Genomic DNA, 72,089 nt, shown 5'->3' on the forward strand with positions numbered 1-72,089 from the left:
AGGTGGAAGAACGTGATTCAGTATACTATATTTGAAGTGCATTCTTCTCTAGTATTAAACAATTGTCTAGCCGGTTATGTAAAATAGTTAAGTTAACATTAATCATCGGAGCATTGTCATTCCTGAAATAAGAGTTTGCTACTTCCCTATTGCATCCATTGGTCCGTTTATATATATTTGGAAACGCTTTGGGCAAAGCCAACACTAAGTTTTCGAAATAATGCAAGACCATGATTATTAATCATTTGATAGACTTACATGTTTTGTACTGAATATACAACTTTGGGGGACGAAATAGACACGAAACATAATAGAGTCGTTTAAAGCAATACTAAACGTTCTCAATACAATAATTAGTATCACCATGCAGCAAAGAGGAAAGCATTTCTGTGTTGAAATAAATTTTTCATAATCGTTATAATTATAAAATATCTGTTTGAAATTCTTTGAATTATTTGACGGAATGTCTACCCCAAAGCTGTCTAACATGCGTTGTATGCTATACTGTTACATCATTCTCGTAAGGGGTGGGCTGATGATTTAAAAACAGACACCTCATGTGTTTACCTGTCCCACGCCAGGGGCCCGTTGTTCAGTTGTTGTTGTTGATTCATGTCTGTCATAATTATTTTTGGAAATTTTTTTGTTATCAATAATATCGGTAGTATTTTTAATTGAATTTTCTCTAAAATTCTCATGTAGGGAAAACTTTTATATATGATAGGTTGATATAAACTAACATATAGTGTATCAACATGCTAGTTCATTGCGTAATTACATAAAAGTCAGACAAACAGACACAAAGCTTGGAGTGTTTTGTGTTTCGAGAATCTGCTTTTAACGCAATTCAACCTGTGCATGTACTTTAATTTGAGTTGTGAAATAAGTTTACTAAAATTATAACACAGGTAACAGGACGTTTAGCCTAAAAAATAATTTGATCAGCACAGTAGTCAGCGCATGAGTCAGACAAAATTTGTCGTTGAATTTTCATTTTTTTTTTATATATTTCAAATAAGTAAGGGCACGAAATGTTCCAACTCATTCAGGTAAAATTTTATCAATTAAGCTACTCGTTTAAAATGCCTTTTGGTTATATTGCATATCACAGAGGATGGGATATGATTGTCAATATGACAACACACAAGACGTGCCTAACGGTTCGACTTTTTTTTATAAATCATTGGCTTTTAAATGTTCAGAATTGAGTGACCTGGGTAAAATAATAAACAGAAAATCGAATCGGACACACAAACATTATAGAACTCAGGATTATTGATCAGGTATTCATCAAATTGTTGAAAACAATTGAAAACTTCTATTTTAGCGACATTTTTATCAAACAAATAACTAAATCCAAGGCAAATACAACTTTTATCCACAATATAAATATAAGAAGATACATACCAAACGAAAAGGATATATACAAGTAAGCATATAATATATTTTCACTGTTTATTCAACGAAAATCGAAAAAGATAACGAGAAACTACAGCAACATGGACGGGATCTAAAGGAGGTGAAAAAAAATGTTTTTATAAGATTTTGCCTTTCTTTGAATGGCGACATTTGTTTTACCATTTTATGATTTACGCTGGACACAACCAATATATTATAAGCACATAGAAATCAGCAGACATGAAATCTATAATTAAATTCTATTCTTTAATGTTCTAAATCATGGTTTGGGATAAATTCTGTTAACAACCTATTTAAAAACAGAGATATGGAACGATTGCCAATAAGACAACTTTGGACCAACGTTGACAGTTGTTTTACATTAGTTTGATGTGTATGAGCTTTTGATTTCGGCCATTGATGTGGCACTTTCCGATTTGAATTTTCTTTGAATCCGATATTTGTTATTTTTGTTATTTTACTTTAAATAGATTCGCTTTTCTCGTATACTCTTAATGCATATGGTAGGCAATTTGTTTAATACGCTGTTTAGACAAATTTTTCAAAAGATGTTGTAAAAGCCTACACTGCCCTTTCCTGTAGTCTGAAGGAAATACGAGATTGTGAATGGAACATCTCTGTTATGGATTAAAATGCCAGCATATCATGTTACAAGATGACCTTTTTGACAAACATTAAAGCATATTGAAGCTTTTCGTTTCAGTAATATAAATTCAATGCACTTTAAAGAATCATTGCCTTTTGTTTTAAAAACAATATTGCATCAGATTAGAAATGTCTGCACTTTAACAACTAATTCGTATTGTCAATTTAATGTCAATTTTTATTAAATAACAAAAAAAGAAAGAATGAAAACGTCCAGGTTTCATGTTCAAATTTTAACAAATGAATAAACTTTTGTTTTTATTTTCTAAATTTGTACCAGAACGTACGCGATAACATTAAATAAAAATTATAAAAACGATATGCCAAATACACATGCAATGTTAACTTTGTTATGTGATAAATATGGATTTTAATGAAGAAGTTCATGGTAAAATATACATATTTGTTTTGGGGCACTGAAGGACTCCCCCGGATGCGGGAGTGTTACGCTACATTGCAGACTCATTGGTGACTTTCGGCTGCTCTATGGTCGGGTTGTTGTCATTTTAAGTATGTACACTCACACGATAACTATTGAAGTTGATTAAATAACGATTTCAACGCATATCTCGATGATTTTAATTATTAACAAATGATATCAAAGACACATGATGATATACACTTTATTATCATAAATACACACTTACTCGCCTCATCAAGATTAAATTACTCTTGGTTCATGTTCCACACGACATCATATGTATGTACTTCAAAGACGATACTGATCGCATTTATTCAAAATCATCTCTGAAAAATATATATTTTTTAGCCAACTTAAGTCTTTCATCACGTTCATCATGTTCATGCAATTCCGGCTTATCCGTAAATCCAGTAAACTCGCTCGTAGTCAATCTAATTTGGTCAACAACTTCTCAGACAACAATTGACAATTTAGCATGCGATTGATGTGGTGATAACAACAACTAATAAGTCTGGAAATTGTATAAATTGACTGAAAAGGAATTGTCCGAATAAGACTGAATTGATCACAGTGGATGAGTTGAAAATTGAACGAAACAACTGAGAGAGAAAAAAAACACGTAATATATTATTGTTTCTATTTCAAGTGTAAAATTTCTAAGTTTGTTACGTTAAATGCATATGATAGGTAATTTGTTTGTACGCGTCGTTACAGATGTTGTAAAAACCTTCACAGAGTACCCTTTCTTGAAGTCTGAAGCAAATCATTGAGTGTGAGTTGATCAGCACTATTGCTGATTAAAATAACAGCACATCATGTTACAAGACGACATTTTGACAAACATAAGAGCTAATGGATGTTTTGCGTTTCAGGAATATCAATACAATGCACTTTAAGGAATCATTGTCGTCTGTGTTATGTTAAAAAAATAATTACATCATATTTGAAATGTCTGCACTTCAACAATTCATTAGTATTGCACTTTCATGTCCATTTTAATAAAGAACTAAAAAAAAGATTTAATGTGTATGATTATTAATCAAATTATAACAACTGAATGAAATATATCAGAATGTACGCGATGGCTTCGAAAAGAATTAAAGATATTTTCAAATAAATATGAGATGGAAACTTCGGGGCCGTTTATAGCTGACTATGCGGTATTGGCTTTGCTCATTGCTTAAGACCGTACGTTGGCATATAGGTGTTAATATTAAGTCATTTTAAATATCTTGTGGAAAGTAGTCTCATTGGCAATCACATCACATCTTTCTTTTAATATTTGTCAAATGATACGTAAGGTTTACAGTTAAAAAATTCATGGTAAAATAGACGTATTGTGTATTAGGACAAAGTGATAATCAATCAATCATTTTAGTATAAAAAAGAAGATTTGGTATGATTGCCAATGAGACAACTATCCACAAAAGACCAAAATGACACAGACATTAACAGCTATAGGTCACCGTACGGCATTCAACAAAATGATCAAAGCCCATACCGCATAGTCAGCTATAAAAGGCCCCGATAAGACAATGTAAAACAATTCAAACGAGAAAACTAACGGCCTTCTTTATGTAAAAAAAAAAAATAAACGAAAAAATAATATGTAGAGATAACTATGGATGTTGATTCAATGACGATTTCAAAGCATATCTTGATGTTTGTTAGTACTTTATAATATATTACTATATATATACATTATGTAAAGACACATGATCATACCTATTTTAATATCATAAATATTTAAGTTGAGGAGCCATTTACGTTTTAATATACCCAGACATAACTATTTTCGTAATGTAATCTGTCTTATACCATACCCAAAATTAACATCATAAACATATACTAATACGGTCATTGTCATCTCAGATAAAATATAATTAGTCAGTCAACTTAAGTCCTTCATGCAATTTTTCTGGCTGTTTCGCAAACTCAGTAAAATACCTTAGCTTGTGGATGTCGCCACGAACCCGATACATTTAAACTGTATGTAGTGGATTTATCCTATTTCGCACATTCGCCTTTGTTTGTGGACGCTTCAGATTTTTGCTATTCTAACTTTAGCTTAGAATTGTGAGGGTAAACGAGGTATGTGACCCGACTGGTTAGCAGAAAGCATCTTAAGGGCATACGATACAGTTATAGGGGAGGTAATGACGTTGCTAACGTAAATTGTTATTTTTCGCGACGTCAAACTATGACTTGTCGGGAAAAGATTCAGTTTTCGACTGATTTTTATCATTCAAACTTATTTAACTTGAAAACGAATTCATGGACCCCAATTTTTTAAAATGCCATTTGGTTTGATTACGCGAGGAGATGATGTGTGCCAATTTTCATGAAAACGTAAATAGTGCATTTTTTTTTAAATTTGATAAATATACAGCAAAAAATGATGTTGTTTTTCTACATTCATGAACATTTGATAAATATGAGATATTGCTGAACATAAAATGTATAATTTTTAAGAATACTAATAAAATACAGAAATTTCAAAATATTTAACAAAAAAACAATTTGTGTTTATATTTTAAAACATAAAAGTTATGTCTTTTTTTTAAAGAGAAAATACGGCCACAAATCTGAATATTGAGCAAATATACAAAATTTTGACCTCATTTTACTCAAAAAGTAGCACATGAAGGTATATTTTTATTACATACTTGATTTAATCCGGTAAATAATAGTATATATGGAATTTTTATCAAAATGTAAATACGGGATCAAAACTGTTTCGTATGCCCTTAAGGCCATTAAAAAGGTCCCCAAAACAGCTGTATCCTTATAAAACATGTGTGCTTCATGTGTTTGTCAGCGAAAATAAACGTCACCCTTAATTCCGAAAGATAGAAATTAATAAAAAGATGATTAAAAAAACACAAAAAAAAACATAGTATAGAATAGCAAAGCTCAGATGCTCTCGATTTAAGGAAGTTGCAAACATGTTTCGGGATTAAACATGTTTTGTGTGATCTAAACACGCATAAGGGAATGTTAACATTAATATTTATTTACAACTGTATGCTTTCATTATGTATCCTTTAACAGAACAGCAAGCATCCTTTGATATAATCGTGTATTCCTTTATTATCGTGTTTGCTGTTTCTATTGCTTTGTTTTTATACACCTACCTTGTAAATCTCGATCGGGGATTGAGTTCTTAAAATACGTTATGTCGACTTAGGTGCAACTTACTTACTAAATGGATGAACTAAAACTGTCTTTTTAAGAATTAAGTTACGAAAAAAGATGGTAAAAAACATTCTTTATATACATACATTTACAGAAAAAATAAGTAATTTGAACTGAAACTAGTCTCATTCATTGAAGTTCAATATAGTTTAATGTGGGCGCAAAACGCAATAAGTCTTAAAACAGGTACGAATAAAAATATGAAAATGTATATGATACCGTGCAAACACTCTTGACAATGATTTACAATCCAGACAATTTTGTAATAAACTTCATAAAGAATTGTTTAGTAGTGTGCAGGCGACTTATTGCTTATAAGTTGAGTGACACTTTTATACATTAAAGTTTCAATAACGTTCCAATGTACTACTCTGATAAAAAGAAGAATGGAATAAATTTAATCAAATTTATGTATTTTTGGCTTTCCATGGAAAAACTTAAGTGATAAGATCTGATTTGAAATGTCGGGAACTTTTAAAAAATATCAAGGTGCGTATGCGTACAATATACATTATAAATAGTAATGACAATAAAGCGTCTTTGTCAAGTTAACTTGCATAATATTCAAAACGTCATGTTGTAATGATGTATGCACCCTTATGTCTGTCTATTAATGAAGGCACTTCGGACGTAATTCGTATTTTTATACATTAGTATAATGATGTTATATCATTCAAAACTAGACAATATGAATTCCACGCATTCATCAACGAAATTATACTATTGTCAGCTGTATGGTTGGTTGTGGTACATTTTTTTTATTTTGTATTATGACGAAGGTAGAGAATCCATGTTTTCCTTGAGAGTTAATAGCGTTTTAATTTTTTTATCCCAATGATAAAGGAACTGTTTATTTGTCATGTTTGTCATCTCTAACCTTTACGTTTTGATTTCTACGTTATTGTCTCTTAGTTTTAATGAATTGGCTAACCACTAAAATTACGTGTTGTTTTTTCTCTCCAAATAGTAGTTCCTTTATGGTTAAGAAATGTTACTGCTATACAAAAAAAAAAATAGTAATAAAGATGGAATCTGATTATTGTAATTATCAAATATTCAAGTTTAAAAGCCGTAATAACCATATTGCGTAGGTACTTTCATATAACAACCTGTATTCAATCCTTCGATGCATACATTTCTTTTGATACTTGCAATACAAAGGTTCACGGCAATATTTCTTATTGAAACACTAAAATTTGTATACCCTAATTCAGTGAAACTTAATACATTTTTTATGTTTTTTGGAAATAGACCTTTTAGTATTTGTGTACTCAGTTTCGAGATTTTTCATTAATGTTTAAGATTTGTATGAACTAACACATTTAAGAAAGAAAGTATGTATACTTCGTTGCATGTATAGCCTTTGAAATATTTGAAAAATCTTGGATGGTTAGAAGATAAAATAATTACATGATTGCAAATCAACTATCCAGTTGGTAGGAACGAAATGCTACATGTAGTAGGCTTTAATTATTAAAAGACCCACACTATCGACAGCTTTAAGAAGGTAATCCTTTGCGTAATAAAATATAAAACGATTTAAACAAAATAAAATATGAATAATCAAACAAACGTCACGATGAAACAATGCAAAAAACGAAAACCACATATTACAAACAGCAATCAACGACAACTACTGAAATAAATGTATCTAAATGGGACATACCTATTTATTAATATATAATGAGCCGTTTAATCAATGTGTATAACCTTTAAACGGTTGTCTCTGTTTATCTTCAACAGGAAGGCCAAAATCAGAACGATATAATTATAAGGTCAAGACTGTATTGCATCTACACCGCAGAGGAGCTATATAACAAAAAAGTATCGCAAAAAATGAGAAAAAGACATGTTATTAAGTTGCTTTCATAAATTTTTTGTTACAATGTTACAAAAATATACTTTTTCGAAATACTATTTTCTTATTCCAGACATGCATTATCTAAGCTGTATTTAAAACAACTTTTTGGAATTTAGGGTCCTAAATGCTCTTCAACATTGTATTTGTTTTGCTTTATAACTATTTTGTTCTGAATGTCATTGGTGCATCTTATGTAGACGAAATGCGCGTCTGGCGTATTCAATTATAAGCCTGGTACCTTTGATAACAATTCACACCACTGGGTCGATGCCACTGCTGGTGGACATGTCGTTCCCTAGGGTATCACAAGCCCAGTAGTCAGATATAATACATATAGGCATATAATACCTTGGCCATATTTGGCAAAACTTTTTGGAATATTTAACATGTTTTCCTTATTGCGGAAATTGCGTGTTTCGTCCATTTTGGTACTCCTTCTTAAATTTAAAATATATGCATAATGTACATAATAAAGATCTATTGTAATCAATTTCAGGTTTAAAATGATTTATTGTGTAATATAAGTTTATTTAGTTATACCAGGAAGCGAACTGTAATATAACTAAAAATATTTTACTTTTGTATTAACTGATTTTTTCTATTTCATGCACTGCCTGCTTGAATTTGATATGTTTGATATGGACAACAAGGAAGTCTAAGAACAAATCAAATTGGTAAAAAAAAGTCTCTTAAATTCACCTTATGGTTAAAACCAGGAAATTATGTAGTATATCAAATAATGATACCAACTTAGATTGACATTATCGTACTTCATAGACGATATAAAACTGTGTGTTTTAGAATTATTACATGTTTTTTTTATAAATACTTGTTTTTGATGGTTGAGATCTTAAAAAACATGTTTAACTACGCCGCACTTTTGCGCCTGTCCTAAGTCGGGAGCCTTTGGCCTTTGTTAGTCTTGTATGATTTTTGTTTCTTGTGCATAATACGGAGTTTAGTATGACGTCCATTATCACCGAACTAGTATACTTATTTGTTTTGGAGCCAGCTGAAGGACGCCTCCGGATGCGGAAGTTTCTCGCTGCATTAAAAACCCATTGGTGGCCTTCGGCTGTTGTCTGCTTTATGATCGGGTTGTTGTCTCTTTGACATTTCTCATTTCCATTCTCAATTTCATTCATATAAGACAGATATTTGAGCGATGTGAACTGAAACTAGTCTCCTGCATTAAATTTCGAGACACTTCTTAACGTAATTAGTCTCTCTGACAGGTATCAATCAAAATATGCAAATTTGTATGTGTTACCATTCAAACGCACCTGAAAATGATTTATAATCAAATAAATGATTGTAAGGCAACTTTATGTGACTTATTTTCGTTAAATCAACCGTTGACTTGTCGTAACTAAGGAGGTCCGGCTCTTCTGAATTGATTGGATTAACAAATGTTTGATTACTATAATATTATCGACAATGAAACAATATTAACCTCAAAATCATAACTTTGATGTAATTGTATCCACATTTGAATCATTGAGTTAATGCTATGCATTTCAGTGTAAGTTTTCATGTATATGACGTCACGTTTATTGTTCATCATTCAATAATCATTGTCTTTGGATTTAAGGATATTATATTTTTTCCGTTTTATTAGGGGCTTTCCCTTTTGAATTTTCCTCGGAGTTCAGTATTTTTGTGATTTTACTTTTTTTTTGCATGATGTTTCTTTTTTCTGTTTTTTTTTTCAAATTTACATTTTTTTTAAGCTCTAAATTAAATGTAATATTTTTGTTTTTTGGCTTGATAATCGGAATAACAGTACATCATCTGTTGAGTTGCCACACTTGATTTGATTATGACAAAAAAATAATAAAAAAAGGTTTTTGTATAAAACAAACCTTTGATTTAATTTTTATTTTAAGTGATAATATCTGATTTAAAATGTCTGGAACTTTAAAACAATATCAAGCTGCGTATGCGTACACTATACATTATAAATGGTTATGACAGTAAAGCTTTTTTGTCAAGTTAATCTGTATAATATTTAAAAGAGTTTTCTTTGTGGCCTTGTCTTTTTAAGTGGCACTTCTGTGTTTCTGTTGTCTCGTTGTTTTCTTCTTATAATTGATGTGTTTTCTCTCAATGGATTAATGTACTACTTTTGATTCTATTTTTTTTATCAACAATTTTTTTAAAAACAAATACTGGGTTACTTATTTAGTTATACTTTTGAAGCCGATTTTATTTATATAGTTCGTCACGCTTTCATGATTTATGCATCCTTAGATTTTAACGTTTCTGCAAATCAAGATAGACCCTTCGGAGGAAAAAAATTCTAATTTTTTTACATGTTAATTTTTTGAGTATACATGTAATGATGATCACGATGATGTTTTATAATTCAAAACTTGAAAATATGAATTTCAGGCATACACCAACTAACTAATATAACCAACATCTGGTTAAAAAGTATAGTTAGTCGGGGTATGGCGATGATAGAGAATCAAATTTATGAGCATGCTCTGGGAAAGCAAAACATTTATAAGACGGCTTGGAAGCTTCCGCGATAACCATTATATGATTTTAAGTCTTTTAATTGCAATTTGATGTCTGTTGGTTGATCTTGTGTAGCAAAGCCAATATTCTTTTTACAAAGCTTCTTTTTTTTCTCATGTGCGAATATACGTAGTCGACAAAATTTAGAAAATGAAAATTTAAAATTGACAAATACTTATTTCTTTCAATATTTATTTAACAAGGCGTACTTGTTTTTCTCTTGTGCAAAAAAAAAAGTTTACCAATTTTTTTATGTAGTTCACAACATTTAGAAGTTGACGATTAAAAATTAACAAATACTTGTTTCTGTTTAATAATTTAAAAAGAAATTGTTCTTAAAGAACTATGTTTAAAAACAAAATGCCCACCACAAATATATCCCGATAATACAGGCACTATGTTGTTGATTTTCCCATTTAAGATCGATTGATTTTGTTGAATTTGGTAACCTGCAAAGTTACGAAGTGTTTTGACCTTCATGTCGATGAAAGTGATGCCAACTAAACTGAATAAACAGTACTAAAGTTGTATTCTGATTTGATTTAAATATCAACTGTTCCAGTTTTGTAGCCGTACTTACTATATTGAGGAGGTTTTTTAATATCACACTCCGTATTCAATTCTTCGATACATACATTTTTTTTGTATCATTTAAAAGTTTTATGGTTTTATTTTTCATAGTTAAACTTAAAAATTATACCCCAATTCAGTGAAGCGTAACAGCATTAAGATATAGTTTGTAGTTAAAAATGAAAGTTTTTGCGTACTCAGTTGCGTGTTGTTTTACTCAAAAATTTGTATGAACTAACAATTTTAAGAAAGTAAGTATGTTTACCTCGTTGTATTTATGGTCCTCGACAGATTTGCAAAGACTTTGTTGATACAGAAATACGATAAGGAGAAAATTGCAAATGACTATCAGCTATCCAATTGATCAGATTTAAACATCTAAAATTGGTGATAAAAAAACCTCACTGTCATGAGATCTATTAAAAAGCCTTTTCGTGGCAATTAAAACAATTTACAAAACAAAATAACAAAAAAATATACACGATGGAACAATAAAAAAAACCCCAGAAAACAAAATATATGACAGACAGCAATCAACGACAACTTCGGAATTTAATACACCTGACATGGACCGACACATTATAATAAGCTTCGTTAAATAATGTGTGTAATCTTTAAAACGAATAAAAACAATTCTTTATACATTTCAGTTCCCGAATAAGTTTTATCTGGCACGTTCAAGGCCGAATGAAATTGAAAGTCAATGATGTGTTTTATCCAAGCATTTGAATCTACATGACCAAAAAGTACCCCAATTTTTTTTTAAAGATTTTGCGTCATACCTATCCTTTTTATGTAAAATTTGCGTATAGAGATATAACCTGATATTTTCGATTACTAGTACTATGAAGTGTTATGGGTGATTACTAGCCTCCTTTTTTCCTCTTCTCTTTAAGCATAATATTAAGATAAATAGAATCCGTATTATAACAGAGCAAAATGCGGGGTAGGAATATTTAACACGATTTCTTTGAAGTTGAAATTGCATGTTTAATGTGTTCAAATATCAAGTTGTTAAATCGTTGAACTGTTTTGATAATGAACTGCGTAGTATAGCGTTATACAGTTATACCGGGAAACTAACATTAACAAGACAGCAAATATTTGTAACCGGAAATGTAAAAATAACAATATTTAAATGATTGTTTGTGTTTATTTCTGTATTATACAATACATGTTTGATTATGAGTAGCGCAACAAGGAAGTCTAAGAAAAAATCAAACGGATAAGGATTTTCTCTGAAATACACACAATTTTTAAAACCCGGAAATCGTTAAGTATTCACTTACATCATAGACAAACTATGAGTTAATTCTTATGTAAATTTTCCCTAACGGTAATTTTTTTTCAAAATCTGTTAAAAATTCTTTCCAATTTAGTTTTTTTAAATATACTGCTTGAATTTGAGTGGAACAACAAGGAAGTGTTAGAACAAATAAAATCAGTAGAAATAGTCACTTACATTCAACTAATGGTCAAAACCAAGCAATCATTTCAGTGTTTAAGATAAATTGTGCGTCAGAACAATGAAAATATAAATGGTTGAGAGCAACGCCCAGTAAGTTTTTAATCAGATTTCATCATCATTAAAAATTTGCGGAAGAACATTTAAACAATTACATTAAAGTTATTCCGGAGATGATATTTGTTTAACATGTTTAAATACCAAGTGAATCGGCATCAAACAATTAACACATAACTCAATAGCTATCAAAGGTACCAGACATGTTATTTAATACGCCAGACGCACGTCTTGTCTTCATAAGACTCATCAGTGACGCTGAGATAAAAATATTTAAAAGGCCAAAACAAGTACAAAGTTGAAGAGCATTGAGGACCCAAAATTTCCAAAAGGTTGTACCAAATACGGTAATCTATGCCTAAATGAAAAAATCCTTAGTATTTCGAATAATTCATACTTTTGCAAACAGTAAATTTATGAAAATGACCATACAATTGATACTCATGTCAACACCGAAGTGGTGACTACTTGGCTGGCGATACCCACGGAAACAAAACTGTTTAATTCAAATGCTTCCACATCATTACAGTACGCACAGTGGTAATTTCCAACGCATATACCCTTTATTCTCATTATAATTTTAAATTAAAATTAATTTTATGAAGACAAAATAAAGAAATAAAAAAAGCATATAGAAAAAACTTGATGTATATGTGAAAATTAGATTAAAGTAATAGAACTACACATTGCTGACTACAGTATCGCTTCAGTGAGTCAAGACCTATCTGAAATTTGTTCAGGATGCTTAATTGAAATACATCTTATTAAACAACAATTGTAGTTGTCTTTTTCTGAATTTGTAAGTTTCGGAGACATTCGAAAGTCTAACTAAACTTTACAATAAAAATGACGTTGATCGTGTTTTTTTTTGTTATCTTTTTTTTGACATTGACGTTCACTGAACTTATTACCACATTATAGAAAATTTTCAATCTTACATGCTTTGCTAGCGTTAACAGTGTCAGTTTTGATTTTAAATATCACTGGTAAATTATTGATTCCAAGATAATTGTTAACCACTAATAACTTTTTAATTTTACTAAAATTAACATAATTAAACGTATTTAGGATGAGATTGTGACTGCACTCATCTGCATATTGTTTATAGAAATAATAGATATAAATAAACCAGCATATAGTTCGTGTGTATCATGTGTAAATCTTCAGTTTGAAAACTTTTAAAGTCATTGTCCTTATGCTGTTTAAATGTAACAGGGAAATGCTACGTTATACATTTATTCATAGCAAGAGAAGTGCGCTCATCAATGTGAAAGATGACTTTATTCAAACAAAATTTATAAAATTAATTCAGGGCTTGTGTTGAAAAAATCCTTTACTAGAGTTTTCATTTCAATATTGTAAAATATCTTTTTAATTTCGTAACGAAAAATATTTATTCATTTCTGTTACATTCATTCATAGTGCGGTGACTGAAGGCAGATTTTTTGGAATTTAATCTCCCCACCGAACACACACATACATAATATATCAATGGAAAGAGGAAATCGTGTTCTATAATAATATGCCTGTCGTCAGGACTTGATATGGTCAAATTTTTTTTAAATTGAGGTCAAAGGTCATATGTAAAAATTTGTGAAAATTTGGGTGGGTTTCAATTTTGACATTTTTTTCTATTTCTAAACTCTACCTAAATACAAATGATACTGTTTTGGCTTTAGTAATGTTTGTTATTATACATAAACCTTAATCATTGAGATTTTTTCATCAAAAAAAATCCTAAAACGATGTTATATAAACAAAACTTCAAAAATCAAGTTTTCAAACTATAAAATGTTAAGAGCACCTAAACCTTAAAAAAAATATCAATTTCAGGTAAAAATCAAGTGTCATGTAAGACAATACTTTAAAATGATTTAAACTATCATATTGGGTGAGGTATCAAACCAAAGCCATAGAACACTACAGTCAAATATGACCTCAAATTGAATTTGCGGATACTTCAGGTTTTTTATAGACTTCTCGTTGCTTTTTGTTTTTGTTTCACAATTATTACTGCTACCATACATAGTATTATCTTTTGTTGTGTATTTAACTCTGGTTAATATCTATTACATTACAGGTTTTGTAACTTTATCCCCCCTTTTTTCCCTTGCAACGTACCACAAACTTCAAAAGTATAGAAAAAGAAGATGTGATATGATTGCAAATGAGACAACTCTCCAAATGAGACCAAATGAGACACAACACAATTATAGGTCCCGTACGGGTTTCAACAATGAGTAAAAGTCATACTGCAAAGTCTTCAATTCCCGAAACGAATAATGTAAAACAAACAAAAAATCTAACGGCCTGATTAATGTACAAATTAAATAATAAAGAAACTAATATAGTATATAGAAACAAACGACAAACACTGCATTACCGTCTCGTAACTTAAAACTGACACATACAGATAGTGGCGGAGGTTAACTTTTTTAAGGGCACGCCAACAATCCCCTAACCTCAGGACTGGATTCGTGTGTACCAGTGCAACAAGCTTTATACCAAATCAACCCTTATCTCCATCATGTTCATTTTCATCAACTGTCACAATAACAATAACGGTACCATTTTTTCTGCACCAGATGCGCATTTCGACAACACATGTCTCTTCAGTGATGCTCGTGGCCAAAATATGTGAAATCCAACGCTTATATTAAAGATGAAGAGCTATAATCCAAAAGTTCCAAAAAGTATAGCCAAATCCGTGAAATGAATCAGAGCTTTGCATGATGGAGATACATTCCTTAATTTATAATAATTTCTAGCATTTTGACATGTTTAATATTTCTACACATTTCACTCATGGCCACAGGTCTGCACATGAAAGGTTCTACTCAAAGCAAACACCTTATTTTGAGTTTTTCGTTACAAGTACAGACAAGGTATTGTAGGAAGTCTGAAGACATTTGTTCCTAAAAAATACCAGCTTCAAACCATCCCTATCAATTCATCCAAGATTTAACAGAGATCTATAAGGGGGTTTAGGAAGGTGTGGTGACATCCTTATGCTTGTCTGCAAAGATGCTAGGGAAACATCATACGAGAAGTACACACTATCTTGAATTCGTTCAATTTCATGGTTGGTAACACATTATATAGGGTCGCACTTTTTTTTAAGAAGCATAAAATCCATTGGCATTCAATGTTTCAACAAGGTGTTTTGAACCAAACTCACGGTACATTTGTAAAGCCAATCATAAATGAAAAGGAGTAAAACAAAAATGATTGCCTCAACAATTGCTTAGCATTTCCACAATTTCTCTGGTGCCATTTCCTGAGAATAGTCTTGGCTGTATGCAGTTTCATTGAGTAACCATAGAATGAATTGCAATAAATACGAAGGCATTGATTGAATTAAGAAGGAAGAAACAATTCATCCAAAGTTGGGTAGTCTTCTTTAGAGTTTCGATGTCTTTTCTAAGTAAACTTGCAGGGGAATTAAATATCTGTCCGTTTTTTGTGTCTATTACAGTTGACATTGAGATTTTGTGGTCAGTTTTCAATAGACTAAAAGCTTATATGGCATCTAAAAAAGTTAATTTGCTACTAAATAATATGTTATATTTGCCTTGAACTTGTTAAAATTGTTTGACAACTGAATTTCTATAGAAATAAATGAGTTTAGACTGCATTTTACATGTAGACTATTTTAAATTAGAATCAGCCTGAAGAAATGATCTATATTTATCAAGTAACGGTGCCATGAGGAATGACCATTAAATCGTTGTCAATAGCCAAAATAGAGTACCGTGTTCTGAAATATCTGCTTCCACGGGTTTGGATTTATTTTTTTTCGTTTTTAGCAAATATTTTGTAATGCAACAAAAATGACAGAGTGCTTGAAGTTTAAAAGATGGACGGGAAACTATTTCAACTTTAACTTTATCTGACATGGATAAAACATTTTTAATGCGCTCATCTGATTCAAACTTGAGTATTTTTTTTATTTTTCTAAAATGTTTTGTTGCAACAAAATATACAAGCGCTCCAGATGAACGACTGTATTCTAGAACGTGTACACTGAATACCCGAAACTGAGGGACAACAGTCACATACTTGTATGTCGTCAAACTTCCTGCACGGAGTTCTTCAAATTAACAGCTATCGCATGAAACATCTTGATGTTCCCCTCATCCAATCTTTTATGCAATGCAGATACAAAAGTCGACTTCCCTAAACTGGTAAATTGACTCAAAATTTCAATCGAGGTTTTTTTAGCATATTTTTTATTCACTGAGTAAAATTTAAAGACTTTTGTCTGTTCTTTGGACTTAATCGAGCAAGTTGCAAAGGACTTGACATATCACGGAATATTTACTGAAACTATCCGTCAATTATTTTGATTTTACAATAAGACTTTTCTGACAAAGTATATTTGATGTTTTATAACGAAAAAACGTAGAATATAAACATATACAAACAAAGTATGTGGCATATATCAGTGCACTTTGATTGAAAATATGTGTATATAATAGCGAAAAAGGTAGTAAGTTCATATATCATTTGAGAGCAAATTATTGACTAATACACAAAATGGGACGGAAGGCAAGTGATTGAGTTCCGTGTTAAAATTGAAGATTTTTACTCCATTATTTTTCCATTGATTTCTTAAGGTTTTTTTCATATTTTGGTTCCAAAATTTTTATCACTTATTAGTTTTATTAAATACTATATGCTTAAAATATTATTGGATAATTTTTATTGCTACTGTGAAGAAGAAACTTAAGTTTGAGTCTGAATTTGCAATTAAAATTACCTCAATTTTAAATAGTCTAAACTTCACAAATTTAATAGATTAGAAGAAAATAAAATACTGAATAGCATATTTTGACATGTAAAAATAGCTTCAGGAAAAACTATTTCAATTAAATGTAAGCAAACATACCCATTTTTTTTCATTTTGAAAAAGGGGGGTTGAAACTCTCCAATATACTACCAGTCATTAAAACGACTTTTTAGAAAAAAGTGACCGTACAAAATTCTGACGACAGGGCAAAAAAGAAGACATATTTGTCTTTAAGTTAAGACCATTTTTAGCCGTGTGTTATTTGAGGAGATTAAACTCGCGATCTAGACGACTTTTAACACTTCTGTCACCGCACTATCACTAATTGTCTGAAGCCATAGACGCATGTCAATGTTATTGTAAGACATAATATCTTCGAGTTTTTTCGCTACATCGACGTTTGTCACAATTATCATAAAATTTATTGATGCCTTTACATTACGTATTTTATATATAGATTATACCGTTGTTTTTCCCGTTTGAATGGTTTTGTATTAGTTAGTTTTGTGCCCTTTATAGCTTGCTGTTCGGAGTGTTTGAGATCGAACTTAGACCTATAATGGTTTACCTTAACAAATTGTAACTTGGATGGAGAGTTGTCTCATTGGCACTCATACCACATCTTCTTATATCTATTAAGTAGACGATAATTTTCAAATACGGTATTAATATTCCGATTCTTACGCATAGCAAAAAGAAATAATACGTTAAAGCTAAAACGTGTGATAACCATGTGAATCATTTTGGCGTAAAGAGGTCAACACTAAACGTGCCGTCATGCGCATGAAAACTTACAAACTTAAATTTATAACGTATATCTACTATTCATCTACGATACAATCGCATCAGGTGTTATTTTATTTACATGTATGTGTATATCTGTCAAGTCAGTAAAATTCAATTCAGTAGTTGTTGTTGATTGCTGTATGTCTCATAAATTTTGCGATTATTGAATTGTTTCGTCGTGCCGTTTGTCTTATTGTGTTGGTTTTTTTTTCTTTTTTTTTTCGTTCGTATCAAATTGTTTCATATTTTGTTATGCTCAGTCTATTTAAGGATGTAGACCTTGGTTAAGGGAAATAACTCTTATAATCATCAGTACGTTTGTGTCAACCATTTTCAAAAATATATTCTAAGCTTCTAGGTTACATAGATTATTTTCAATCTGTTTCAGGTAAATGCTTAAAATACATTGAAGAACTTGACTTTTACAAACGTTAACTGATTTAAAGAGTTATCTCCCTGAACCAAGGTCTACCCCTTAAAAAGCTGTTAATATAATGTGGGTTCTTTAAATTATAAAAATCTACATGCCCCTGATTGCTTAGACCTGAACAATTGGAAAATTAATATTCACTTGCAATTATCTCTCTATTTTATTATCTAACTAACAAAGACTTTGCAAATTTGTATAGTATACATGCTTACTTTTTTAAATGTGTTAGTTCATATAAATTCAAAAGAAAAAAAAAACACGCTACTGATTACACAAACACTTAAAGGTTTCATTCCAAACAACATGAAAATGCAATTTAGCTTCACTAAATAAGGGTATAACAATTTAAGTGTTACAATAATAAATAAAACCGTCAACATTTGTAATACAAGCATAAAAAATGTATGTACCGAAGGATTGAATACAGATTGTTAAACGAAAATACCTACGCAATCTGGTAATTACAGTTTTAAAATTAGAATATTTTATAAATAAAATATCAGAATCCATCTTTGATACTTTATTTTTGTATAGCAGTAAAATGTCATTACTATATGGGAAGTACTATTTGGAGGACATCACAATACGTACATTTAGTGGTTAGCCAATTCACTAAAACTAAGAGATAACTAATAACGTTCCTGAATTATAGGGATGTATTTGTAATGGGCATTTTGTTTAAACCAGAGCACTTATAGCACGATTTATTTATTCGGTGAATAAATCACTTGAGAAGCCGCAGTTATATATATGTATTATCTTTTTACATGTGTAATTGAACACAAACCATTATTCATCAATTTTAAAACGTCAAAGCCTATTTTTGTCGAAATATGAAAACATAACACATTTTGTAACTATTTTGCACGAGAGAAAACTAACGAACGCTTTAAACAGAAATTTGGGCTTTGGCTCTCTGAGATTAACAATCAGACAAAAACTTTATTAGTTATAACGGAAATATCCAAGAAGTGGATTCTCTATCTTGCTGAGAATATCACAACCGACTTTACTTTTCAACCAGGTTTTGGTAGAATAAATTAGATGACGTATCCGTTAGAGTCATATTTTCTAGTTTTTAAACATCGTTTTACTCAAATAATTTAATTTTCGATGTAACGCGTCTTCTGATTGGCTGACGTCACTTTGTTTGTTTGCCCGTAGACATATTTTGTCATGTGACAGTGACGTCATCGACATTTTAATTATTAATCCGGTTTAAAATGGAATTTATAATTACATTATAAGAATAACATGTAAAGAAATGAGACTTTCTTGTGTCCAAAGAGTCTTTCTTCATTTACAGAAACGTAAAAACGTGATAAAACTATATAAACAAAATCGACTTCAAAAGTATAACCAAAGTAGTAACTTGGTAATTGCATTTATAAATTTGTTAATATAATTTTTTTTTAATATTATGCAGGTTTACTTTACAGAAAAGTTTATTGTCATCTCCATTTATGATGTATGCTGCAAACAGCTTGATTTTCTTTTAAAATTCCAGACATTTCGAAACACTTTAATTTATAGTTGGAATTCTGAAATACATTAACTTGATTAAAATGACGTCTGTTTTTTACACAAACCATTTAATCTCATTATGTCTGTCAGGATAGCAGATATGAACGTGATGAACAAATGCTTAAATGCATAAAAATGTCATTTAACTAAACACGATAAGCACAACAATAGACATATTCTTCAAGACTACCATTAAAAGGGAAAGCAGTATAACTGATTTACAAGACTATATTAACCAATTTGAAATGTTCTTAGTCTTCCTTGTTGTCCGTATCATACATGTCAAATTCAAGCATGCATTGCAAAATACAAAAATAAGCACATCACATCATTTTATTAATAAGTAAGAAATATATTGTTTGTATTCCACCTCTTATCAAAAGGATCTGCTGTCTTGTTACAGTTCCTTTCCTGGTTTTACTAGATAACATAACATTACGCAATTAATCATTCACAACTTGAAATTGTTTATTAAGTCGATTTAAGCTTTACTGAATTAGGGTATACAAATTTTAGTGTTACAATGAGAAATAATTTCATAAACTTTTGTAAAGCACTAGAAGATTTAATAATTAAAACAAAATCAGACTTAATAAGCTTTAATGACATTTTTACATAGCAGTAAAGATGTCATTACTATATAAGAACTACTGTTCAAAAGAAAACACAACAGGTAAACTTAGTGGTTAGCCCATTTATGAAAACTAATAGATCAGAACGGGTGGAATCAACAAAAGTAAATGTTATAGAACACAAATAAAGTTCCTGAATTATAGGGATGTATTTGTAATGGTCGTTTCGAGTACTAATCGAACGATTTATTGATACGGTGAACAAACACTTAGGAAGTAGAGTTATAAATATATGTTCTTTAAACATGTGTTATTGAACAAAAACAATTATTTATCAATTTTAAAACGTCAACTCTCACATTTGGCGAACTATCTAAACATTTGTGACTATTTAAACAAGAGAACAACGCCTTGTAAACACAGAAATCTTTGCTTTGGCTATCTGAGATCAACCACTAGACATCAAATTGCAATTTAGATAGTTAAAACGCTAATATATATCAAGGAAAAATCCCAAATTGGATCTTCTTTTTTACGTCAGAATTCCACGACCGACTTTTCTTATTTCACCATGTGTTAGTAGTATTAAGTAGATGACGTATTCGTGCAATTCATTTTTTTCAAGTTTTAGATTGATTAAATATCATCATACAAAGACAACATATGTAAACATAAGACTTTCTTTCGTCCGAAGTGCCTATATTAATTTACATCAACGTTAACACATACATGTAACGCCTAACGATGCATAAATCATTAAAACGCGACGAACAATATACATAAGATAAACAAAAAACTTCAAAAGAATAACCAAATTAGTAGGTCACTTTTTTTTATTTAAAAAGTTGTTGATAAAAAATTTAAAGAAAAAAACAGAAAAAATGAAACCATTTAGGGAGTTTTCTAATATGTTATACGTTGGCCTCGGTTTTCGGTTTTGGTTTTGGTTTGTGGCCCGGATTTGTTTTTTCTCTATCGATTTATGAATTTTGAACAGCGGTATACTACTGTTGCCTTTATTTAAAAAAAAGATGTAAAATCACAAAAATGCTGAACTCCGAGGAACATTCAAAATGGAAAGTCCCTGATAGAATGGCAAAATTAAAAGATCAAACACATCAAACGACAATGATGTTTAAATGATGAACGATACACGTGACGTCATACACAACGCTGACATTTATAACATTAATTTTGACCCAATCACATCAACATTATGATTTTGAGGTAAATATTGTTTTATTGTCGACTATATTGTAGTAATCAAACATTTGTTGATTCAATCATTTCAGAAGAGTAGGAACCCTTACTTACGACACGTCAACTATGGATTAAACGGTAACTGTAAGACAATGTTAAAAATAGTCACAGAAAAGTTGCATTACAATACAAGATTCATTTGATTATAAATCATCGTCAGATGTGTTTGAATGGTAACATATATAAATTTGCATATTTGGTTGATATCTGTCGGAAAGACTAATAACGTTTTGAATTGTCTTGATCTTAAATGAATGAGACTAACTAAAGTGAGCATCGCTCATATTTCTGTATGTATCATGTTTAAATGAAATATGTTAAAACAAATGTAATGAATTCTTAAGCAGACCGTTTTAGTTCGTTAATGAAGTAATTAAAAGTCAATTTAGGTCGATATTAATATTTAATGTACTTAAATAATGTCCTGGTCTTGAAAAGTATGTGAATTTAACAGACTATTTTTACCGATTTGAATTGTTCATAGACTTCCTTGTTGTCCTTATCATACATGTTTAATCAGCATGCATTGCATAATACAAAAGTAAACTTCATTTAATACAAATGTGAAAAAAATAATGTTATTACATGTTTTATTAGAAGGATTTGACGTCTTGTTAAGGAGTTTCCTGGTATAACTAGATAATGTAATATTACCCAATAAATCATTTTGAAATTGTTTATCAAATCGGTTAAACGATTACACGAATAGATATTTGCACATTATGTATACAAGTTAAAGTAATGAGAGATTATCTAACTGGACGAATTACGCAATTTCCTCTTCAATAAAAACGTGTTAAATATTCCAACTTTGCTATTCAATATTACTGATTCTATTTTATCGAACTTTTATCGGCTTAAAGAGAAGAGGAATATAGAATGCTGGTTATCATTTATATTATAACATTACAAAGTAAATGAACATATTAGGTAATATCTATATACGAACATTTTATTTGACCTTATTGCTCTTTTACTAAGTAATTTATTTGCCTTTTTTTTCTTAAACTTATTTTGATTCGACGGTCACCGATGAGTCTTTTGTAGACAAAACGCACGTCTAGCGTAAATACAGAACTGCAATCCTGGTATCTATGATAAGTTTAATGACAACACTGTTTGTAGAGTTAAAATTCATCCATGGTATCATCAGCCAAGTCGTAAAAATTCTGAGTTTTGGCATAGGTTATCATTGATATGGTCATTATTAAAAATTATCTGTTTAAAAAACTTAAACTTTTTGAAATACTAAGGTTTTCTGCCTTAGAAATATATTACCTTAGCTGTATTAAGCACAATTTTTAGGATGTTTAGGTACCCAATGCATTTCAACTTCGTTCTTTATCTGGCCTTTTCTAACTTATTTCGATACTGATGAATCTTTTGCGGAAGAACGCTTCTGGTGCAAATACAAAACTTAAATACTGCTATCTATGATGAGTTTTTTTTTACATAAGACATCATATGTATAACATAAGACTTATTTATATTTTTGTAGGTACGTTTTGCCATATAGCTCTTCATCTGTTCTGGATCTTATCTAGCCTTGGCCTTCAATAATGATCGGCTTTCAACGTTCCTGGTGGATATAAATAGAAAAAAACCTGCTTTAGAAAATTAAAATTATAAAGTATTGTTTTCATTCTTTTAAAAATTACACAAATTGTTGAACTACGGGTGTCTGTCCTGATTCGATGCATTTAATTCAGTAATTATGGTCGTATGCTATTTGTCGTTTAATCATTCTTTTTGTTTGTTGTTGTAGTTTTTTTTTATTATTATTTCAATTGTTTTATATGTTGTTATATCACGCCTTTTTTCAATAGCTGTCAAAACACTGCGGGTTTAAAAAAAAAGAAAACCTAAGAGCATATGGTTGTTTAAATCCGACCAATTAGATGGTTGATAGTCATTTGTAATTATCTTAAAACAAAAAAAGTGTTTGTAAATTGCCAAAGACTATAAATGCTACGAGGTACACATACCTACGATTGTTTTCCGCGTGCCCAAGGTCAGGGGCTTCGCAGGTAGGTTAAGGCACTTTTAAACGTAAATAGTGGCAACATGGGGTGGGTTTCAACTATATGTAGAATGTAGAATTTTCCCGGAAAAAAAGACTGACAATATATGTGCAGTTTCACCTTCATGAATAATTTGTAATACCATTCTCTATGCAAATTTGGTCGCTTAATTTTGAAGAGTAGTCTTGTGGTGTATATGCTGGTTATCTGAGTTCTATATATATGTTATGAGTTGTCCTTGGTCCTGTTAATCTACCATTTATTTTCCTCCACTCCAAGGTGATTTATGACTACATGTATGTCAGACTATTTATTTTGTGTATAGCTAGATCTTTCTATATAAATCACTGATCTTTTGCTAAATAAATCTTTGATCTCAACATATTGATCAACATAAATCCTTTCTATTAAGTATGGATTTGTAAATTTATGCTAATGGTATGCATAAAAAATTATATAAAAGAAAACAAGCAGTTCTGACATATTCAGTTGTAGAATATGTTTGAAAATACAAATAATTTATTAGTTGAAATAGCATTTGCTGAAACTCTGAGTTATTGTGAGTCCTTTTAAATCTGTTATTGTTTGTCTTTTGGTGATAGTTTTGTGTGATAAGCTTAGATAAGATAAGCAATGAGTTTTAAACTGATTTAAACTGTACGTATGATTTGCTGTAACCCACTGTTCTAGAGAAGGGAGAAGGCTTGCCGTCCACACAAATGTTTAACCTTTGTTATAAGTGCCAGAGTCAATAGAAGTTAATCCATGAATTCTAAAAGTTGGTTCAGGAGATACAAATCAAGTTAACACACAAGAAATGATGTTTTCTTAACCAGGGAGCACCAATCAGCATCCTGGATTCAAGATGCTTTTTATAGTATCAGATCTTTGCGTGTGGGAGAGTCGATCAAGTGGAGGGCCTGAATTATTCGTCTTACTTCTGATGAATAATCGATGGAATTTTGGTAGAAACTACGTAATCTTTATGTAAAGTAGCTCACTTGCAGTATACACGTAATACATAGCATCTTGTTTACAACAAGTGTAAATAAAGGTAATCTGAATGATGAATAGTAAGCAACACATGCTGAGGTTTCTAGAAAATGTTGGTGTTTCTGTATCCTGTCACTGTTTAGCGTGTCTCATTTAGCCTTTATTAACATATACAATATATCTATCAGAAAATAACTAGCGCAGGCTCTTGTTTTACAACTTAGGAAAATATAAACATGATTTTCAAAGAACTATACATTTATAAACTTACATATAAGGGTAGCTATTAATAAAACAAAAAATAGTGTAAGCACCAAATATATTAAGCAATGATTTCGTCTAGATCTGTCGTTAGTGTAAGGCTTGCTTTTTCAAAAGATAAAACCATTCCGTCAAATGTTTAAATCGCAGATTGCCTTGTATTATGGACAAATGTATCATTTCATAAAAGAAAAACCAAGGGTTAGCTAGATGGTATTTGCATGCGTTGTTTGACATATATATAATTAATTTGGTCTGGTCAAGCTGACCTACCCACAAGTTCTTTCTGGACATACTGATATGTCTGCTTCATCATATCTGTCATCATGTCTTGTCTGCAGCAGTTCTAAAAAACCAGACCTAGGGTTTGTCTGATAAGGATAAAGTTTACCTGCAGATCTGCTAACATTTTCTAAAGTCAACTTAGAGAGCAGTCATAAGACATGTAAGAACTACTATTTTTACAGGTTGAGACTGCACTAATCTGTATAGTGTTTGCAGATATAATAGATATATGAACAAGCAAAAATAATGCGTTCAGGGTATACATCTCTGTAATATACTTTTTGTCTTAAAGGAGTTCGCTTGTCATGTTTTTGGATTTTTGTCAGATTTTCGGAATCCTCTGGCTTTATCCAATTGAATACCTTAAACAAATTTTCACATTGACACCCATTTTTCTTTTTATAAATCGTTTACATGTATAATGATAAGTCATCTGTTAAAGTCATATAAACGTTTAATTATTTTTTAATAGTTTTTGAGAACTTAATCTTGTCAATGAAACAAAAATGAAAAGTCAAGAGACTAATATGTTTTCTCGCCAAAATTTTAATGGCTAATATCGCGAAAACAATCAAATTGACCGATATATTTGTTTTGCTCTTTTGATTCCTTTATTAATCCCCTATCTACAAAATGATCAATATAAACTAGTGTTTTGAAAGTTAATTATTTTGAAACTGAGAAGCGAACTGCCTTAATCTTTCGTCTAAAATCTTTTTAGATCATTAAACTTATGTTACTTTAAAGATAATGGCGTAATATTCAGTTGTAAACTCATAATAACAGGAGAAGTGCACTCATCAGGGTTAAGGAGGAGTTTAAGAATTCGTGTAATTAATTCGGGGCTTGCGTCGAAAAAATACACTACTGATGATTGAAATAAAACATTATAAAAGAGTTTTTTTTATGTCGTTACGGATGGTTTTTATTTGTTTTTGTTACATTCATTTACTAATTGTCTAGAATCATAGACGTATGTCTATTTAATTGTCAGACATATTATCATGGAATTTATACACTACATCGACGTTTGTCACAAAGATCCACAAATGTATCCATGCCTTTACAGACATGTAGCAACAGAATACTGAACACATTAACTAATACAAATAACAATGGGGTATTCGTCAATAAGACATCGACCGAAAGAACAAATGTAGAAATTTAATGATGGTACGAACTACAGTCGTGAGGTTTTTTTGGAAGTGAGAAACCAGACAAAAATGCATCTTTTTTTTTCTAAATGTTGAATTCAATATATAAAACATAACGTTTTGTTTAGTAAATGTACATATATAGAATAATAAAAGAATATTTAAAATACTTGAGAGATTAAAAAAATTTAAACTTTCTATATATTCATCTATCGGTCATTTGATAACCAATGATTTGAGAGGCCCCTCATGGGGGGTCCTAGTAATCACATAATCACCATTTTTTTGCCAATTTAATCACATAATCATTAAATATTTGCTTATCTTTTAGTAATCAAATAATCATAAACTAAAAATACAGTCCTAGGTAATCAAATAATCTTGAAATATTTGGCTTAATAATCAAATAATCATTAAAAAAACGGCCAAGTAATCACATAATCAAAAACCCCATGAGGGCCCTCATTTGATTTTAAATGATTGTCTAACCTTTCTGTTTTGATTCTTTTATATAATTTATATTTAATATATCTTTGACATTTCCTTCACAAATATTGATATATGCCCCCAAACGCCTTAATTCAACGCCTTAATCCGAATCAACAATGCATGCATTTAATATTGTTAGGCGCGTAACTGAAAATATAATGAAACTATCGTTAAAAACATTACACATGTTGATTTGTATTAATAATAGATTATCTTGTCTACAGTTTTTTTTAATAAAAATGTGTTAAATTAAGATACAAGGAAGTCTTTGAAAAAGTACATGCATGTCTTATGTAAATAAAGGCAAGAGTAGTATTTCTATAGTCATAAACAAATTAAGGGGAAACATTTCCGTGTTATAAACTAAAACCGAGGGAAACACATCAACTGTACAAACCAGAAAAGACCATAAATGTCCATAGAATAATGCATATTAAAACTGCATCCCACTATACAATGGTAAATCTTCGGGGCACTAGACAATGCATTGTACATATAATGAAAAAAAATATAATTATGATAAAGAATGGTTACAAAAAAAACCCAAACCGTAACAAACAAACACAAAATTGGTGAACAGCAACACAATACAATACATTTGTAGATTTTTATAGACATCTGACATTGCAGACTTTATGTTGACCATTCATTTGTTATTTGCTTTCGATTTGATGTATTTTTGCCATAGACACCTGATTTATTCATTTTTTTTTAGATTAGAATATCTGATCATTCAAAAATAGTAAATATAAATTTGTGATGAAATTCCAGTTTTTTAACGTAAACACTTTAAGATTTTGTATCTGCATTTTCGCACATGTATTCAAAAAATTCAAACAACTTTTTGTTTAATTCCATGCACTTTTCACTGCCGTATGTTTTTCTTAATATGTTTGACTCGTCTTGTTTTATTTTATAAATATAGTTTGGTTGATTATCTATTGGATGTTACATCACAAACACCTCTAGTTGAGAAATTTGCATTGCTAGATCATTCATGTCTATTTATGACCATGTTCAAGAATTTTAATGGTCTAAACGATAAAAAAATATATAATACGAATGGAATTAAAAGTCGCACTGATCAGAAGGGATGATGACGGAAAGACAGACACCATTAAACATAACATCACACAGGCAACAACCGATTTAGCTTCTCAAATTAACCTATATTAAATTATGCCGTATGATATTTGTTTTATCTATCATACATTGATGTTTTAGACTATTTATTGACTGACTTTAAATGTATATATTAGTATTTATGTTTTGTTTGTCCACCAATAGATATTATAACGTAGGAGTTTTTTCAATAAAATGATTTTATCCCCGCTGCATATCTATTTGTCTGTCCTAATTCAGGGACATCTTTAATTGTTGTCTTTTGTCATATCCTAGTTGTTATTTGGAATATTTTCTCTTTTATATTTAATCTACTCACGTCTTGCATAGAGTCCGGACGATTAAAAAATTGACAAAATTATATTTGTATATAAACACCAGCCCTAGTAAATGAATGGTATTCTTAAACTACCGTTTTGGTCTGAACATCATCTTAAAAATCTGAAAATAAAATTATTCAGTCGTGTTCAGACTTTCAGTATATTTTCAGACCAATCCACATTACAATCTAATCTTGATGGGCATAAGTAAATACTAACTATTAAACAGACTAAAAACACATAAAGATCAGATAATCGTTGACTTCGATCAATTTGTCTGAACAGTACTGAGTTTACCATTGTGGAAATGTCTGAAAATGACATAAAAACTGAAAATGACCTAGTTATTCATTGTTTAGTCCTTTAAGGTGGCTTCCGATACTAAGGGAGATAACAACGTATTTCTGATGTAAAACTGGTTCCCTATTTTAATCTTAGGATATATCGCCTATATCTGAGTCACGGTAACAGTTCTGATGTCGTCTGGTGAAAACGTGTGTAAACAACTAACAGCTGATCGCACGGAAATGACTTAAAAACTAAAAAATCATTTTTTAAAGTTTTAAATGGTGGTCTAATAAAAATGATCGTGTTTGGTCAAACTTGGTTTAGTTTAGTTGAAGACTATTTTTTGTTTATTTTTAAATGTGTGCATTTATGTCGCTGTGATGCTGAACTATTGACGAATACAGCAAATTTGTATTTATTAAGATAGATGGACAGCCATTGTTAATTATGCAAAGCATTAGTCGCATTCTGTAATGTAACTTTGATGTAACAGACGACAGAAATATGGCGAGGAGATGATTCTGACAAGGACTACTGCTCTTTATTTGTCAACTATTCAATTAATCCTAGGTACTCATTCAGCGAAATTTTAAAAAAACACCAACACATTATGTAGATAAATTATCTTATAAAATTGAGAATGGAAATGGGGATGTGTCAAAGAGACAACAATCCGTCCAAAAATGTAGAAAACAGCCGAAGGCCACCAATGGGTCTTCAACACAGCGAGAAAATCCCGAACATATTCGAATATGCGCTTATATAATTCTACAAACACCATACAACTATTAAAATTATCTAAATTTTCGTGATAAAATTGTTCCAAAAATCAATATTAAAGTAAATAAATTCATTATAGATACCAGGATGTTAATTTGTATTTGCGCCAGACGCGCGTTTCGTCTACAAAAGACTCATCATGGACGCTGGAATAAAAAAAATTAAAAAGGCCAAATAAAGTACGAAGTTGAAGAGTCCATGAGGTGGTTGAAGAGTTCATTAGGTGGTTTCTCATTCTGTAAAAACCATCATCTTGTCAAAACTAGATCAGATGAATTATTGTATTGCATTGAGAAGAAGTACATTGAGGTTTTAATCTAACCTTTGAACACAATCTCTCTCTCTCTCTCTCTCTCTCTCTCTCTCTCTCTCTCTCTCTCTCTCTCTCTCTCTCTCTCTCTCTCTCTCTCTCTCTCTCTCTTCGGGTAATGTCGTTTTTAACTATATCTGTGGATGTGTACTGATTGATGAATGTATTTCTGGTAAATTATGAAAACCGCGACTGGTGAAAGTTGCATTTTCATTTTTTTTCATTGACAACACGATCTATTTTTTCAGTTGTGATTGGTAGATATCTCAGTTTTAGCCTATCTGAAGAGTCTAACCCTTTTCAATTGATTTTTACAGTTTTTTCTGTTGTATGATGATATACTACTGTCCTAGGTTTAGTGCGGATGAGCGCTCGGGAACAAGTTTTATTCGCCACTTTTTTTATATACCTGTCAGGAAAGTCTGTAGTTCAATCGTTGTCATTTATTATTGTCTGCCATACGTGTACTGTGCATTCTTTCTGGCCTTTTTAACTTTTTTTTGGATTCGAGCGTCACTGACGAGTCTTTTGTAGACGAAACGCGCGTCTGGCGTAGATACAAAATAAGGTCCTGGTATCTATGATGAGTTTTTTCATTAACCAGACCGTTGTTTTTTTCTAGTTTGAATTAATTTATTATGTGTTATGTCGGTGCATTTTATAACTCATAATAAGACATAGGTTTTGCTTCTTTTAATAGGTTCTTGGGTGGCCTAACGTTGCTCATCTCCATGTCTTTTAGGCTCCGACGAATTGTTGTATCATTCGCAATCATATCGCAGCGCCTTGCTTTTATAAAGAATAACAAAAAAAAAAAACAACATTCGGTCAATATAGCCTGATTTTGGTACAGCAAAAGGACGTGTTGAAGTTAAACCAATTTTACCTCATCGCTAGTCTCCCCTTTGACTTATATAATAAAAACTTAAACATAAGGCAAAAATCTATTCATTGCAGCCAGAGGATGACCATGAATTAAAAAAAAAATCCAATTACAGAAAATAATTTATACTAGGTGCTTTTGTGTTACGTTTTTCTTGTTGACATCAGGTACTGTGTGTCTTTCATTAAAAGTAATAAAGTCAAACGGATTAAGGTTGATCATTGACTGTTATTTATAGTCTTGCAAATAAAAAAATATGGCATTCTAGGGTACTGACTTTCAACTGATATGTTCAGATCTCGACTGTACTGGAGAAGTTGTTAGTTAAATACCCGTGTAATACAAACTAAAGTCGCTATTTTACCGAACACATCGTTTTCAAAGCAATTGAGGAAATATCGACAAACCTATTAATGATACTTTTAAAACGAAACATTCCTCACATCGCTATTCTATATTACACGTAAGAAGTTTTCAAAGCAATTGGAGAAATGTCGAAGAAGACATTTATGATATTTTTGAAGAAAATAAACCTTCCTTTCAGTTGTTTACATTAAGTACAAATAAAAGATTGACGAGTTCACACGTTACATTACTACAGAGTGCGTCACTTTTATTGTAGGTTCAGTTTAGCTTAGTTAAAGGTAGGTGACTGTTGTCTTTTGTTCATTATGTGTACAGCTTTCTTAGATTTCGAATTGCATACTTGGCACCTCTTTAACTAGTTTTTAAAGGTTCAGGAACCTTTTATTATGCAAAATTTATTATCTATTGACACGTGTTAGCCTTATGATCTTTCACATTTGTGAAGTTTATTTTGTCATGAACACACAAATGTACACCCATTTTTTAAATATCAGGTATCAAAAACTATATCGTTGTAAAGAAAAGAGCAAACCATTCATTTCAAAGAAAACCAAGAAGAAATTCGATTCAATTACAAAATTGCAAGTCCAATGCACATTACGATTCTAAGCACGTTAACTAAATATATTAAATTACACAATGGCATGTTTTCTACGATTTCTTTAATTAAAAACAACTCAAGGCTTAATTTATTACTTGAGAAAATCATACAATTTAATGATGGAGATACAATGATCAGTCAGCACATTGTTAAATTTAAAACATGGCATGAAAACATGGTACACAAGGAAAATGCACTAACATTATAGATCATTAAAAACAAATTAAATGATTGATTGATTGATTATTATTTTTCAGCGCTACATCGTAGCAGCCATTTTTGATTAATTGCATACCAGAAGAGAATAAACGGAGTTACGGCATGTACCGGCACTCTTTATCAAATCAATTTGAGAAGATTGCACCTAAGACATTCCGGTTCGATTTCATAATAGTAGTGTTCAAGTGCTAGTAATACAGAGGATGAACAAATTAGACCACTATGACATCTGTGCCCAAAGGCACTTTAAATTGCGGCAAAACATTAATACATCGCAAAGCTGTTTTAGTGATAACTTTTGATTATGGAAAACATCTTAGGGCTTCAATCGCAAATATGAACCAATCGCAATGACGACATTTTTATGTTTTCCTATTTACTTATAGATAAAACATGTAATTGGCAATTGTTTTGATCGTTTGATCGTTTGATCGTTTGATCATTTGTTAATTGTTGCTGTTTTATGTTATTTTATCATTAAGTATCGAATTAGTCAACATCTATTAACAATTCTTGATAATATAAGTCACGTTGACAACGTATTTCAGGAATAATCCATGTATCATAAACACAGGACTGACGGTAAAGAAAGCCAAATACGATAGATGTTAAAAACCATCAACACCAATATAAAATACCTCAAAAAATTTGCAATGCATGCTTCAAAATTATAAACAATTTACAGTCACTTTATATATGGCATTACGATATAAGACGACTTTCAGAATAAATTGGAAAGTTCCAAATTAGAATCATTATATAATAATTGAAAAAAAATATTACTTTTTATTGACTGTTTCTATAGAATTATAATGACGCCATTTTCTTTTGTAATTGAAACGTTCACCTATATATCCTATAATTACGTTTATACATTTAAAGTAGTCTGTATTTGAGAGTCAACGAAATCTCACAATGTCTGCATATCTTATATTTTATTTAACTGTTTTTACCGGTTGGAGATATTAAATGAACATTCAGACTCAGAAGTCGAAGAAAACTGACCCCTCCAGGTGAAAAAACGTAAAACTTCAAAAAAGACGACCATCAATATGTAAAAGACACTATGGAATATCAAAGACTGAGCATTACCAACCCAACCAAAAAACAAATATGATGCACTTAAAGGGTCAACATATACTGTTTAATTTGGTTAAACAAAACTTACTCTCAACGAATTGTATAGAATTCAATCATTACACGTGTGTGCTTCGTATTACGTATTTATTGATAGTATTGCTTATTCTATATAGACGGGATAAACATTTTTGTCAATAATTAATGAATAAATGGACTTTAACTTCTGACACTAAACAAATCAATAAGTTATGTTTGGTACAATCCTAACTAAAGGATCTTTTTTTATAACATTGTTTTGTAAACTTGATTCTATCAATAAAAAACGTTATTATATAAGTTTAAATTTTAGTTAGTTGAAGATTATATTTTTTTCCAAATTTGTTCTTTTGTTTCGACCAATCAAGTTTTTGTTGTCATTTTTGGCATCATAAATGATGTCAGTGTTCATGTTATTTTACAACAGAAGGTACAATAGGGATATTAAAAACCAATTAGTTCATGATAAAATTACAAGGCCAAGTTAAAACCGTTAACGAATACAAGGAAAAATGCAAAAACCCTCTTGTGATCTCAAGTTCAATGAAAGGTTAGCAAATACAACCGAACACTTATGATATACGTTGGTAAGTTAAAATTAGTGATTAGGCATCACATAATGGAAGATTCATAATTGACTCAAACAAAGAAAGTTGGTATTCAACCGATCATCAATTTTTCTCACCATTGAACTTTATTGAAAATGAAACTTATTTTGTAGATAACGGGTATCAATATTAGCAATGAACTAGAGACAATAAGAAGCTTTGTTGTTTTACACCTACATATACAAAAAGAATGTATTTTGCCAACTGAAGAATTGTTTGTCATTAGGCTGATATTTTAATTTACGTATACCACATGTCTCATTTCATTGTGTGAAAAAAATAGAAAATTTTATTCGTTAAAAATTACTTTATAATAGCACGTGTCAAGCGTTTTCCTGGATTTAACTTCGTCAGAAATGCTGAAAGCCAATTATTTAAAAGCGAAGGACGATAAGAGCTTAAACAATTGAAGAGCTATATATAGGACCAAAAGGACCTAAAAAAATTAGTCAATTCCATATTAGGTCAACCCTGCATGAGAAAGTTAAAACTTTATTTTCTTTATAAATTCTAATCCGACAGAATTCGTAATACATTAATAACTGCATTTCCGCATTTCATGAAAGTAGTTAAATGTTCGTCAAATGTTCGTAAACTGTTACTAATGTCTGTCATCTGTCATTTAAAGACAGTGATGTAGAATGCATTTGAATATTGAAAACATGTCTTTTTCATGGCTGCAATAGAAATAGTCAAAGTTTATTTTTAGATGGATGTACATTCAGGATTTACTAAATATTCACCGGTCAAGACAACAAATTGCAATAGACAGCAATAATAACACTCTATGTTAATAAAAAAGAAAATGTGATCAGCATGTTTTTTAAGACTGTTCGTTGATGTTGGCACACTACGTTCCCCTAAAAGTTGATTCAAATAATCTACAGAAATAAGTGTACTGTCCAAGGGAAAAAGCGTTGGTATATGTGTTTTAGAGGAGTCCCTTTTTTGTTTCTTTAAGTTTCATGATCTGCAGGTTGTTCATTCATCGTTTGTCTTTTTACCGATTGTGTTTTATTTACATTTTGTTAGCTTTTGTTTCTATAGCAGTTGGTATCTCTTGTGATAGATTTGAATTTTAATCTTTGAAAATCATTTTAAAGTTAATGGATGCAAGTATAAAATCAAGTTTACACTAAATATGGATTTGTATCGGTCTGTTTATAAAAAGAACGAAGACCGTTGTTTGAAAACCATTAAACACTTTTAACAGAGTATAATACCATTTTCTTTTAAGAAATTCTAAATAACAATAAGAAAACGTAACAACATTTAACAATATTTTGCCCTTGAAAAGGTTTCCCTGCCATTTTACATGATGATATTCTAAGTCATTTTCCCTTTTAAATATATATATATATATATATATATATATATACAACTCGTCTAAACATCAACCCAACAATGTTAGATCTGTAAATTTGCTTTGCTTTCGCAAATTTTGGGTCTTCCCTCGCCGGGATTCGAACCCATGCTACTGTGATATCGTGACACCAAATCGCCTGCACTGCAGCCGTCCCAGTAGACCACACGACCACCTGGGCTCTAAAAAAAAGAGCTTTCGCTAGCCGTGTGTTACCTTTCCACGTCAGTTTTAATCTAGAGGCGTACTGCAGTACATGATATATAAGGCATGAAGATATTATTGTTACAGATCAGCTAAATTATCTATAGTAAAGGATCCTACAAATGAATGTAAGATACAGTCACAGAAAATAATTATATTTATAAGTACGTCTGAGTCAGTGACAACCCTACAACAGATGTATCCATCGGATCGCCATCAATGATGGTGATACATGGCTGTGTACATAATGTATATACAACTCGTCTAAACATCAACCCAACAATGTTAGATCTGTAAATTTGCTTTCACAAATTTTGGGTCTTCCCTCGCCGGGATTCGAACCCATGCTACTGTGATATCGTGACACCAAATCGCCTGCACTGCAGCCGTCCCGCTAGACCACACGACCACCTGGGCTCTCAAAAAAAGAGCTTTCGCTGGCCGTGTGTTACCTTTCCACGTCAGTTTTAATCTAGCGGCGTACTGCAGTACATGATATATAAGGCATGAAGATGTTATTGTTACAGATCAGCTAAATTATCTATAGTAAAGGATCCTACAAATGAATGTAAGATACAGTCACAGAAAATAATCATATTTATAAGTACGTCTGAGTCAGTGACAACCCTACAACAGATGTATCCATCGGATCTCCATCAATGATGGTGATACATGGCTGTGTACATAATGTATATACAACTTGTCTAAACATCAACCCAACAATGTTAGATCTGTAAATTTGCTTTCGCAAATTTTGGGTCTTCCCTCGCCGGGATTCGAACCCATGCTACTGTGATATCGTGACACCAAATCGCCTGCACTGCAGCCGTCCCGCTAGACCACACGACCACCTGGGCTCTCAAAAAAGAGCTTTCGCTGGCCGTGTGTTACCTTTCCACGTCAGTTTTAATCTAGCGGCGTACTGCAGTACATGATATATAAGGCATGAAGATGTTATTGTTACAGATCAGCTAAATTATCTATAGTTAAGGATCCTACAAATGAATGTAAGATACAGTCACAGAAAATAATTATATTTATAAGTACGTCTGAGTCAGTGACAACCCTACAACAGATGTATCCATCTGATCGCCATCAATGATGGTGATACATGGCTGTGTACATAATGTATATACAACTCGTCTAAACATCAACCCAACAATGTTAGATCTGTAAATTTGCTTTCGCAAGTTTTGGGTCTTCCCTCGCCGGGATTCGAACCCATGCTACTGTGATATCGTGACACCAAATCGCCTGCACTGCAGCCGTCCCGATAGACCACACGACCACCTGGGCCCTCAAAAAAAGAGCTTTCGCTGGCCGTGTGTTACCTTTCCACGTCAGTTTTAATCTAGCGGCGTACTGCAGTACGTATATATATATATATATATCTATTGTAACTGAGTATACCGTCTTTTCTCGTTTACTTCATTTTTTAAGAACATTTAAGAATAATTAAACCCATTTTCCGAACATTTATAGAACATCGATAAATCACGTTTTTGTTGTTCGAAAAATATGAATTTTAAAATGTCCTTGATCGTGAGATTAATTTCAATATATAAATCAGAGAAACTAATCATACAATCCCATTAAAAAAGAAATTAAACTTCATTGAGCAATTTCCTTGTCACACAGTTATCTTATTTCAATAAATAGAATTGTGAAGGATTCATTACGGAACTATATTCTTATCCATTACCATCGATTAACGACATTTTTTATGACACTTTCCCAACAAATCTTTCACGAACACGATATTACGGCATATATTTCATATTTTATATTTTTGTTGCGTATTAGTTTTTTTTTTTAAATAAGTTCATATGTGTTTTTTATTCTCAAGGTAAACAGAATAACGACACATGATTTCATTTTTCTAACTTTTTTTCTTCCAATGCAAAATAAACTCATTAAGACATTCATTGAATCTAAATAAATTTTAAAACATAAAATAAAAAAATAGATATTTACTGATTCCGCTTTTACTTTTGAAAAAGTAATGTACAAAAAATAGTATGTGTTATAAATGAACGCATTTTGTTTAATATTCAACACAAAACCTGATTATTAAATCATAAACTTCTTTTGCGTGATTTTTTTTATAGAAGATATAATTTGATTATACATGTGATCGTATGCTCTCTATTAAAAGCTAAATTAATGTAATATGTAAAAATAATTTGCAAAAGGGATGTATGCTTTACGACCCTATCATTATTTTACACCATCAAATTGTTTTTTTTTCTGTATCTTCAACATATAGTTTTTCAAGAAAAATCTATGTAGTAAAAATTGGAGATTTGATGATTTTGAGACAAATTTAAGACCTTTTTCGCCGATTTTATGTGCTTTCTATGCAAATGTTCACCTATATTGAAAGAATTCAACCAGTAATATTTCAGATGATAGAAGAGATAAACTGCATTTATTTTTTTTCAATTTTCAGTTATAGTTCAACGCGCCAAAGTTGTATGCAAAATTTTAACAAAATCTTTGGCATTGCTCATTTACTGTAACTTGACATTAACAAGAGAAGAAGAAGGTATGTAATGTAATTAAACATGAGAGAAAATAAAACCATAAAAAAAAGAAAGTTTGAGACATTTTATATTAAAGGCACATAATGTCGTATACCATCCATATCACTTGTGTCAGTAAGATGCTCCGTGCCAAAGTGAAAAACATAAACTTGGCCAGGAACACATCTGAGGTAGAAATAAGACGACAACATTATATTATATTTTCCGAAAATGCTTTATTCATTGTATCAAATAGCTTGTTGATATTGTTTTGAAGTGTTGGCTAATTTATATCAACACCACGTTAGGTATAGTGTCCGCTTGATATCGTGTTTTTACGAGTGAATTGGTCCACTTTTTCGAGTGCAGATCAGATTTTGTTCGAGCGAAATTACATCCAATGAGGTCGAGTTACTGCTATTTTGCGTTTATGATAATTTTATTCATGACTGTTCATCTTATTCTGAATACTATAAATAAAAAAAGAAGAATTGGGACGATTGCCAATGAGTCAACTCTCCACAAGAGACAAAATGACACAGAAATTAACAACTATAGGACACTGTACGGCCTTCAACAATAAGCATAGCCCATACCGCATAGTCAGCTATAAAAGTCCCCGAAATGACAATTGTTAAACAATTCAAACGAGAAAACTAACGGCATAATTTATGTACAAAAAATTTATTGAAAAACAAATATGTAACACATCAACAAACGACAACCACTGAATAACAGGCTCCTAGCTAGGGACAGGCACATACATACAGAATGTGGCGGGGTTAAACATGTTATCGGGATCCCAACCCTCCCCTAACATGGGACAGTAGTGTACCTATATAAAAAATCACTATAAAAATCAGTTGAAAAAGGCTTAATTAATCAGATGGATACAAATATAAATACATCGAACAAAAACACAGAGTGGACGTGACCGGGTACTTGTATATTCCAACAACAACAAGACACTAAGTACAAACCTTAGAGTACTCGCAGTTACATATTTTGAGCACAAACAAGAAACAATTTCCTTGTAGTCCAATTATAATTCAGTGTTTACAGTGGCCGTGTTTTTTCGAGAGTAAAACAAGCGGGTTTTTAAACAAATGTTCCCGGCTTTTCAAAGAAAATATGAATAAGAAAGAAGTCTTTCTCGGGATTAAAAAGTGATTTTTTTTCTAGTTCGTAACTGAAACTTAGCCAAGGACAATATTATATATTCATTATAGGTCACGAAACATATTACTATGTTGATAAAAAAAAAATTCTTTCAATTTAATGATAAGTATCTGTTCTTAAATCTTTTTAACATAACTTTGCAGTATTGAGATATATCAGAAATAACAAGATTAGTTTTGTATAACTATCTTTAGAATTGAAAACAGGGGATTCGTAATCTTTTAAATATATCATTTCATGCTGCATATTGTTTTTACAATAATTAATATTTTATGACGAAACCTGGAGTTGTGAAAATAGGGGTAAGAAAATTAAGGGACAGAGGTTATAAATTAGTAAAATGAAATGTATAACAAATATTCTACTAAGCGAGGCCTGGGCCAGACCCTTCCCTCCCCCAACCAAGAAAGAATAATAACTTAATCCGCCTTTGTACATTGAATTATTTCACATTGTTAATAACTTTTGAAATGAATGGAATATATAATAAACCATGAAAGGAATACAGTATAAGTTTTAATATGAACCTTTTGAAATAATAACAAGAAAAATGTGTATACAACAGCGTACACCTCGTGTATTTAATTCATGTTTTTCGTAGAGTTCCGAAAATATACATTGTTGATAGTAATGTCTAGATAGAAATCCGTGTTTTCTATTTTTTTGAGGCACTACTAACTGATTGAAGGAAGTTATCATCATGGTGCTTTCTTGCTGAATGACCAAGTTTACCATACACTTGATCAGACTCCTCATTACGGTTGTATCATTTGGACATTGTTGTGGTCCTCTATTTAAGAATGATACAACAAAATATCATCAAGAAAAATAATAAATGAAACATTTAGGATATATTTTCAGTTACAAAAATATACATACCCGCTAAACACACACAATGTACATACGTCTCAATTCAACATTGTTTTGCTTAATACTTAATTCTGGAAAATTATTTATTTATAAGTTGTAATTTGGATTTAAGCTTGCTTTTAGTAACTGCGAGTACTCTTATTTCAAACATGTTTAGGAATAGAATATTAATTTTATCATTGTTAGGTTACTGTCACATTGGCGTTTATCTGAGAAATAGTTCACAGTATGTTCATCATAATTATAGATAATACAATTCTTGAATGAACGCAGCTTAGTTGCATACACCTCTGTTGTTTCTATAAACGCCACATAGAAAATACCCTGATATTCATGGATTTCTATTAGTTTTAAAATGAATCCATGCACGTCATTTGGTATCTGGTTGAAAGTTGTCTTCTTTGCAATAATATCACATATTCTCATTTTCATACGGTTTGAGGCATGACTCTGTTGAATTTGATCAAATGATAATAAGAATAATAACAAAGTACACTCGAACTTTTTTCATAGTTGTATGTGGAGTACTGGGAAACTTTAATCACGAGTAAAACGAATGAGGTTTACAAGAAAACAAGAATGTATCCCAAGTACACAGATGTCCCACTCGCACTAGCATTTTGTATGTTCAGTGGACCATGAAATTGGGGTCAAAAGTCTAAGATGGCACAAAATTAGAATGATCATATCATAGTGCATGTGTACTAAGTTTCAAGTTGATTGAACTTCAACTTCATCAAAAACTACCTTGACCAAAAACTTTAACCTGAATCGGGACGAACGAACAGACAGACGAACGGATCCACAGACCAGCAAACATAATGCCCCTCTAGTATCGCAGGTGGGGCATAAAAGCTAATTAAGAATAAAGTGACAATGTGTTGAAAACCTTAAAACGGTAATTCAGTCTAAAACTTAAAGGGACATTAGCTGCCGATCATATTCACCGATTTGACTCAAATTCTTATACTCGACTCAAAACATACTGAAGGGTGCATACAAATTAAAAAAAAAGCAGACAATAAACGGATAAGGATGCATAGAGTAAATAGAACGAATCAGCATTTCGTGTGTATTTTAGTCTAGACGCAATCCAATTAATCATCGAGGCGACCGTCCGAAGACTACCGACAGTCAACTCGATATCAACTTAAACATAGATAGATAGCGAACTTGTATAATTGGATTTTTTTTTTAGATCTGTTTGGTTTCATATTATAGGTTAAAGCGATACGTCACTAATCGTCTTTAACTGTATAAGAATTAGTTTGTGTAGATAGAATCAGTCAACCAAACGGTTTCCTTTTGTTTCACTTCCAATGTTAACATTCTTATTCTTTTAACTTCTGAACACGTCCAGTTCATGCGTAACTTATCTCTAGCTAAGGTATTCAATTGACGTTCACATGAATACAGATTTAATGAGATCGAATTATCAACATGCAAGTGAATAATTCACTGGCGAGGTTTCTTTGCTTATGTTGACAAATTTGATGCAAACTGACTGCTAAACGCAAATAATTATTTCACTATTTTACTTTCATGAACGACTGAACAAAAACTGATTATTTTTTGATATATCTGGTACAAATGTAACTAATGCCCTTTAACGATAACGCGAATCATAAAATAATAAAACAATGGACAACTGAAAATGAGTATTCTACAAAATTTGTGAGTTTTTTAAACTAGGCAGTGGCTATTTTACCAACGTGGCAAAAAAGAAAATATGGTTTTTTGTTGTCTTTGATTTGAAGAATTATCTTCATTACAATAAGCAAAGTAGCATATTTCGATAGCAATGGCTATTTTGCCCGCGCCAGCAATATAGTTAATTTGTTATTTTGCCGGTTCTTTGTAAAGGGTGAATGTTAACTTTAGAAAAATACTACGAAAATAGGCATTATCATAAAAGAATCAAATTATTATTTGACATATAGTTAAAAAAGATAAGTTTAACAATATTTGAGATACGCATATTTTTTTAAAAACATGTATGAGTCCAAGTTAATGTAAAAATCGGTAAAGAAAGGAATAAAAATAAAAACTATTGTGCATACATTTAAAGCAATGAAACAAACAAAAAATGTAGTTTAAATTACTTCAATAACCAGTCTAATGGTACATGTATGCATAGGAATAAAATATCATACTTTTAAACTATGCTGTAAAAAAAAAAATAAAAGATAAAGTTCTCAGAGCATATAGATTTGTCAAAATAGCCACTGCCTTTAAACTATTACTTTGTCTAGCATAACAGTTTTTGGACCATTTGAATGAGTTATAATTTCATTTTCACAGGTGACTACATACTTCATGCACTTTAGGTACATTTGGAGAGAGCAGTACTATATAATGTCAGTAATGTATGAATGGTAGCGAATAATCAAACTAACGTTCATTCAAATATTTATTTCTAAATGTTGATTTGAGAGTAAATATGTATATAAAAAAAAGATTTGGTATGAATGCCAATTTGACAACTCTGCTCAAGAGACCAAATAACACAGAATTTAACAACTATAGGTCACCGTACGGCCTTCAACAGTGAGCGCAAATCCCATACTGTATAGTCAGCTATGAAATGCCACGAAATGACAAATGCAAAACAATTTAAACGAGAAAACTAATAGGTTAGTTTATGTACAAACAATGAACGAAAACAAACATGTAACACAGCAAGCATGTATTCCTCCGGACATGAATATGATGTTTATGAGTGCACGTGTGGTTCTGGTATCTGATGACTTTTATACAATGATTATAATGTGTTCTATGATTATGTAATGCTATGTACTGTCTTTACATATTGTTTTCTTAACTGTGTTTTTATCCTTTACTTCTTTACTAGAAAATACACGTTTGTTTCTGTGTGTAAGTAAATAACGGGTTTTCTTTCCATATAGAAATAATATGATGTGGTGTTATCAACTATCCTCATACATTTTTACGACTATTCATTGCTCGCCAGGATATTTTACAGCTTTCAATCTAAACTCCTTCTGACCAATAAAGACATTCATTGCTTATGTTTTAAAATCATTTATGACTTTTAATTTAATATATGCTATAGAATTATGTTTGTTTACTCTGCGTGGTCTCTGCGATTTATATTTTTGAATATCAATGCAGAAAACGAGTGTACCGGCAACTTATACAAAATTTAAGTGAAGCGTTTATGTGCAGCTTAAAACTTTTAAATATTAGTAAGTTTCTGTTAATCAAGTTTTCAAAAAAAAAAAAACAATACATATGGACGAGATTCAAAAACAGTTCTAAGTCTAAAGGTTATCATTTTATGAACTACACTAGAGAGTGATCATTTTGCAGTAATTTCGTAAATTTCTGACACAGGGCCGTTTTTAACCCTTCGTGGTCATACTCCTTTAACTAAGTTCCTAATTCGTTTTAATTCAATCGAGTCATTTTACATGGAGGTAAACTTCCTTTGTATGACATACAATACTCATATATGTACATTTGGATTTACAACACTTGACATATCGAATTAATTACAGGGTTAACATGTTTTAAGTAAGATGATAAATTTGTAAGTGACTTCGTTATATTTAATACACCAAATATAGTATTGAATTCAAAAAAACAAAATAACGTCAGCCAATCAGATGACGCGTTGCATCCTAAATTAAATTATAAATATATAACCATTCCACTACATGCAAAAAAAAAAAGATAAGCTGTAACGGCCGATAAATGTTTTAAACGATAAACTTCATTTTAAAGAAATTAAATGTTTGATTTTATATACAGCATCTTAAGCTTTACAGTATCACATCGATATCTGAAAATGTGTGATTTTAAAAATATCTACAAAAAATACTATACAAACACATACAAAGTATCAATTATACATAAAACATTGATCCTTGCTACGTACACAGGATAACAAGGAATTAAAGGAATGTTTCAAAAATACCCATACAAAATATGTGATATGGGGTTTGTTCATTGTTGAAGGCCTTTTGGTCACCTACTGTTGCTCACTTCTACGTCGTTTGGTCTTTCATGGAGGTTATCTCATTTTCAATCATGCAAAATCTCCTTATTTTTTTTTAATTGATCCATTCCGAAAAAATGCACAATTTAATTTAGCAAAAGTAAATAATGGCGAATATTGAGTTCATGCATACATTAATTTTTTTCAATAATTAATATGGAAGGTAAATTTATAAGTGTATTTTCTGGCCTGCAATATAAATTGCAAAAAGATAGTTAGAAAAAATATTGAAAGAAATTGATATTATATTTATAAGCAAATGGAGCTTTCTTTTATAGCCCATTTAACGTGTGTGTGTGAAATCTTTGTGCTGGTTAAAGATTAACTCCGAAATTCAGTTAATAGCATGATGTGTAGCAGTTTATACGCAGTGATAAACGTGTTTAACACTTTATAGATAAAGCTATCGTCCATCAAAATCAAATGAACTGAACACAAATAAATTACACCATATAGGTATCGGAATCGTTAACATAGATACCGATATATTTAAAGCTTATACAGTAAAGTATGCATCTTCCTTTTTCATTCAGTTTTGGCAATGACAGGATGTTAAATATCATTTAATATTTGTGTGATGATATATGCGTGCGTCCAACCATTTAGCAAGTTCCGCTTTACAAATCTGACGCTGTTAATGCTGATGCTTATCATGTTTGTAGTCCGTATTGACTGCAACATATTATTTCAAGCAGACGAAATGTTCTACTTCAGCAATATAACACGTGACGTGGGTTCAATCTATATAAGCCAATGTATGCTGGTAACGTAAGAGAAAATATAATATTTCATTTATATTATCAGACACGCATTTGTAATTTAAAAACTAAAGTTCTTAACGAAACGTCTGATTACGCGATTTAATTTCCATTTCAATAAATGAAAAAAAATAATTCTGAGTGTCTTAAACCTCAATTAAACCGTTATTTCAGTAGAGATATCTAATATGGTAATTTCATTCTTAATTTCAATAGATTTACTAACAAACATTTATAATTTGCATTACAAAAAATAAAAAAAAACAAAAAAACAACCAAGACAAACCCGTCAAATTGTTATCTACAGCCAATACTCATTTGTGTTTCAAGGATCCTGAAGAGAAAGTTCATATAAATTACCGTGCTCACAAAACACTACAAAGCTGAATGTATCTAAGTCATCATTTCCTAAGTCGTAACTAACTTTTCACTCTTATAGCATAAGCCGTCTAAAATAACTTAGAAATAAAAAAGGGTTTTCTTTTATGTCAATTGACACGTTCGCAAACAAGTTATTGCATCATCAAAAAAGTTCAAAAAAGTACAATAACAAAAATACCGATTTCCAAGCAAAATTCAAAACGGAAAGTCCCTTATAAAATGGCAAAAGTAAAAGCTCAAACATAGCAAACGAATGAAAAACAACTGTCAGATTCCTGATTTGGTACAGGTTTTATGTAGAAAATGGTTGATTAAACCCAAATGTTCCTAAAATGAAGATGATGTATAATCTTATTAATTGAACAGTACAATTTTTGCGAATATCTAAAAAACCTTAAATGATAGTTCTTTAAAAGAGGGACGAAAGATACCAAAGGGACAGTCAAACTCATAAATCTAAAACAAACTGACAACGCCATGGCTAAAAATAAAAAAGACAAACAGAAAAACAATAGTACACACGACACAACATAGAAAACTAAAGAATAAACAACACGAACCCCACCAAAAACTAGGGGTGATCTCAGGTGCTCCGGAAGGGTAAGCAGATCCTGCTCCACATGTGGCACCCGTCGTGTTGCTTAAGTGATTACAAATCCGGTAAATAGTCTAATTCGGTAGGTCATATTCATGAAAGGGAAGGGGATTGTAGTTACGACGTAAGGAACATATCCGATATCATTTGTGAAACGGTTATTCCATAACGGTCAACCAACTCGTGATGGCGTCCGTAAAATTTACGAAGGGGTGATTTCAACTTCACCATTTGGAACTCTTGGTTTAATAGCTTCCTTGTGAGCAGCAAACCTCTATCAAGAAAATCATGATAGGAAATGCAAGCACGGGAATATCGTATCAATTGGGAGATATATACCCCGTATGCAGGTGCTGCTGGAATGTTGCTACTTAGAAATGGAAAGTTCACAATTGGAAAGCTGAAATCATCTCTTTTGTCGTAAAGTTTTGTTTTCAACCGACCCTCATTGTCAATTTCTAGATGTAAGTCAAGATATGAAGCCGACTTAACTGTATCTGTAGTATCCTTTATCTCTAGTTCGATTGGATAGATGCGTTCCACATAGTCACCAAATTTTGAATTGTTTAGTGAAAGAACATCATCTATATAGCGGAAAGTAGAGTTAAAGGATATTGCTAACTTCTTATCTTTCTTCCTAAGAAGTTCCCGCATGAAGTCAGCATCATAATAATAAAGAAACAAGTCGGCGAGTAGAGGGGCACAGTTTGTTCCCATTGGAATGCCGACAGTCTGTTGAAAAACACGTCCTCCGAACGTAACAAATATTTTGTCAATCAAGAAATCAAGCATCTTGATAATATCAGTTTCAGAGAATTTTTTGTTTGAATCAGAGTGATTCTTTACAAAGTAGGATTTATCCCTCCCTAAGACAAGATACTTGTATCTACGTTGGCCATTCTTTTTTATGAAGCAAAGTAATATCAACTCTTTCAATTTGTCTTTTAGTTTGGAATGTGGAATACTTGTGTACAGGGTAGAAAAGTCAAATGTTTTAATACTGTTACAAGATGAAAGAGAGTTAGATTGTATGTACTCTAAAAGATCTTTTGAATTTTTAAGTATCCACATCTGATTCACGTCACCTCTAGAATAGGCAGTTTCACAATAACTTTGAAGCCCGTCTTTGATTGCTGATAAAATAGATGTTAATAATTTAGAAAGAGGTTTCGTGGAGCACTTGGAACCAATGCAATCCATTTAATAAATTTGATATCCTAACTTTTATTTTAAATAGATATCTTCTGGACAACACTTACTTCTGAAAACGTTGTGTGTTGATGATAAACAATATACATAACATTATAAAAGTTTAACTTACATGACAAGACTTACATATGATCTAAACATTTACGATATTGATTCAACTTAAAAATGGCCGTCAAGTTGAATTTAAAAGAGAACCTTAAGTCCAGTTGAGGATTTATATTAGCAGTTATCAGGCAACGGAAGTTGACAATGCAAGTGACTGTATTCAATCCTCTGAAAATTATGCCAGTTTCCTGGATGTAACATTATAATTATGCAGAACTTAGCAATTTTGTGTCTGAAAAGCTCTTTTTCGATTTCCTTTTATCAGTAATTCTCAAATCTTGGACCTTTGTTAAGGCGATTGTACTTTGGCGATGTTCGAGTATCGTAAATCAATTAATACAAGATTAGTATGTACAACCCAAATGAGAAATGGGAAATCCACTCACGATCAAATTCGTCAAGGAATTAAAACCTCAAATTCTAAATAAAATTGAATTATAAAAAGACAATACACAAGTATTTTATGATCATGTTAGTGCAGTGTCATTTGCGCTTGTGCTAAAGTGACCTTACTTGTACAATGAAGACACGGTTATCAGAATATTATTTTTTTCATGTTTGTAGAAATATCTTAATTTTGTAATTTTGAGTTTGATTAATTTTAAACTGAACAAAATGACACTAAATTTAGGTTTTTGGGATTAATAGGAAATATTCACCATTCATGATAAACAAAATATATATAATGCCCTGAAACATGGCGGTTTCAATTAGGGACAATAACAACTTTCTTTTTCTTTATCAATGCTATTTAAGTAAAGTTTTTGTTATCTGTGAGTGTATCAATGAACTAACGAATATGGATTTCTTTGTCTCCGGTGGTTACACAAGAGTTGAAAATATAAAAACTAAATCTGTGTCAACAGGTACATACTAATGCTTATTGTTATAGATAAAAACCTGTCAATCAATTCGGTAATAAGTTGAGTGTATGACATTTGCTCAGAAAAAATAATGTAAATTGATATTGAGGGACCCATACATATAGTCCCTTAATGCTATACCACAAGTTATTTTACATTTTGTATTATGATATTATTTGTAATGTTTGGAAATGGATGTGATTAATTAACATTTTTTTTAAAGACATAGCAATAGTAAACGAATTTTTAAGTGAAACATTCTGTATGATCTGAATAGCTCTTTGAAAATTGTTGAGCTAATACTAACAATGAAAACTGCCCTGTCCTGGATCTTGATACATATATCTTTCACGGGAAGCTTCATACCACAATTTACGATAAAAGAGATGAGTTTTCATTTTCTATTGTTATTTATCAAGTTTTAGATTGAGACGTTTCCTTGACACCATCTAATTGTGTTTCTATATCTCAACTTGTTCAATTCGCTCGTGTATGTAACAACTTATTTGATTCATAAGACAAATTAAGGTCTGTAGCTGGCATGCCAGTCACTGCTAGTAGTCCTTCGTTAATTTATGTATCATTGTCATTTTGCTTAGTTTCTTCTGTTATCTATTCTGACATCGGACTCCGACTTCTTTTAAACTGAGTTTTATTGTGGGTAATACTGTGTGTTTGTTTATTTTACATTGGCTAGAGGTATAAAGGGGATTGAGATCTCACAAAACACATTTGTAACCAAGTCGCATTTTTGCGCCTGTCCCAAGTCAGGAGCCTCTGGTCTTTGTTAGTCTTGTATTTTGTTAAATTTTAGTTCATGTTTCCAAGTTTAGTGTGACGTCCATTTTCACTGCACTAGTACACATCTTTGTTAAGGGACCAGCTGAAGCAGCTCTAGGTGCGAACTTATATCGCTGTGTTGAAAACTCATTGGTGGCCATGGTTTTTTTCCTGCTCTTTGGTCGGGTTGTTGTCTCTTTGACACATTACCCATTAATAAGGAATAAGCCTGACAATTAACGTACAGACTAGACAGAAATTAATAATGTATTGTTCAGTCTATAAAGAGCTGTTCAGATAAAAATGACTGGTTTACAAGCCCATTCTTTAGTAAAATTTCAGCCATGAGTTGATTTTACCGACTTATCTTAAAATGGAATTAATTTTCTTTTCTTTTTTAAATATTGGCAGCAATATCTAACTACAACTCATATATTTCATTATTTCTAAATTACAATTACAAATATATCTACGTTTACAACCTGAATGTTCTTGACGAAAAACGTTTTAATACGACAAATGTCGGATACATGTCAGAATTAAAATAAATATATTTGTTTTGATAAATTAGACTGGGGTCTGTAAGAAAGACTTTCTTAATTAACAAATGTTAAACTTATAGAAAAATAAAGGCAAAAGTAGTATACTATTGGTCAATAGAATACATTGAAATGTCACATGGACAAAAAGATTTAAAAAAAATTGACGCCGAGGTTTACACTATCGACTGTATGCATCATTATTGTTAAAACTTGTTTAATTGTTTATAAAATGTTGAATTATTCGAAATACTTAAATTTTTAGGCACAACTGTTTCGAAACTTTCAGCTTTTGTTAATGTTTTTCATCTTCATATATGAGGTGGCCTTCCACATGTTGTGATTTTAGAGCCACTCTGGAATCTTATGAGGACGTAACGCGTTTCTGGCGTACACTTATATAAGCCTGGTATCTCAAGTCAAGCCAAATGACTTCTTTGTAATATATATACTAGACAGCTTATGACCAATAGCATGCACTTGTCTGTCAAAGTTAATCGTCTGAGAGTTTTTTTTAGTTTTGTCATTTTAATATAATTAGTTTATTACCCCTTGCGTATCTATGACGATGTATTGCTCAAATGGTATACAAAATGCACGTTATGTTAAAAAAGATTCGGAAAATATGATACAAAAATTATATAAATTCCTTCATAGCAAAGTGAAACCAAAGATAAAAAATATTACAATGAACCCCAAAAAGTGTAGATTAGGACTCTTGGTGGTCTGTTCGTGTAAAAAAAAACTATTCCGTACTTGAAATGTATCAGGTTTATCATGTTACAGTACTAGTTCATGAAATTTAGCATTCAATTAATACTTAAGACAAAATCAGATTGGGTTGATGCGTGCGCTGGAACGGAACTAACCAGTAGACATTCATGACACAACACAAATTCCGTAAATTTTAAGGTAATCTGCGTTATTGCAAAAATAAAATTTAATTATGGAAAATCTCAAAATCTTAAAATTTAAAAAGCTGAGGAAAATGCCTTTGAAAGGTTATGTTCAATCAACTTATCATTTTAACGAAACGTGCAGATACATACATGTAGCATTTAAAATGAGGAAAAACAGAAGATGATTTTTTTGCGTGGTTTCAAAATATATCAACGTTGAATATTAGAGTGTGAAGAAAAAAAATAAACATCCAACCCCCACACCTTACGCCGGATAATTTAACATATTATTTATCGTGTTTTTTTATAGTTTTGTAGTGAAAATATGACCCCAAAAACAACATTGATATACGGAACCAAATTATTGAGATTTCGTGATTTCGGTAATCGATTTTAGTTATACGATGGCACTTTTTGAATTTCTTATATATTTGTTATGTACAATTGTAAACGAATGGTCAAAGAGCCTAACTACATGTAGGCTGACGGATAGTAACTTATCGTTCATTTGTTACTTTTTCAAAAATATTTTTAATGTTAAAGTAAATTTCTGACAATGAAAAGAATAAAGAAACAAAAAGTTACCAGAAATTCTTGCAAAGAGATCTTAAACATTTGCTTTTAAAATTAAAAAGATCTTATAACAATTTTGAAATTTTAAGATTATACCTTGTTAAAGGAATTTTTTCCAAATATGCTCTTCATGTTAACTTTTGGTGTTTAGCCGAATAACTGTCGGTCGTTTCACTCTGCATATATTTTGCATAATTGCTATTAAATTGATCATATCATTCGTATACATGCGTGCATTACAATAGATTATTGCACCTCAGGTAAACTAATGAGGTTGTGATTGGTTTGACCCGTAATGCATCCGTAGGGGTTAGTAGATTTTATACGGATATCAGGTCGTCACGTCAACCATTTATGGTGAAATCATCTTTTAATGATATGATATTTTATTGTTTATCTTTATACTAACTTGACAGAAATATTTCCGTGTGCGATGAGTTCGTAACAATGTTCAAATCTGACCCGTACAAATTTCTTCCGTAGGGGGTCAGTAGTAAACCATATAACTTAAGTATAAAACTCTCGAGGATTTTTTGAAATGACAAATATCATGTATGCTTAATTAATAAATAAATTGTGTATATCGTAATATGGCATTATGTATCAGGCATATGGAATAGCTTATAGTGCAGTTTTTAATGATATACCGGTAAGTATGTTAGAAGAAAGAGATATCGAATATTATAAGAAATAAAGAATCTCGTAAAGAGAAAGCTTATGTGGAGAACTATTGGTAACTAAAACGTGCAAATAAAATATTGTGAGAGAAAATGAGTATGTATTTACTTACATCATGTGTTGGTCTTTGGATCAATTGTTTATATACAGATTGGTGCCGTCCTAACCTGTACAGAAGTTAACTGGGAGCAGACTTGCTGACGGCTTTTTAAGTTAACCTGAGAAATTTTAAGCGGAAAAGCAGGTTAACTGCGTCGTTGGCAGACCGAAACCTTCAGTCTGCTTTTCTAGGACTGCTGCAGACCTATTGACAGGTCTACTCCAGACCAGACCTGTGAACAAGTCTGCTTTTTTAAGACTAAAGATAATGAATGATTAAGATAAAATGTATTATTCCAATATCATATTGAAACGGAATACAGCTATACGCGTGTTACCAGACACACATGACAGAAACAATTGATGAAATTGAAAATGGAAATGGGGAATGTGTCAAAGAGACAACAACCCGACCAAACAGCAGAAAACAGCCTACGGCCACCAATGGATGTTCAACATAGCTAGAAAATCCCGCAACCGGAGGCGGGCTTCAGCTGGCCACTTAACAAAATGTGTACTAGTTCAATGAAAATGTACACTAAACTCCAAAACATATAAATGAGCTAAAATAAAAAACATACATAACTAACAAAGGCCAGAGGCTCCTGACTTGGGACAGACGCAGAAATGCGGAGGGATTAAACATGTTTTGTTAGATCTCAACCCTTCCCCTATACCTCTAGCTAATGTAGAATAAAAAAAACCAGTAATACGCACAGTAAAACTCAGTCCGAGTCCGATGTCAGAATAGGTAACTTAAGAAACTAAGCAAATTAACAATGATACATAAATTAACAAGGGACTACTAGCAGTTACTGACATGCCAGCTCCAGACCTCGATTAAACTGCTTGAAAGTTTGAGTCTTCATCATATGAAAATCAAACACAATCCCTCCCGTTATTGGTTTTGTATGATACCACCATCAAATATATGAGATGAACATAACCCGTATCATGCAAATAACTGGTTTCAGAATAAATTTGTTTATTTTCGATGCAAAGACCCTATGAGTGAATCAATATTAATACCAAAATATGCCATATTTAATGATCTGACAACAGTTTCGTAATTATATCCCTTCTGAATAAGTCTGTTTAAACGTTTGGTTAGCTTTTGAGGTGAATGTCGACATTTGTGTGCTCTGTATAGAATATTACCATAAAAAATTGGATGTGAAATACCTGAACGTATAAGATGTCTGCATGTTGGCTTATATTTACGAATGATGTCCTTGTACCGCTGATGAAATTTAGTAAATGTTTTTACTAGTTTGTGATATTGAGAACCTTGGTGTAATAATTTTTCAGTAATACAGAGATTTCTTTCGTTAAAATGTAATACGTTGTTACATACACGAGCGAATTGAACAAGTTGAGATATATAAACACCATAAGATGGAGACAAGGGCACGTCACTATCTAAAAATGTATAATTAACAACAGGATATGAAAAATCATCTCTTTTATTAGCACTATTGTGCATTTTTTTGCGGTCAGTTTTTATTAGTGGAGGAAGCCGGAATGCCCTGAGATATCTACCGACCTTCAATTGGAAAACTGGCAATTTTAGTAAATTAAGACTGGAGTCCAGTGCACCTGGTACGTGCGGGATTGGGACTCTCAACGTCAGTGTTGACAAGTTAGTGATACAGTAATTCGGCTACTAAGACCGCTCGTCTACCTAGGCTTCCGAAAACAGCCGAATAACATATATTTTTATAAACAAATAAAAAAATAGGCGATAAGAATATGCAGTGAAAATATAATCAAACATATAAAACTGCGTTTTAACTATTATCAAATATTTGTTATCGTTCATTGCTATACCAAGTTGTGTTGTCCTTAACATGTCACGTGTTTAAAGAGTTAATTCACTGTCTGGTGAATTGAAGACTGGAACGCAATTACCCTTTCAAGTAATTTTAGTTCCATTTCAATAACTTATCTGTACACATATCAAATTTGGCATTCAATTGAATGGAATGTTTCGTTTTATTTAGAATCAAACAAGATGGAAAATAAAAAAAAATAAATAAATGTCGTTTTCAATGGATCGTTTTATCTGCAGAATACAATTGAACGGCTTAAAAGAATAAACTTACTTGTACACGTATTGGAATTTCCTTACTTTATATGCAAATAATTTTATAAGAAAGACATACATATCACATAATTATGCTAAGAATTTTATCAACTCAACAGTAATCAGTTTAAAAAAATGCTTCACTTTCAGATATATTGATGATGTTCTTTCCATAAACAATCCGAACTTTTCTGATTGGGTTCCATTAATATATCCCCCAGAACTAGAGATTAAAGAAACAACAGACACGGCTTCCTCCGCCTCATTTTTAGACTTATATCTCGAATTTGACTTACACAGTCATCTCAGTACTAGAATCTATGACAAACGAGACGATTTTAATTTTGAAATTATAAATTTCCCCCTCCTTAGTAGCAATATACCAACTTCACCTGCATATGGAATATATATTTCCCAACTTATTCGATATTCAAGAGCTTGCAGCTCCTACTCAGACTTTGTAAAACGTCATCAATGTCTGAGTAGAAAGTTGATGAAACAGGGGTATGTCAAAGAACGTCTCGTTCTTTTTCTAAAAAAGTTCATCGGAAGGTACCAAGACCTTGTTGATAAATATTCCGTATCAACTTCTCAAATAATACGCGATGGTCTTGATGTATAGATTCTTCGTACTGATGTTGTTTATCATCTTAACAACGTGTTTTATAGTTCTTTCATTTGTCTTTGTTCTATTATTAATATTACTTTTACTGTTGAATGGTTTCATGTGATATCCGTTTCACGTGGCTCGGTACTTACACATCTCGTCAAAGTGTTTGTATTGGCTTTCATTATTTTTTTGTGGTTTGTTTTGTATTTGCGACTTTTTGTATTTCTTTTGTTCTTATAATGTGACTCTGTACTTTAAAAGATCCCGTCAGTATGATATTGTTCTATTATATGTCATTATGATATATTTCTATTATGAATTACAATATACGTTGAACCACAAACGTCAAAATCATTCAATCGCGTAGTGAAATTAACTATTTTTGGATTCTTATAAATTCTATATATAACTTTTGGACTAGTTTAAATCTCGGTCTATTTTTTAAAATTTATTCTTAAACACTTTTCATTTTTTAACCCTGTATGCTAACATTCCCATGACAATTTTAAAATTGTTTGTACGCACATTGAACGAAAAATTTATGTGACGTATAAAATTTTCTGACGTGAGACACTCAAATCAATAAATGTGTTCGTAGATAGTAAATGTTTTTGTGTTCTGTTAAATTGTTCCTTTTAAAATTGTTAAACGATGATGACTGATGTACCCATATTTTGACTATTATATTTATTGTGTCTGTTTATTTAACGCATCAATGTAAAAATATCGGAAATTGATGAGACTGTCATTAAAGTGAGAGGGTTAGCGCTAGAGAACCAGGTTCAATCCACCATTTTCTACATTTGAAAATGCCTGTACCAAGTCAAGGAATATGACAGTTCTTGTCCATTCGTTTTTGATGGGTTTTGTTATTTGATTTTGCCATGTGATTATGGACTTTCCCAATTGATCTTCCTCTAAGTTCAGTATTTTGTGATTTTACTTTTTAATAAGTGAACGAAAATACGAACAGACAGCTAGTGGCAAACATATCCAATTATGATGTAGCCATAAACTTAATTTTCGAATTACATTAATCAATTGATTTATAAAAATATAATATACGACACAGTGCTAGATTTAGCGTCATTCAATCATCATGATCACACTTAAACAATAAAAACAGTGTACAGACTTAAGATTATTTTCGTGCGTTCGAAGCGCTTTCCGTGGTTTAACTTTATAAGGATTGCTGAATTCACAAAAAAATAAAAGCCAAAGATGCATAACTATCTGCTCATGTAAAGAGCGTTTTCATAAAAAAAAAAAAAAGCCCAATTCATCAAAGGTCAACTTTGTCTTCTAGACTTGGAACCATAGTTTCCTTAAAAGATGGTAAATTATTAACGGATAGTTTAAAAAATGTAAAAAGTATAAATATTTTGGAGTTTTGAATTGTGCTACAAACTTAAAGATTGTTTTTCCAGGATGCAATGTTAATTTTGTATATAACGGGCTATGCTGATTGTAAAATTAATTTTGTTACATCGCTTTGTTAAATGAATGCTAAAAAAAATTGGTCTAAAGAATACCTAGTAATAATTACCCCAGACACACTTTAGAATAAAACCGCCGTTACATTTGTTAAATTGAAAACCTACAATACGAGTGAGGTGATGTTTATTTATCCTACAACGTTATAATTAATCAAATAAGTATCAGAACTATTGAGATAAGGTGCACCCACATATAATGCATTGTAGTCTTTCTATGTCCGAATTAAAAAAGTTTTCAATAAAATACACCACAATTGAAAATCAAATTTTAGTGTTAAATAGCAATTTTCAAAGATAGTTTATCACGCCAAGTTGATTACAGATATATCAGTGAGAATATAACAGTTTTGATTGTTTGACGTTCTGATTATATATCGAATAACCTCCGGATACCATACAAAAACGTGATACAAAAATAAAAGAGTAGAATAGAGAAAGATCAAACAAAAGTACTCCTCATTATGTCGCGTTTTTATTTTATTGTTCTAATTACAATGTGTCTGTTTGCCCTAGGTTCTGTCAAAATATATAGGCTTTTGAATAAGTTTATTACGAAAAAAAAATTTCATTTTAAACCCAAGGTTAAATATAAAGAAAAACACATTGATTTCTGAAGTATACAATTTTAGGAATTGTTTTTGCTTTTGCTTATTATCCAAATTTGGACGCAGCTACTTTTTGAAATAATAAATTATTTCGATTTTATAATTGATAATTGTTTGAATTTATGACATCGAACTAGTTGTTTTGTAAAGGTTTAACGATTTCTATGAATGCAACTTTCTCATGCATGATTATACTTTTTGCTTTTTTTCAGACTTTGGCTTTTTTTTTATATAGTCGCCATCACGTAAAATTGGCACCATGTTTTTTGTCAAAATTTTCTTAAATATCGACCGCGTTTACTAAAGATCATGTTTTTCAATTAGCGGAATCAAATATCATTCCAAAAATCAACTACTGTCCTACCTTTTATTGTGTTTGTACTGTATAATCCTGACCTTCACATAATCCAAGATTAATTTGTATGGTGGAATCCGACATTGTTATTACCGGAAGTGTTGCCGTGGAGTTCCACGTGCTCTCAATTTTCTTGTGTCTCTCGGAGCTTTACGTCATCTTAACGTAAAAAGCGCGGGAAATTGTATCATCAATGACAATGATATTACCGGAGAGTAACGAATGTTTCGGAATAAGGGACCCTCATAGAAACCAAGATGGCGGTTATACAATGTAAATAATCTTGAAAAATGTGAAGGTCAGGATTATACAGTGCAAACACAATAAAAGGTAGGACAGTAGTGGATATTTGGAAAAGGATTTTACTTCCGCTAAAAGAAAAACCTCATCTTGAGTAAACGCGGCTGATATTTAAATTTTTTTTAACAAAAAACATGGTGCCAATTTTACATGACGGCGACTATACATGATAAGTATTTGTTTTCGTTTGTTTTGGTTTCGAACAAAACAAACGAAGTTCCTGAAACAATTATCTCCCCGTTCTTTCCGGTTTTAAAACGTTAAAACCGGTGACGTCAAAAAAAGCATTGTCCAACCGGAAGAGGTTTATAATATATGCACATAACATATGGTACTAAAAGACGAATTTTTGAAAATTTAGATATATCAAGCCATGAACAGCATTAAATAGCACCGGAGACGAAGCCAAAACCGTTTTCGGAAAAATAATCTACAATTTCAAAAATTTAAAGGCTTTTTTTTTGTAAAATATAATAGTCCGGCCGATTGGTGCAGATATAGAGCAGAATTGTTCACTTGATGAGGAAAGCACGAAACTTTGCATAGTAGTTCTTGGTTATATACCCTTTGATTTCAGCTATGGACCCACTCTGAAAAATCCAATATGGCTGCCATTTTCAAGATGGCGGAAAAACGGTATAAAAATCAAGATTGTCCTAAAGGTATTCTATATAATTTCGGAAATTAAAGATTCTTCAAAAATGGACTTCATGTTCTTGAATTTGTTATCAACCCTGTCTCGTGTCTCTTCAATGTAACGTCTTACGTCACTTATCGCGTTTTCATCTGCCGTACGCACTACATCGTCAAATTGTTCTATGTAATCAATAGGTGTACCTTTCTTCAGGCGGAATAGGCGATTCCCATCATTTAAAATGGTTAAGGGGCTACTATTTCCTTTTCCAACGACGTGCGAAACCAATTCGCAACTATTCAGCGAGCATGGTCCTAAAATGCACTCCTGATCAGCACTTTTATTAGTTTTAATGGTAACAGTCATTTCTGAGTTTGGTGGAACTGTGATGGTTCGTTTTATGCAAACTTGCTGAGTTGAAATCTCGTTTCCACCGTTAACAAATGCCGCATTTATCACTTTATTGTTGATGGTAATTCTGGGAGTACTCAGGTTTATCACTGCGCTAAGTATGTCCAAAATATCTAGCCTAAGTATAACATCGTCTGTTTACTCTATTAATGTCGAGAGTCGTTCTTTATAGTCTTCCCAATAACAAGCTGTTAACACAAACCACGTAACGTTACGTTCTCAAAATCTCCATTTTCTGCCGGAATTAATTTCTCATTTACTAATGTTATCATTGCAGCAGTGTCCACAATCATGCTCACATTCTGGTCATGTATAGTACCTCGTTCTGCTAAGCTCTTTCAAATGGTTCGTCTGATGACAATATCGGACGAGGCCGTGGGCCTCTGTTCGATTTTGTGATGAGGTGATGTTTCATGGCCAATGGACTTTGGAATCGTGCGTTGGCCTACTGGCCCGACCCATTGCGGTTTAAAGACTCCATTGTTGGAGTAGCACTTTGATTTGCTCCGTATCCTTGTGAAGGTGATCGTTGTCTGAAATAACCGGGATTTCTGGAGTTTGCCCGTGGAGATACAAACCGTTGTCTTTAGGGACTATATGATCTCTACCTTAGTGGTGGTGTTGCTGATCGATAGGCATTAAGCTTGGGTGTAATCTATCAGGCGATCTACCGCGAATGTATTGCTCAGGAGATCCTCCATGTGTATATTGATCGGATGATCTTCCATTGAACTGGTGATCTTCCATGATTATTTGATCAGAAGATCCCAGGTTATACTGATCGGCCAATCCACGGCTATGATGATTAGTTGAAAGCATAATATCAGCTAGTTTTGTAACAATTTGTGCGAGGTTATGCCCCTCATTATCCAAAGGTCTGCTCATATTTCCTTTATCGGTCGGTGATACTGCGCCATCAGCAAAGTAGACTTGTCGATGGTTATAATTGGCACTTTTTGATTCATATATCGCCATCTGGTTTGCTATTGAGGTTTTTAGTTGATTCAACGCCTTGTTGAAATTTTCTGGGTTCCTCTTTATTATATGCCTTGAAGAATCTTTGTCTTTACATTCTCGACGGAATGCTTCGGTTCCAATCTGGTTTGATCGTCTTTCTTGCTGAAGCGCTGCTCCAAATGATTGCTTTTTTAAGGCCTTGGAATCATCATCTGTGCGAGCGTACTCAAAGCCAACATCGGCCTGCAATGTGGGGCCTACACACATTTTTCTGTTTTCCCATTGTCATCTACCGGCAACTCGTTCAAATTGTTAAATGAACGCCTCCCAAGCCATGGATCCTCTCCAATTGAGTTTTTTTGAATTTTTTGGAGCCGTGGGCTTCGTCTCCGGTCCCTTACACCAAGATTTTCTTGCCATCGGGTATATTCTCTCTCCAATGAGGAGTCTGAATAAGAGGTGTTGCCACACTCTTTTGGTTTCCTCTGCCCTTTCCTGGACCGGCCAGTGGAGTCAGCTTGCTGTTATGGGAAGCCTGTTAGAGTTCCAGGAGCTGACGAGGTTGTCATAATTGGAGTGGTAAATGTGGGATTTGCCATTGACTCGACGGGGATGATACCGTAAGTAGGAACTACATTCAGCATTGGAGAAACTTGATAGAATCCTCTTGCATTCAATTGTTTCTGTAATGGTGTGCTGCTCTGAACCAAATATTATTGACTCATAGTAGATGGTAAGTGTGCGTAAGACGACACATAAGCCTGTTGCTGGTATCCTTGATTGATAAGTACTATAGGTTTTTAGTATGTTCGTAATTGGAGATTGTTGTTGAATAATTTGAACTGTTTCATGCAGGGCCAAAAACCCTGACATAGGACTTTTGACTTAAGGTGAAGACACCTTCAACAGAGTTTGCGCAGTTGCTGGTTCATGCGAACTATAATTGGGGAAAGACCCAATGCATGGATTTTGTTGTGTACTTTTGGTAAACTTGCGTTGTACTGGCTAAGGTCAATTTTTGGCTTAGATGATGTGTCCATTGCAGGAATTTTAACTTCTTTATTTCGATTGTCCACTAATTCATTTACAACAGATGCCAGTTGTTGGAAGGTACCCTGTTGTTCAAATGCACTTTTAAATTGAACTGTGTCTACTTCCTCAGGTGTTGTCAGCTTGTCCATTCGTCTCACAACAGCATTGAATATCTTATTGGTCTGACCATCAATTCCGCAAAGCAATTATTGTGGTCTGTCCTGTCTTCAGACTGCTGAAGTTGCTGAGATATTGCTCTCATCTGTTCGTTATTAATATGCATTGCCTCTTTCTGTTCAGCTTGAAACGTAATGAGACCAACACATATTTTATCAATTCGTGATGATTCGCTCTGTTTTATATTGCGGTAATCTCAGCTGTTCTTTGGGCATTAAATTTACTACCTGCTAAAAATTCTTAGTACAATTGTTTAATAGTCATTTCTGAGCTGTCCTCTGTTAAAGCGTCCGAGTTCAGCTGTGGGTTTCTCCATATCCCCAAGTGATTAATTTTCTGCCATTTCAATGTTCTTGTCCATGTTGTCCCCAATTCCTGCCATTTCACTGATATGTGTTTAAATGATTCTCAATTCACAGTTTGATATCTAAAAATCACAGCTTTTATAAATGACCCAAGACAACAAATAGTGCAGCTTTTAATGAAAGCTACTATTGCAGCTTTTTATGAAGGCTACTACTTTATGTATGAAATGACAAGCAAGGCAAAATCAAAAAGGACAGATACTAAATGACACTATATATCAATAAAATGCTTATATTCAGGTCAATTCTCAATAATGAATATTTGCTCCTTTTTAAGGCGGCCATTTTGAATTTAGCCGCCATTTTGTATTTCAAAAATAGATCAAAACAAAATCTTGCTAAGTACACCAAGTCATTCAAATATGTTGATTTTTGTGCTTCCAGCATCAAATCCACTGTGGTTTGTGTAATACTGGAAAATATTTTAGAACGTACGGCAGCCATCTTGAAATAAGCCGCCATATTGAATTTTGAGGGTGGGTCCATAGCTAATATTGCTCAGTACACAAAAATGTACCATCATGCAAAAACTGGTGCTTTCCTCATTATTTGAGCAATTTTTTCACCGATCGGCCGGACTATTAGACTCAAACGATCGCGTAAAGGCAAAGCATGCACATTGTAATTGTAATACATTGTAAGATGTATATTGCACTAGTTTATTTTTCTTAACATAAGGAAAGGAAATAATGTATAAATATTTCGCCTTTTCAGAATCTATAGGACTGTGTGCGTAATTTCATTGTTCTTACACCAAATTGAAAATAACGTCGCGTCATTGGATGGATTTCTTTTTTTGTTATTACGTTTTAAACCAATCACAACGATTTGGTGTTCGCTTTTGAAAATATTACCAAAAATACATTTGATTCTGGAACGGCAAATTGCGTGAAGATAACATAGTCTAGACTCTCTAGAGACATAAGAATTCATTTTGTCGCAAAGCCTGTCTGAAATATCATGTCTAAGCCTTAATATAGTCACCTCTTACATAATAATTGTTTATTATGTTAAATTTTAATCATTTCACCTCTTACATAGTAGTTGTTTATTATATTATATTTTAATTAATTCAACTCTTACATAATTGTTGTTTATTATATTAAATTTTTAATTAATTCACCTCTTACATAATATTTGTTTATTATTTCAATTTGAATGAATTCAACTGTTAAATAATGAGTGTTTTCCTGAGAATTAGCCAAATCGTATTACGTAAAATGAAAACAAGTTTCATGTCGAGTTCTAAATTTAGCAACGGCTATTACGATTTATTACATAATAGTTGTTCATTGAATTAAATCGTAATGAATTCAACTCTTATATAATGTGGCTTTCCTAAAATCAAAGGAATTTATGAATAATTATACAAATCGTATTATGCTTAGTGAGAACAACTTTTATGTCGAGTTCTTTAATTATCTACAGCTATTACTGATTGGTTGCGTAATAGCATAAGTGACAATAATGTTCATTGAAGCATATCAGATTAAGCTTACCAGTTTTATATCATCACATAGATGCTGACTACCGAATATATAGTAAGTTCAACTATACATTTGGCAACAACTATCTAATTTGGACTGTTTCAATTGGTAGATATCCAATTGAGTCACATAACTGATTTTCTACAACTAGGGTCCCGTATATATCAGTCAAGTATATGCTATTTAATTCTTTCAATCAGTAGAAACTTAGAGGTAAAACATAGAAATGATTAGGATAATAATTGTGCTAAATTTTAGCAAGATTTTGTCGACACTGTGTATAAGGCAGTTTACAGATTCTTTTAACTGTAGAATACATTTAACTTGTCCTTTCCAAACAAGTTTATAAGCATTGTTGTTTTTTTTTATTTCGGTGTAAACTATTGCTACATTCTTATCGTAATTACATGTATTACGATCCTTTTTTATTCCTATTAATATTTAGGTTAAATGATATTATTGATATACTATTAAGCAAATTGACACGCGTTTTTTTTTCTCAAACATTCGGCTGCAAATGCAGCGTCTTGAACTAAACAGTAGTCTATAAACATGCATCTAACTGTATATATTTGCTTGTCATGTAGAAATTGGTTGTTCCGTTATTGTACTCATATAGAAAACGTTAGAACAAAAAAAAATGTCATGCTTGATTTTTAATGCAGAATAGCAAAAAACCTTTCTTTTGACATTATTACAAGATTTGTTTAGATACAGTCATAATCTCTCTTTTAGAAAAAAAAGGTCTAGTTCCTTGAGGACAAAAACAATAATTCGATGGTATAAAGATGAGTACATGAGTAGTTTTGAAATGATAATTATCAGTTGACCACCTACGTACCAGGATTATGCATGCACCTAATTCTGCAAATCATGTTCTTTGGTTTCTAACAAACAAGCATATTTGAAAGTGAAATTATAGGTACACTTCCTCCTTATTAGAAAATTACAATACTCAAATATTAAAATTAATACATTTTAGTCATCGTTTTCACCTTTTATAAACGTACTAGATTTTCAAGTAATGGTTTTCTGGAATTTTGGAATTGTGTTAATGAAGCCTTTTTTATCTTTATTTTTCAAGTGTACACTCCAACAAGAACTATTTTTGTGTGTATTTAAAGCAACACAAATAATAAGATTGATATTTTCTATAGAACTGAAATAAAAGGGGAGAGCGTATACCACTTGGGTACTGTGGATTCATTAATATTCGTTTGATATCAATTTTCGTGGATTTCGTGGTAACAAGGGAACCACGAATTTAGATATTCAACGAATGGCAAATTTTCTAAAGGAATGTATGCAGACTTTGCCAAAACCACGAAATTATATATCCACGAATATGCAATGTTTCCTCAAACCACGAAAATTGGTATCCACGAAAATAAATGAATCCACAGTATAGGAAACAGAAAAACATCAAAACTTTGATAAAAGATAACAAGAGAACACATGCCTGAAAAATATCCACGAAAATCCACTCGAAAACTAGCACAAATGTCGACCCCATAAAGATCAATAACAGGCAACACAAGTTTTTACTAAATTTTGGGAAACGTTTGTACTTTGTACTTGTTTGGCTTTATAAATATTTTGATATGAGCGTCACCGATGAGTCTAATGTAATCCTGGTACCTTTGATAACTATTGATTGATTGTTTGTTGCTTTACGAACAAATTAGCACAAAATGCTATATCGCGGCGATGAGAAACGTTTGCTATTTGTCAGTAACCCTTATAGTTTTATTGTTGATAGTAACTCTTTTAAAGGCTAGTAACCTTAGTAGAATTATTTCTTATCATAAAAATTAAATTTCTGTTTACGGTGGCGATATAGTTTCTACAGACCTTTCACATTCCAAAGATACCATTCTATTTTATAAATAGATTGTGTTTTTGTTCTGATACACATAAATATTGAATTTTGGACATAAATATCTCGATTATCAGTATAGCAATGCTGTTCATAGAAGCAAACATTAATATTTGGACGTCACGATAGTCAGTTGACCTTCAATGCTTTATTTTCTTTTGAGTTTCTTTGTTATTGTCTTATACCTCGTCTGTATCTGGTTTTCAACGTTGATGCTTAAGCATATACATTATACAATAGCTTCAAGGACGGTTAATCTCAAGTGGTCTCTTTAGCAAAATGGTCAGTGCTTGAGTCGTAATTTGTCATTGCCTTTCCTAAAATTTCCTGGTTATAGCTTAAGAAAGTATATTTAGAAATCAAAGGATGCCACTCTGTTAAGTAAAGTCGACATTTGATTAGTTAAGCTACTATTTTTAAGTCCTTTTTGGTCATATAGTGCTTAACATTTCGACGTTATTATTCATCCCTATTTCGTTTGTTCTAGATGAGATTTTTTAACAAAAATTGATTTGGACGCACACAAGTTATAAAATTGTATTTTCAATTATCAGGTATTCAGCAATATGTTTAAAACAATTAAAGACAGCTCTTTTATCAATATCTTAATAATAAAAAAAAAAAACAAAAAAAAAAAACATATACTAGATATAACTTTTATCAATAGATATAATCATAAGGTCAGACATATAACTAACAGACTAAATAATTAAGATGTACACACCTATAATTATTTCTACCCATTTTTTTGGCCATAAATTATACAAGATAAAGAGAAACTGTAAAATCAGCAAACTTTTTTTTTCTTGAAAACAATTTTATTTTTTATTCAAAACTTAAATCGAACTTACATTATAGAAGCCTACACAAAGTACTCTTTCATAATAGTGCAATCTCAGCAGAAACTAATAGTGAGTGGATTAGCACTGCCTTAAATGAAAGTGCCAGTGCATCCTGTTACTTGTTGACATTTTGACAAACATAAGAGTATATTGGTGTTTTGCGTTTCAAGAATATCAATTCAATGCACTTTGAAGAGTTATTGCATTTTGTATCTATAAAAAGATATTGCATCACATTTGAAGTGTCTGGAACTCATTTGTTATGACACTTAAATATGCAATATAATATATAATAGTAATAAAATATAATCTTTATGTCAATTCTTAAACATAAACAAAGGAAGAACACTTTTTTCATTTTTTTTTAATTTGTATGAGAATGAACATGTTTATTTCGAAAGACGGAATTAAAATATGTTTTATCATCAGAAATATTTTCCAAAAATATCAACCTTGTTATGTGTTACGTAAGAAATACAGTGAGGAAATCAATGGTAAAATACAGACGTATAATGTAAAAGGACAATGTGGGTTTCGATAATTCATTTTTCAGTGCTAAACATGTATTAAAATGTAGATGTCAACGTATATTTCAATGTATGTAATTAAAATCCTTTAAAAATACATTTACTGCCTTATGTTTAATTGGTCATATGTACCTTTCTATACCCTTTTGAAATGTCATTTACATCCTTCTTGCTAGGCTGGTTCAAAAGATAAATAGAGAAAACCACAATCTTCCAGCAAATATCATACTAACTATGTTGTTATACCAATCATGCGGGATGATCTGGTATTCATCAAAAGCTTTACAAGTGAAAAGAAAGTATGAGCTGTACTACTCAATACAAATTGAGTCATTTATGTTAATCAGGTCTTTGCAAGTATTTATGAGATCCCTTTGATTTTTTCTTCTGTAGTTTGTTTAGTTTGTTTTATATAACGATGCTGCGTACCTCACGTCGTAACTACAATCCCCTTCCCTTTCATGAATGTGACCTACCGAATTAGACTATTTACCGGATTTGTAATCACATAAGCAACACGACGGGTGCCACATGTGGAGCAGGATCTGCTTACCCTTCCGGAGCACCTGAGATCACCCCTAGTTTTTGGTGGGGTTCGTGTTGTTTATTCTTTAGTTTTCTATGTTGTGTCATATGTACTATTGTTTTTCTGTTTGTCTTTTTCATTTTTAGCCATGGCGTTCTCAGTTTGTTTTAGATTTATGAGTTTGATTGTCCCTTTGGTATCTTTCGTCCCTCTTTTAGCTTGATGATAACGTTATATTAACGGTAAATCCTGAAATACGTGTAATGTGAACTAAAGTCAGAATTAATGTATATGTATAATGAGAGCTAACAAGATAAATTAACCTATGTCATTGTGTAAATATATCAGGTTTATTTATCTAAAATTTAACCTCACAATGATTTTAATTAAAACAATCGTGAACTGATTATTTCATAAATGAATGAAAAAAATAGTACAACTAATGTTGAAATTGTATCCATAATACCAAAAAACAAACTAACATGACAAAGTAATCGAATAACATGTATCAACAAATAGTATTTGACATATAAAAACATACAACGTTAAATTACTATAAGATGGATAATGACAAATCTTGAGCGAGCATTGTTTAATTGCACTTATAAATTTTATCGACAAACGAATAACAGACGTCTGTATAAATGTCTAATTATCATAATTGTAAAAAAAAATGCCTACGTATTTCTTTCAATTTTATGCAAGGAAGAATGTCAAACTTATTTGCATCTGGTGCAGGGAAATTGGTACCGTTAATGTTATTATTACAAAAATGTATTCACAAACCTAAATATATCTAAGAGAGGTATCAAGTACATGTATGGTATGTCATAATTCGCTAGCACCGGGTAAAGTACTTTGAGATTGCTCACTTTTGATTGCTCAACTACGAAATTATTGTTACAAAGTAAGCTGTTACAATAGACGCCAGTGTTTTCCTGTAACTGTTTTAATTGCATTCTATTTGTTATACATGTCTTGATAATCTTTTGTTCGACTTTGGTTCTCAAAATACCAATATCGACTTAGGTTGCCACCTACTGACTTGATAGATGTACTACATGTACAGCCATCTGTTTAACAATAAACACATAAGATGGTCAAAAACATATTTTAATTTAGTCCAGAACATGAGTGATGTGAATTAAAATCTCAGTAAATATATTTATGTACGTGGCGGAAGAATTTTATCGTATGATAATTCTATTAATATAACAATAGAATTATAACAGGTTTTATGAACCCGAGTGTATTTAAATACGGTGGACTCGATTTGAAATTATCGATAAGGGCGTTGACCATTCGCATGTACACATGTAGTTTTTGTTAGTTATACTTAAGCACATATATATTGTAAAACAGTATTAAATACTTTTTGTAACATTTTTTGATTGTTTTTTGTAGATTGTTGAGGCAACCTTTTTTAGTTTATTTAAACAGAGGACTTATTCTGAGATGTGGACTATATTTACACAATTACAAACATTTGTAATTTGTTATCATTTGATTAACATGTATTGAAATTATTTTATATTATATAAAAAAGAATGGTCATCGTGCCTGACAAGTTCTAAAACTAGTGTTTTAGTTATTTATATTATGAATGAGATAAGAAACAGATTGGGCCGAGGTATATAGAAATTATATAGTCTAGTACATAAATAATTTATGTTCGTTTGAACGAAGAGAATTTAGAAAATAATTGATGTTATATGACTATTAAATGTGGGTGGAACTAAACATTATGAGAGTCTATGACAGGTATCAATCAAAATCTGCAAATTGATATACGTTCGTCAATACCAATCAAATACCGATGAACATTTATTGAAAAATCCAGAGAATTTTGTAAAAATCTTCTTGACGAACGTGTTTATCATGGTGCATGCATCTTATATAACATTCAGGAATATGACAGTTGTTATCAGACCGTCTGTTTCTATATAGTGTTGTAGTTCAGAGTTTCTGTTGTTCCGTTGTTTTCCTCGTATAGTTCATGTGTTTCCATTGGGTTTAGTTTGCTACCCGGATTTGTTTTCGCTTTATCGAATTATGACTATTAAACAGCGGTATACTATTGTTGTCTTTATCATTTGTAAGTTGAATGACACGTTTATAAATTAAAGTCTCAGCTCATCACGTTCCAATGTGTTCTTCTGACAACCAGAATGAAATAAAAAGACTTTATTTGAAAAAAAGAAACTCGATTTAATTAAATTAAGGTATTGTTTTTATTCAATATATAAACTTAAGTGATAAAATCTGAATCGAAATGAATGGAGTTTTACAAAATTATCAAGCTTTGTGCGTTATGCATTATAAATCGTTATGAGAAAAAAAAAATCTCTGTCAAATTGTAACCCGAACACCATTTCAAGTAGTTGTTTAAAATTGACTTCGAATAACAAAAACTGAGTAACTATTTTGGCTATACAATTGATATAAAAAGAAGGAGATGTGGTATGATTACCAATGGAACAACTATCCACCAAAGTTTAATTGCAGTGGATGTAAGCACGTATAGATAACCATACGTCTTTCAACAATGATTACGATCTTCTTTACATAGCTCGTCACTTATAAATTGTTTATACACCTATGGGTGTTAGCGTTCCTGATTTAGGTAAATCTAGGAAGGCACATCGGAGGAAAAAAAAGTGTTGTTTTCGTTTACTAGTATATTCTCTAAGTATCTCTATTCAATACGTGATAATATGAATTTCACGCATATGATAACTAAGTTATACTACTTACGAACGGCTACAAAGTATGGTCTGTTGAGGTATTAGGACGGAGATAGAGAATCAACATTATGAGCATGTCCAGAGAGTAACTACAACTAAAGATGGACAACTAAAAAAAATGAAAGTTAAATGAATAGACAGTTGGTGTATACATTAATTGACACGACTTGTATTATTGAAATTTAAATGGAATGAAAAAATACACATAGCATTTTATCTATAAATAATGGAATTCAAAAAAACATAAAAGAACATAAAAAACCAACATAATTTCATAATTTATGTTACAACCGGTTATATTTTGATTGAGATATGAGGTCCTTTCCGAACAGTATGTAACATACCAATCTCACAATACAGATCAGCAGTTGTAATGCTCCTTTAACAATGTATATATTATGTACTGAATTAACAATATTTGTTGCGATTTTCATACCTGTCTGGAGAACACTTTAACATCCTAATATGTTTTCGGTTTAGTGTTTTTAAATGACATTTACCTATGTTTGAAAGACTCAGGCCTTTTCCTTCTTTTTTAAATTTTTTTGGCATTTTTTTTTATTTCATGATTTTCAGTGTGCCTTAATACCTGTATACACACAATGTAAGATACGAATCAACAAATGCAGCATTATTCCCTCAAAACATAACAAACAAACGTAAACTGTATTGGCTATAGGTATATGGGAGGTTTGAGATCTCACAAGACATGTTTAACCCCGCCGCATTGTTGCGTCTGTTCCAAGTCAGGATCCTCTGGCCTTTGTTAGTCTTGTATGTTTTCTTAATTTGAGTTCATTTATATGTTTAAGAGTTTAGTGGCACGTCCATTTTCATTGAAGTAGTACACATTTTGTGTAGGGTCAGTTGAAGCCCGCCTTCGGGTGCGGGATTTTCTCGCTGTGTTGAAGACCCATTGGTGGCCGTCGGCTGTTTTCTGCTGTAAGGTCGGGTTGTTGTCTCTTTGACACATTTCTCAATTTCCATTCTCAATTTTATGTATGGTCAATGAGTATTAATCTTTTAATCATAACATTTTCTATTATCTGTTTCATGTTATTAGAATCTTAAAGAGTTGGACTTAAAGATTTGTTAAAATCTCAGATACCTGTCGTATGTGAAGCTACAATGGATGCTTTATTTGTCTTTGACGCAACAGATGTAATTATTCTTACAGTGCAACTCAAATTTGTTATATTTTTGTCTTTATTTAAACTGCAATGAAATATTATATTGTATATTGTATATTGAACAATATAGCATCACGATACTGCATATAATAGTATACAATAAACTCATCATAGATACCAGGACTAAATTTTATATACACGCCAGACGCGCGTTTCGTCTACAAAAGACTCATCAGTGACGCTCGGACACAAGTTTTGTCTACAAAAGACTCACATTTGACGCTCGAATCCAAAACAGTTAATAAAAAAAACCCAAACAAAGTACGAAGTTGAAGAGCATTGAGATCCAAAGTTCCTAAAAGTGTTGCTAAATACAGCTAAGGTAATCTATGCCTGAGGTAGAAAAGCCTTAGTTTTTCAAAAACTTCAAAATTTTATAAACAGTTAATTTATAAATAACAATATCAATGATAATTAAAGATATTCATATATATTTGTTCTTGTATTTTTGAAGACTTTAATAGACATCTGATATTAAAACATGCATGTTGACCTTTCTTCTTTTCTGTGGCTTTGGTTTGTTGTCATTTTGCCATATACATCACACCTCATTTATTCACATTTTAAATGGAATATCTGCTCATTCTTCGAAAATAGTTATTGTAAATGTGTAGTACAATTTCGGGTAATTAATATTACCTCCTTAAGATTTTGTATTTGAATTAGTTCCAGTATCTTCAGTAAACGAAACCCATTTTGTTCAATTCCTCGCACTTTTTGCGACCGTTTTTTTTACATGTATTTGATTCTTATTTTTTCAATTGACAATATAGTTGCATAATACTTTGTTGAATATTACATAACAAAAAGCTCTAGTTAAGATATGTTAATTGTAAGATCATGCATATTTATTTAAAGCTATAATCAAGAATTCCAACGGTCTTAATTAATCATACGCATAGAATGACATACAATGTACTTATGTTCTTCTTTGAAATCTGATTCTAGACAGAACCAAAAAAAGAGAACTAGATGGGAACTTAAAACCGTAAGCCGACATGATCAAAGGGAATAACGACGAAAAGATAGACAACATTAAAAAAACACTTTGTTTTTTATGCTTCATACTGCGGTGTTGTAGTTTAAACTTTTCATTAACTGACTTTAAATGTCTATCTCAGTATGTATATTTTGTTTGTCCACTGATAGAGATTAATAACAGAAGAGGTTTTTGATTGAATACAATGTTTTTAACCCCGCCCCATACATATTTATTTGTCCGAAATCAGGAACTTCTTTAATTGTTGTCTTATGTCATATTGTAACTCTAGTTTTTATTTGGAATATTTTCTCCTTAAAAGTTTATGTTAGTTTACTGTAAACCAACTTATTTTCGCGGATACTTTATTTCGCGTTTTACAAATTCTAGTCCATTTCGCGCCTTTTAAAATTCGCGATTTTCGTATTTACTTGATGTAGATTAATAACGATTTACTTATTCGCGACGATTTATATTCGCGTTATTTTTCTCCTCGCGAAAGTCGCGAAAATAAATCGTTCGCGAAAATAAGTTGGTTTACAGTATTCACGTCTTGCATAGAGTTGGGATGATTAACAAATTGACAACATGATACAATTAATTTACACCATAATACAGCACTAGTATTACATTTTATTCTTAACAGCACATGAAAATTCTGTTTTTCATTTAATTTCCACATTACAGTATAAAGCTGATGTGAACACGCAAACAACTACAACTGAACAGTTAGAGCATATACTGAACAGATCTTATTAGTTGACTGCAAGCGAATTGTCTAAACCGTACTGAGTTTACACTAATGGATAAGTCTTAAAATTGACTCAAAGAAGTAAAAAGGCCTAATATTTTCATGTTCAGTCTTTTAAGGGATGTTCAGAGAAAAATTACTTTTTTCAGTTCAGAATTGGCTCACTTATGTAGTTGAATACTATTTGTTGTTTATAGATGTATTTGGTTATATGTGTCGTTGTTATGCTGAATTATTGACGAATACAGCAATCAATATTTATTTAGATGGACGGCGGTTGCTTTTGTATGAAAACATTCGGTTATTAGTCGCATTCGGTGATGTAACAATCGTAGAATAGAGTACATACTTACATTTTGGAATACATTACGTTAGCTTCTTTGGCAAAACTTTAAGAATTTTGGTTCCACAATGCTCTTTAACTTCGTACTTTATTTGGCTTGTTTTAAGTATATTGATTCGAGCGTTACGGATGAAACAAGCGTCTGGTGAAGAAAAGTTCAATTCTGGTATTTATGATGAGTTTTATTTGTACCGTATATATATTGATTAGACGAACATGCCGAATTTCTACGTTGATATAAAAATATAGAAAGGAAACGGGGAAGGTGTCATAGAGAAAACAACCCGACCACAAAGTAGGAAGCATCATTAGGCCCAAAGGAGTCTTCAATGCAGCGAGGAAATCCCCCAACCAGAGACGGGCTTCAGCTGGCCCCTAAGCAATAACGTATACTAGTTCATCAAAATGGTCAGCACACTTAACTCTAAAACATGCATATTATAATGAATAAAATAAAAACAAAACAAAAAAGGCTAGAGGTTCCTGACTTGGGAGAGGATCAACAGTGAGGCGGTGTCAAATTTGTTTTGTGAAATCTTAACCCTCCCCATATACCTCTAGCCAATGTGAAAAAAACAATCACCCACCAAAACAAATCCGTGTATTTTTGTTAAATTGTTTAATACTTTGACGTGTATGTATGTTCCATTGTCGTTTGCTCTTTGTATCTTCGAGTTGCTGTCGTGCGATGTATACCTAAACCAGCTAATATAACTCTGTTTTATACGAAGTACGAATTATTCAGTTTCATTTGATCTTCTTATTCAGAGCTAATTTGTTGTCATACAATCATATTTTTAGGCAGTTTAAGCTTGTACCTACAATTAATAATTA

This window comes from Mytilus edulis, chromosome 12, assembly GCF_963676685.1.
Source record: "Mytilus edulis chromosome 12, xbMytEdul2.2, whole genome shotgun sequence".
Lineage (NCBI taxonomy): Eukaryota > Metazoa > Mollusca > Bivalvia > Mytilida > Mytilidae > Mytilus > Mytilus edulis.